Here is a 69,331-nt window from a genome sequence, read left to right as displayed (position 1 = left end):
AATCCCCCCACCCTCTGTCCCCTTGGCTCCACACAGCTTCTAGCCAAGACACCAGGTAGCTTTCAGGGGCATAGGCCTCCTTCGAAACAGCAGAAGACAGCTGGCTCAGACTGCCTTTCAGTGTTAACCCTGAGCAAAGGAGGAAGAGCAGAGAGTCTTCAGAAATGAAAGTGGTACAGATTTCCTCTGTAAAACTGGATGTGGTTGCAATCTGGTGGTAGCTGATCTTGCAGAAGCTATGCTGACTCGGGGCCAAACTGATGCTCCATGTTCCTTTTCCCAGCCCAGCCTTCCCTCTGCTTTCCTCCCCTTTGCCTGCCTCTGTCACATAGGCCACTCCTCTTTCCCCCGCTAGATGTGGCATCACAGGAGCTGCCCGGGTTTCCGTCCAGTTTGAAGAATCTCGGGAAAACTCTGATTACACCACTGATCCTCCAGAGGCTTGGGGGAAAGTGTCAGAAACTCTTGGGTGGGGAAAGCGGTAGTACATGTGGTTTAATAGTTGGAATTTCCCAGGAGAAGGGAAAGCCCTGGTTTTCTTAATGCAAACTATAGAAAGTGGAATTTCTGTTTATCAAAAGCGGAAATTGGTTAAAAATAGATTGAGAAACAGTGATGCAGTTGATGTAATCCTTTACTATTAGCTCTCAGAGAAGTTTATTTGAACTGAGATCTTCTGCATGTTGAGCACCCTCCCCCTACCCACCCTAAGCTCCTTCCATTCCTCTCCAGAGGAATTCAGGTCCCTCAGTAAGCAGTGAGGCTGTTGGGAAGAGAAGGGGATGGGAGCGTGCAGATGGGGTCTTGGTTTTCGGGGTTTCCCTCTTCTCCCCTGGACCCTTGCTCTGCTATGATAGGAAGCCACAGTGAATTAACACCTTAGCCTCCCCTTGTGTCTTAAGAAGTCTTTGTCACATATAAAGCTAAAAGCATTGTATCTCACCTGAGCCTAGAATCCCAAACCACAGGGGTTAAACATACACGGGTTTCTTTTCGTCCATCACATGAAGGTGACAGGGCCGGGGCAGCTTCTCAGAAGGAGCTCTCAGCAGCCCTGGCTTTTAGCTTTCTCCTCCATCCCTAGATTTGACTTGCTGCTTCATGATCTTACAAAGCATTTACATTCTGAGCAGAAAAATAGGGGGTGGAGAGTGGAAAGAGCAAAGGGGCATGTGAGCTGAATCTAAACCTTGAGAGGCTTTTAGAGCAAGTTGAGGTTCACAGCAAGATTACACAGAAGGCACAGATGCACACATAGCCTCCTGCATCATCCAGAATGATATGTTCGTTACCATCGATGACTGAAGTTGACACATCATTATCAGCCAAATCTATCCCTTTTTAAATCAAGATAATGATAGCTTTTCTAGAAGCTCTACTCAGCAGACTTCTTATTTCTTATTGACTAGTCCTGTATCTCATGACAACTCCTGGCTACAAAGCTGTCTGGGAAAGTGATTATTAACCAGGCATTTTCCCAACCTGACAAAATTGGGTAAGGAGGGAGGGGAGAATGCCAAAATTATAGAAATCTTGAATAGCACATATGGAGGAAAAGTAATTCTAAAACTAAAATATCTTTGATGACCACAAAAAGGGGTAAGATTTTACAAAGCAATCTACAGATTCAGTGCAATCCCTATCAAAATGCCAACAGTATTTTTTCACAGAACAGAACAAATAACCCTAAAATTTGTATGGAACTGCAAAAGACTTTGAATAACTAAGGTAACCTTGGGAAAAGAGAAGAAGTTGGAGGTATCACAATTCCATATTTCATGACTGCTACAAAGGTATACTAATCAGAATAGTATGACACTGGCACAAAAAAAGACACATGGATCAATGGAACAGGAGAGTCCAGAAAGAAATCCATACTTACATGGTTCGTTAACCTAGAACAGAGGAGGCAAGAATATACAAAGGGGAGAAGACAGTCTCTTCAACAAATGGTGCTGGGAAAATAGACAGCTACATGCAGAAGAATGAAACTGGACCACTTTCTTATACCATACACAAAAATAAATTCAAAATGGGATGAAAGACTTGACTGTAAGACCTGAAACCATAAAACTCCTAAAATAAAACATAGGCAGTAATCTCTTGGACATCACGCTTCACAACATTTATGGATATGTCCCTTTGGGCCAGGGAAAAGAGAAAAAAAAATTAACTATTATAGGGGCACCTGGGTGGCTCAATGGGTTAAGCCTCTGCCTTTGGCTTGGGTCATGATCTTAGGGTCCTGGGATCAAGCCACTTTCTGCTTGGCAGGGAGCTTTCTTCCCCCTCTCTCTCTGCCTGCCTCTCTGTCTACTTGTGATCTCTGTCTCTGTCAAATAAATAAATAAAATAAATAAAAAAATAAACTGTTGGGACCACACCAAAATAAAAAACTTTTATACAACAAAGGAAACCCTCAACAAAACAAAAAAGGCAACTTAGTGCATGGGTGAAGATATTTGCAGTGATATATTTGGTAAAAAGTTAATTTTCAAAATACATAAAGAATTCAACGCCAAAACAAATAATCCAATTAAAAAAATGGGCAGAGACCGGATCAGACACGTTTCCAAAGAAGACATATAGCTGGCCAGGAGATACAAGAAAAGATACTCAACATCACTTATCATTAGGGAAATTCAAGTCAAAACCACAATGAGACATCACCTCACACCAGTCAGAATGGCTGGTATTAAAATGACAAGCGTTGGCGAGGATATGGAGAAAAGGGAGCCCTTGTGCACTATTGGTGGGAGTGTAAATTGGAGCCACCACTATGGAAAACAGTATGGAGTTTCCTCAAACAATGAAAAATAGAAATACCATATGATCCAGTATTTCCCCTTCTGGGTATTTACCCCCCAAAATTGAAAACACTAATTGAAAAAGATACATGCACGCTGATGTTTACTGCTGCATTATTTACCCTAGCCAAGATATGGAAGCAACCCAAGTGTCACTGATAGATGAATGGATAAAGGTGTGGTCTATGTGTACAATGAAATGTTACTCAGGCATTAAAAAGAATGAACCTAGAAAGCATTATGCTAAGTGTAATAAGTCAGACAGAGAAAAATATTATATGATTCACTTATATGTGGAATCTAAAAAAAACAAAAGCAGACAGAAACAGACTCAGATGCAGAGAACAAATGGGTGGTTGCCAGAGGGGAGGTGGGGGGGCGGCCAATGGGCAAAATAGGTAAAAGGGATTAAGAGGTACAAACTTCCAGTTATAAAATAAACAAGTCATGGAGATGAAAAGTACAGCACAGGGAATATAGTTAATGTTGTAATAATGTTGTACGGTGATAGATGGTGACTATCCTTACCGTGTTGAGTACTAAGTAATATATATAGAATTGTCAGATCACTATGTTGTACACCTGAAACTAATATGACACTGTTTGTCAACTGTGTTAATACTTATAAAAAATAAACATTTTTTTAAAACTCCAAAAAAAGGTGTGGGACTTCAGAAAGGATTTTTTAAAATAAATTGTTTTTATTGAAGTGTAACTTACATACAATAAAGAATACTAATCTTAGAGTACAACTTAATGACTATTAACATATGTATTTGTGTAACCACCATATGGGTCAAGATATAGACCATTTTCAATGTCCTGCAAGAACTCTCTGTGCCCTGCTCAGAGAGCAAACTTCTCACCTCTGAGATAACCACTATTCCAACTTCTACCACTAGAAGAGGGATATTGACCATCATAAATCTTGGAAGGAAAACATGATGGATAGAGAGGAACAAAAGGGAAGGAGAAGGCCAAATTAATGGTTGCTTTTGTAATATTGCTATTCTCCTTTGCCTCTTAAATTACTCTAATTACAGTTTGAAAAACTTCCTCTTAAAATGTCATCAAAAACTGAAAATAGAAATTTTAGTTTGCTCTAAAGTTGATATAAACTGAAACTCCAGAATCCAGGACTGGATTCTACTGTGTGTAATAGAACAACTCTAGATAGTAGTTATATAAATAGGACAGAATTCTATTTCTCTGTCTCATAAGAGCAGCCTGAAGGTTTGTAGTCCAACTTAGCCAGAACTGTCTTTGTCAGCCGCAGAAAGACTTAAGAGACCCGTCCTCTTCTAGAACCAATCCTAGAGTAGCCCTTGTCCTCATGGCCCAGCATAGAAGCTGAAGCTCCAGCCATCACATCTGTGTTCCTGACAGCAGAATAAGAGTAAAGGAAAAAGAAGTGCTCACCCCTTCTCAATTTAATAGACTTCTTAAAAGTTCCACACAACACTTCTAATAACTCACTGGCAAGAACTTAGTCAAATGACCACACCTAACTGTAAAGAAGGCTGGGAAACAGCCTTTTAGCTGGGTTCAGTGTATTATTAAAAATCAGACTTTGGGGGGACTACTGGGTGGCTCAGTCAGTTGAGTGTCTGGCTCTTGGTTTTGGCTTGGGTCTTGATCTCAGGATTGTTGGATTAGGCCCTGTGTCAGGCTCCGTGCTGGGCATGGAACCTGCTCGAAATTCTCTCTTTCCCCCTTCTACTCCTCCCCGCTCGTACACACACACTCTCTCTCAAAAAAGCCCCGAAAAACAGACTTTTTTACTCAATGAAGAAACTGATAGTCTTTTCCAAATTGCGCTTGTACAACTTGTGTGGATGGGCCCTCTCTCCCCCAGTCCCCAAAGGCCTGGCATATGCCCAAGGAAGAGTACCTCAGCACGCGGGGGAGAAGGTACCATGGGGAGTGTTGCAATCAGCCATACTTGTCTGGTTCTGTGGGCCCTGGGGTTGGGTGAATAGAATTCAGCCTGGTTGCGGAGGTCAGTTTTGTCTTAGGAACACAAAATCAGATGTGAGCATTCTGTGAACATCCCAGCCAGCTATTGCTGGGCCAGTTTTGGATTACTTTTATTTGTGTTTCCTTTGACACAAGCACCATTTGTCTCCCAATGAAAGAATCAGCCACAGCACTGTGGGGTAGGAGCCAGGAGCCCAGCCACCCACATGGAGGACAGAGGGAGAGCACCCACTGGCCAGGAAAGCCGCACTGCCATATCCCTCAGTGCCTGAGCAGCCACGAGCAGGTCTGCTGTGGAAGCAGAGTGGAGACTAGGGGAAGGCAAAGCTCTCCTTTGCGCAGAGGCAGCTGAAAGGGGCCAGGGGTCATGGCCTCAGCTGCCTTGAAAGGGTGGAAGCGGCTCTCTGGCAGCATTTGGCCGAGGACAGAAGGAAGTTGCTAGGCTTGTCACAGATGAAGAGAAGTGTGGAATCAGGTGAGGCTGTCTGGGATGTTCTTAGTGAGTTAAGAAAAATTAGGATACGTCACCTCCCTGATTTTGTGTTCCTTTTCCCCATGCTTAACTGACTGAGCTTCTACCATGTGCTTATCGATTTATTTATAATGGAAAGGTGGTTGACACACAATGTTACAGTAGTTTTGGGTATACAGTGTAGTGATTGGGCAAGTCTGTATGTTACGCTCTGCTCCCCACAAATACGGCTCCCTTCTGTCACCACACAGTGCTGTTACAGTACTGTTGACCCGATTCCCCAGGCTGTACCTTTTATCCCCATGACTCATTCATCCCAGAACTGCAAGCCTGTACCTCCCACTCCCCTGCCCTCCAGCAGCGATCCGTTTGTTCTCTGTATTTATGCATCTGTTTCTGCTTTTTGTTTGCTTATCAGTCTGCCATTGGCTTTTTTGGAATGTCTGTTGGTGTCTCCATTCGCGCTCCCTTAATAGAACTGTTCTGGGAGTCCTGGATGGGTAAAGATTCCCCATCCTGTGTCTCAGGAAGGGCTGACTCTTCACTTTCTCTCCTCGACACCTCAGACTTTTCTCCTCTACCCTTACCGGACAAGATGTGTTCTTAAAGGATTTTGAAGTTTCAGAAGTGCCCTCCCATCACATGAACACGCGGAGGCAATAGGCATCACCACAATCGAGCTGTGCCCTGTTCTGTCTCACTCCCCCAGAGGGCCCTCGCACTCTTCTGAGAAGGGTGGACGTGGCTTAAGGGAAGGGAGGAGTTTGGAGACCCTTTCCTCAGTGAGATGATTCTGTGCAGTGTATGGTAAGAGGCAGCATGGATAGCATCTCTCGTCCAGAGGTCTCAGGGCTCAGGTCCTCCCTGCTCGAACCTCAGAAAGCGAGGGGGGAAAGGCATATTCTCAAAGCCCCCCGGGGAAGCAGTTCTGCGTCAGGATCTGCTGTGCCTGTGTTCAGAGCAATTTCTGGTCTGCACTGGGATGTTCCCCTTTTCTGTTTGCTCTAGAAAGGATGATGGAATGCTCGGAACTGACAGTGACATTTGAAGGGCTTCCCTTATATCTGATCATTTCTTTGTTTACTTAACTTCACAAACTCTGGTCCTTTCAGTATTACCATGAACCACTGACCTGCATTTCTTGCCTCTGGTTGCCACACACCAGTGTGTCTCAACACATCTTTGGAGAACTGTTGAGTTAGAGAACCAGATGAGCCGAGATGCTCCGACCCTGGCTGGCGATGGACCAGCACACCTGGGGCTCCTGAAGTAAGGCGGGGCAACTGTGTTGGTAAACACCTGCCCTTGTTCACCTTCGGACCTCTTCACCCCTGACAGTATCACATTGTTTCCAAGAGTGGCACCCTCAGCTTAGCCCTCCAACAGTCCCAGGGCTTCTGTGGCATGTGCTCCAGCACCCTCCTCCCCAGACGCAAATGGTGGTGGTGGAATGGCTCCCACGGTGCTCCCCGAGAAGGTTTCAGGTCCTCGGGGAGAGGACGGGGGCCTGTAAGCCACCTTCATGGCTGTTCTCTCCTAGTGTCACAGAGGTCTCCTGTCCAAGGAGTCATGTCCAAGAGGGGAAGTGCCCTCACTGAACACTGCTGAGTCAGTCGGGCCCTCTCTGCTTCTCCCCACGTCTCTGTCCCTGCAAATCTAAATCATCTGTCTTCAAATTCAAGTTCTGACTCCTCTCCCAGGCCTCTCTTTCCAATCACAATCATACAGCCCACACTTTCTCTTTTGGAGGCTTCTTTCTGTTGTCAGCTGTTTTTCACCCTTTCTTTCTGGTCTTTCTTCATTTTCTTCCTCTCCACCCCCACCCCCACCCTGGACAATGTCAAGTTTGTCAAGTTCCTGTTCCCTTCCTGGCAGAGTCCAGCCAAAGCAGATTCATCTCCGGTTTTGCATCATTTGGCATTCCCTGGCCAGCAGAGCACATTTTGTAGAAATGGGGGACTCCCGGCTTTTATTTCCAGGGGTCCCAAGCCTGCCCGGAAGTGTGTCTGAGGCCACGTGGCCTCACGAGTCCATGGCTGTTTGAGGAATCAGGCTCCACAGTTGCTCTCACACATCTCTCTTCCCTGAGTTCTCTGCCACCTCCTCTCTCCTCTCCAGTGACCTCTCTCTGAGCTCTCCAGGCCCAGGACAGCTGTAAGCTCCTCAGGTACTCCTGGAAGTCTCTTGGATGAGGCAGCTGAGGGCAGGGTGACAACCAGATCATGCATTTCATCTCTCTGTGAATGAATAGGGACAGAGCATCAAACAAGACAGACATGGCTTTTGCCTTCATGGAATTTACATGCTAAATTGGGGACAAGGAGAATAGAACAATATCTACATGAATATAGAAGATAATTTATTGTCATAGCACATTCCTTTAAGGAAACAAAATAGGATGATGTAACAGTCACCTGGGGTGTGAGGGAGGTACTCTGAGTGGCAGGGAAGGGTTCCCTGGAGGGGTGACATGGAGCAGAGCCCTGAAGGAACTCTCCCTGTGAAGAGCTGGGGGAAGAGCACTTGGGCAGGCAAGGCAGTTTGTGCAAAGGCCCAGGGGATGCACAGAGCATGGTGTGGTGGAAGAACTGAAAGGAGGCCAGTGTGGCTGGGGCGGAATGAGTGTGAGGGAGAGTGATGGGAAATGAGGTCAGAGAGGTGACTGAGCAGGGAAAGCTCCTGATGCAGGGCTCTGCAGCCCAACGGGCAGATTCAGACTTTATGCTCAAAGTAATAGGATACTGTGGAAGGGTTTTGGGCAGAGAAGTGAAATCTGATTTATGGTTTGTGAAGTCTCCTCTGGTTACCTATTGGAGGGCAAGAGAGTCTTGTTCTTCTCCAGAGCTTCCTTCTTCCCCAGGTTTTTGGGGAGGTGAGGGAGGCCTCTTGATTCAGGAGTCTCTGTAGGGACCTAGCATCTGCCTCTTAACCCTCCATTCTCTCTGTCCAGGCTTTGCTGTTTTCCCATTTCAGCCCACTTTCCAGACTAGCAGGAGCAGAAGGGATGAGACCACGTGCGGTTGTCTCTTGCCCAGTGTCCTTTGCATCACTTTACATAGATATTCATGATGTTCTGGATTTGAGTGAATGACGCAAACTCACTGGAAGCGTTGGGAAGGGAGAGCCCTGCTTTTTTCTCCTGAGTCTTTTCTCACCTTCATTCCTGCCCGTCCTGGCCCCCACAGCAGAAGGCAGCAGCCTCTGAGTGTCACTGAGGAATCTCCATTCTGGAACAAACGTCAAGCCACAGCAGTTTCCATGAGCCTCAGACCCCCCCTGCTGAGACCTCCTTGCTGCCCCAGCGTTGCTGGGGATGTGGCAGAGGAGAGGGGTGTTAAGTCTTATTAAGCAGGAAGAGGAGGGAGAGTTTCTGGTCTAGAAGGAACCAAATGGGGCAAAGCTGAGCACTCCCTGCTTTCCCCGAGCTGGTCTCCCTTCTGCCTGTTCCAGCTGTCCATCTGACACTGTGTGGGAGTGTCAGCTGTCATCTGACACTGTGGGAGGCTGACCTTCCCTCTTAGACTCTCTGAAGAGCAAAGGTTTTTGGGGGTGGGTGTTTGGGGAGAGAGGGTGTGGAATGGGCTGGATTAAGTACTTTGAAAAAACATATCGCATGTACTTCAGGTTTGAAAAACAAAATTGAAAAAGTTGATTCATGCTACAGACTAGTGAAAGTCAGCTTTGGGGTTATTTCCACTAAAGGTTGAGAGGTACTGAGGAGATGGGTGGGCCTCTCAAGTCCGACTCAAAGGAGGGAGCCATCTCTAGGATTTATTCCGGCCAAGGTCCACGATGCCAGCCCAGCCCAGCACCCCCCATTACATCGCCAGCCACAGCCCATGTGGGGATGTGTCAGCGGTTAACACTGTGGTGTTTAAGTCGTATTCACACTCACATCTTGTTCCCATCCTGTTGCTAGCTCTGTGTTCTTTGGCAAACTACCTAACCCACAGTTAGGCCACTAAAGCCCTAATTTCGGGGGCTAAGAGCATGGACTCTGGACCCAGCCACGTGCTTGTTGTGTGTGTAACCTCGGGTGGGGTTGCTTTACCCAGATGTCAGTTTCTTTACCTGTAGAATGGGGCTAACGATACAGGGCTGACCTTGGAGGCTTGCTGTGAGGATTGAAAGGGCCGTGCTCATGTATGCACACACGTATGTGTGCGTGTGTGCCTCTGTGTGTAAACATACTGCATGTATGTACATGCACATCTGGTATCTCGCAAGCATGTGTAAGTGTTGGCCGCTGTTACTATTATTATTTTACCTTTTTTAGGATAAGGCTAAATATGTGAGAACTGTGTTGATTTGTAGAAAACCCATAAGTAAATCCTACCACAGGTTGTCTGTGGCCAGTGTGGATGTTGCGGTAGAGCTCTTTGATAATTTCAGTGAATGCTAACCTGGTCCCCGGAGCTCTGTCCTCTGCTCCATATCTCACAGGCTCCTCCTGACTTCCTCTGATCTAATTTGTTATTTGCTCTATTCACTGAGTTTTCTATCCTGTGCCTCACGGCCGACCAGCTCCCTAGATCTCTGTTGAATCGTCCACCTGACCCTCTCATCATTCTACTTCTCCACCTGAGGAAGAATCACCCCATGTGGTCTCCAGAGTCCCATAACCCCTCTCCCCTCCAGGAGGGGAAGATGCCTGTTACATCCCCGCTCCGTGGTCCTCAAAGTGTGGCCCTGGGCCGGCAACATCAGCATCACCTGGGAGCTTGTTAGAAATGCACATGCTTGCCCGCCTTGCCTGGACCTGCTGAATCGGAGGCTCTGGGGATGGGGCCCAGTGATCTGCGTTCTGACCAGTCCATCAGGCTTTGGTGCATGCCAGGGTTTGAGAGCTGCCATCCCACAGGAAGAGTGGGTCCGGTGGCTGTTTGGGGGTTGCTCAGTTTCACAGTCCTATTCTGGAGAGCTGGTGCTCACATGAAGCTCTAAGGCCCAGTCGTTCAGACAGAGGCTGGCGGCAGGAGGGGAGACGGCTGGCCACTCGAGGTGTCTTCTGGCCTGGCTCCCACCCAAACCTCCCAAAGGCAGAGCTCAGGGAGGTCGGCTGGGCAGTTGAGAAGACAGTCTGCATTCCCACAAGTTCGGTGTCCTGATCAACTGTGTGGTTTGGGGAGGTCATGTAACCTCTCTGGGCTTCAGTGTGGGTCGCAGCCCTCTGGGAATAGAGCAGGATGGCTTAGGGAATAAATGAGGTAACTTAGGTGAAATCACTTTGCAAAACTGCAGATACCTCTCTGCTGTCAATTGTCGCCAGACAACTAAACTCTCCACAGGAGCGATTCTCTGCTTTCTTCCAGGGGTCACTGATTCTGGAACTGATTCTGCTGACATGCTGAGCAGACTCCCAAAGCATTCCAGCTATGACTTCTCCCACCTCTCTCCTGCTCTCTCTCTCTCTCTCTCACGTCAGCAGCATCTGAGTCAGAAGTTCCAGTGGGCAGAAGAGACGTGTCCCTGCCTTGTGGCTGTGACCTGATCTGCTCTGTCCCCTCCACCCCCACTCTAGCCCAGTTCAGTGTGGCACAGTCTCTACATTGCTGTCTCTCCACCCCTGCTCTCCCTCTCTGCGAGCTTTCCCTTCCCTACTTCTGTCTGTCCCCCGGAAGTGAAGCGCTTGTCTTGTCCCCTAACAGTGTGGTACTGCCCTGATTGCTTCTGCTCCATGCCACCAACATCTTTTCCCAGAGCACGTGCAGCCACCTGGGGACCTTGCCTTATTCTGATTATTTATCAGGCAAGGGACTGGCAGCCTCCAAAAGGAAGTCTTCAGGCTCCTTAATGAAGAGGCAGGACCAGAGGTGCCCCTGCCTCGTTTGGTTCTGCTCCTCCATCCGCTTTCACCAAGATGGGCCATGTCATCAGCAGAGAGTCGGTGGCCGACCACGTCTTTCTGCCCCCGAGAGTCCTACTTTGGCAACTCCACCTACAGAAGGCCCCTCTCCTCCTCATCACAGTGCTGTTCTGTTGCCTTCGCTGTAGCTATACTTTACCAAAACTGGAAAATGTTTATTTACCTTTTGTTTATCACCAGTTCTTGGTGACCGGGAGGTGCTGCTCAGGTCACAGGCTTGGTTTTACATTGTTCCAGTAAAAACTTCTTGTTGTGCCTGATAATTAGAGAGATTTTCAGGTGAAACAAACAATTATTTTTAAAATTTTTTATTAATTATATATATACACATATACGTGTGTGTGTGTGTGTGTGTGTGTGTGTGTGTGTGTGTGTATTTTTTTTTTTTTTTTTGGGCTACCTCTCACCACCGTTTGGCCCAGAAACAGGGAGGAGGAAGCCCCACTTAACTCATCAAAACAATATTGGTAACTGTCTCAGGTCTCTTATTAGTTGGGTCACAAGTGATCATTGAAAGTACCGTATTGTTTCTGGGGAGCCTAAATGCTAGGCCCTCAACCTGAGTGCTTTCTGGAAGCTGCCCTTCGTGAGAGCTGGGAGCTCCTCTGTTTTGCTCACCACCGCATTTTCCACCGTTTGAGCAAGACCTGTCATGGAGCAGCTACCTCACGAGCATATTTGAATGAAGGAATGAACGACAAAGGGTGCGGGCACACGTCTGTATCACTGGCAAGACTACTGGAAGCCCTGCAGTGAGAGCTTTTTGGGAGAGTTAGAGTAGTGGGTTAGAGCGTAGGAAACATTTAGAGCAGGAAGTACTCTGTAATGCTTCCTGTTCCCAAGGGACACAGGTGGATGCACCCACAGATTCAGCTCTCCTCCCAGGATCCTGGCCATTAGCCCTGCAGTGTTCCCTGCACCACACCCAGCTGCTGTTGGACACAATTCTCACAGAGAAACGGGGGCTGTCGGATCCATTTGTCAAGGATCTAGAACCATGTGCTGCCTGGTGGTAGGGGCAAGGTGTGGGTGAGCAGAGCATCTCCTCTCCCTCGGGGAAAGCCCCGTTCCTGCGTCAGATTCCAAGGCAGTAGCCATGCACCACAGGAGAAGCCAGAATCACCGATGGCGCAGACCACTGGCCACAGCCTGACTGTTTTGGGTAGTGGCAGTTGCCGCTGCAGGAAGCCATGCGTGGAGCAGGACAGGGCTCCAGTCTTCCCATGAGGTCACATATGGCCAGGACAGTGCCAGAGGGACACATGGCATGGATAAGATGTAGATGAAGAGAACGGTCAGCCTTCTTGGGGCAGACAGTGGACCTCTCTCTCTAGTTTAAACAGAAAGGAATTTTTTTAAAAAGATTTTATTTATTAGAGAGAGAGAAAACACAAGCATGGGGGAAGGGCAGAAGGAGAAACAGGCTCCCTTCTGAGCAGAAAGTCCAAGACCCTAAAATCATGACCTGAGCTAAAGGCAGATGCTTAACCAACTGAGCCACCCAGGTGCCCCAGGAATTTTCCTTTGAAAGGATATGCTGTATCTCTTGGAATCTCCCAGGCAGCCAGAGTCTTTCCAGCCTCAGCCGTGCTATTTCTGTTCTCTGTTCCCTCAAAGCCCTTGTGAGTGCCTCACCCAGTGAGCCTGGACTCCCTTTGGAACCACTGTCTCTGAGTCCCACACACTGGACACTGACTTTTGAGGAAGCTGGTAGAAGAGAAGGAGCACTGGCCCCAGAAGACCAACCTAGATTCTGGTCGAGGTGTGGCGGCTTCCTGGCTGTGTATCTGAGGAAGGCATTTAGCCTCTCTGGGCTCTCTTAGAGTCCCTGCTTCTGAAGAAGGATAAGAAACCAACCTCATAGGATTGTTTTATGATTCAAGTGTGATGGTATGTGTGGAAATACTGTTACAACTGCAGAACAGCCTTCTTTGATAGAAGTTATTATCATTAACTAGGCATCTGATTTATGAGAGCAGGGAAGGCAGTCCCTGCCCAGAGCGTGCCATTCCCAGCCCAGGGGCGGTGACTCTACCCTTGCATGTCAGAATGCGGATGAATTGGTGAAATTATTATACAGGTCACTCAAATCTGTTCTAATTTTTTTTTAAATATTGTAAAAGAATTCAGAAACATTGATTGTTTATTAGGAATGACAAATTATTTAACAACTGTTTGTACTAATATCTTGATTCTAGGTGACAGAAAGTTGTCCCAGCTGATTAAGCAAAGAAGGGAACTTAGTTGTTATGTAATTAAAGAATCTTGTAGTTAAAGGGTAAAGTGGCTTTGGGAGTGGTCAGATCAGGTGCTTCAATGCTGTCGGTCCTTTTGTCTCTATGTCTCAGCTCTGTTTTCTTATGCCAGCTTCCTTCTTAGGCAGGCCCTCTCCAAGTGGTAGCAAAAATGGCTCCCACAAGCTCCAGGATTACATTTTACCAGCCTAACCATCCCATGGAAAGAATATGCTTCCTCCAAATCATTCTAGAATAGTCTAGAAATGGTGACTCTGGATGGACTGATATGGACCTGGAGCTAAGTCTGGATAACATGTCTGCCCCTGCAGCTGGGTTGGGGCTAACCTTTTGCCCCTTACACGATGCCACATGGACTGACAGTGGTAGAGGAGTGGTTGACTAATAGAGAATTGGATTGGGATGTCGTTACCAGGAGGAGGAGGAATGGATGCTGGCAGGCAAGACCCCAGGTTGCCACCCAAGAAATGGGGCCAGCACAGAGGTGAGGTCTGTTACATCCCAGGCCAGTTGAATATGGGCCAGTTCTGCTTGGTACCTCCCATGCCAACGTATATAATCCCTCCACAGCTTTACCTCTTGAGTCTCCATTCAGTTTTCTTGATCTCCTACCATTCTGGCTTTGCCCCTGCACTGGAAATGAACTATTTATCTTGTTCCCCAGCTATGACCATGTGGTCACTTAGGCCTGTCCTGCCCTTCCTTTTCTGGGTCAGACTTCAGGGTACCCTCTCCCAGAACTTGCTCAGTATTATGGGTAACTAACCTCAGCCCATTCCCACACAAACTGCTCTTAGAGATCAGCTGAAGACAAACTTTTACCAATTTGTGGGATAAGGTGCAGAGGCAGGTACCTCTGCATTCTCGGGGTCTCAAGGAGCCAAGAGCATTTGAACTTGAACTTGCTGTGGGTCAGGAAGAGGAAGGTCAAGAGTGGAGCTCTCTGTCAGGCCACTCAGCCCTGTTTTCCCCAAAATTCTGTTCACGCAAATCTAATTAACCTCCCCTCGATCTCAAGCTGTGATTATTCTTTCCGATTTTGTTCTGCTTTCATAACTCAGGAATCCCATTTTATGTCTGTCCCTGATTAGTCCAGATAGGCTTGCACGTGGCCAGTTTTCCCACATACTCCCATCCCCACCCCTGACCACGCACCTTGTTTGGTCCGTTTTCCCGAGTGAGGATCCAGAAGATAGTGGGGCCTCACACTGCCCATCACGTCTGCAGGCAGCTCCTCTGCTCCCATCTCTCTGCCTCTGCACACCCTCTGCCTTCTTATCTCTTCTCTGCTTCAACCATATAGATCCGAGGTGGTCCCAGTTGCCTTGGAAGCCATTTGACACAGACACATGAACACATGACAGATAAAGCTTTGCCTCTCTGCAGGAACTGTATCTGGTCTTGGCCCCTGTTACATGGCCCAGGGCCAACAGAGGCCACATTGTCAACCTTAGGACCCCAGCATCTTATTCTGCTTTTACTCCTTTGTCAATTGGTGCTCACTTCTGGGTCCAAGGTTTTCTAGTTTCTAGGCACCGTTTCTTCTTGGCCCACATGCACTTTCTATACAAACTACATGGTGGGGGGCAGAAACCCTTCTCAGCTGCATTTCATTGTATCATTTTTACCTTCATACTTTTGTTGGATGTTATGATAGCCTGGATTTGGTTAAGAAAGGTGAGAATGGGGGAGATGGGTCACTCCTTACCCCTAGAGTCCTTGGAGAGGCTGTCTGACCCCTGGCACCCCAACATGGCCCATGCATATGTCCACTGGGTTACTTTTTGGGTCTCTGGTCTCATTTGAACCCCTTTTCCTGTTGGCAGGTAGTGCATGCCTGGCCTGTTCCCTCCCATTTGTCATCCTGAGTCCACTGGAGGACTAGACTCAGGAGCTCCTATATTGCAAGCTGTTTTTCAGGGAAAGTTGAATTTACACTATCACTTTGGAGAGTAGCTTGGCAGCTTCTGCTGGAATGGAGAAGGCACATTTCATGCCACCCAGTAGATCTCTCCTTCAAGGAACCTTCCCACGTGTGTACAAAGAGAAATGTGCGGGATGTCCAAAGCTGCATTGTTATGCCATTGAAACATAAGAGATGATCTAAATGGTTATAACTAGTAGGATGGAAAGAATAAGACAGCTTTTATTACTCATCATATTACTCATCAGACAAAAGAAATGAATGAGAGCCGTTACCTTCAGTGATGAATGTCAAAGGCATGGATATCAAAGACATGATTTGGATGGAAAATAGCGAGTTCCAGGATGACTTTTATTGTGTGGTGTTTATGGGCATTAAAAAAACAAACAAACAAACAAAAAAACAAAACTGGGTGCCTGGGTGGCTCAGTGGGTTAAGCCTCTGCCTTCGGCTCAGGTCATGATCCCAGAGTCCTGGGATCGAGTCCCGCATCGGGCTCTCTGCTCAGCAGGGAGCCTGCTTCCTCCTCTCTCTCACTCTCTCTCTGCCTACTTGTGATCTCTCTCTGTCAAATAAATAAAATCTTAAAAAAAAAAACAAAACCAAAAGAATACTAAACCATGCTTGTAGATTCAGGTACAAAGTACATTTCGTGGACCAGAAAGATACACTGAATTTCCAAAATAATGTTGCTTCTGGCAAAGAAGCGAGGAAATTCAGTGAGGGAGAAACATTATTAATGGGGAATCAACTTAAAAAATCTATAGAAATATCGGGGCACCTAATTGGCTCAGTCAGTGGAGCACGTGACTCTTGAGCTTGGGGTTGTGGATTCGAGCCCCATGTTGGGTATAGAGATCACTTAAAAATAAAATTTAAAAACATCCAAAGAAATATGACCATTGACGAGCATTCCCTCTGCAAGAGGGGTGTATGCATATTTGTTAGGTTTTAATTCTCTATACTTAAACTTTTGACTAAAATTTTTAAAATAATTGCAGAGACTGGCTGTCACTGTGAGCACTTGAGAAATAATACATCTTATGGTTGCAAGTGACTGAAAGCCCAATTCCAACTGGCTTAAGCTAAAGAGGGAGAATATTTTCACTCCAGAGTATGATTGCTTTGGGATTTTGGAGACATGAACTTGGTTTCTTGCTGTTCTGCCTGCCTTCAAGTTGACTTCAGTGTCTCTCCTCGAAGTGGTCCCCAGAATTTAAACTTACGTCCAGAGTCAGTCCATTTAGAAGAGGGATTCTTTCTCCTAAATGGTTAAAAGAGAAGGACTGGGCTGGCTTTGCTTGGTCTAGGTTGAGTCATGTGCTCAGATGTGAAGCATCACTGCGGCCAGAGGGGAGCTAGGCTGATGGCTCTCATCCTGGGTCATACCTCTGCCCCATAATATGAAGTCAAGAGGGACGTTAGCTCTGCTGGACGTCACAGTTGAGGGGTGGGGGTGGGGTGCCGTCACCAGTGAAGGGGGGCTGCCGAAGAGGCCAAAGCAACAAATGCCTGCCTCAGATCGCTGGGTCAGTTTCAAAAAGGCATCGCGAAGCATGTGGTGAGAAAACTATAGTCTGTAAATCCACCGAGCGATTTGCTTTCCCCTGCCCACCTCTCACCACCCTGCACCCTGCCCCGGTAATGGGGCTTCCTCATGGGAGTGATGCTGTAAATGGCAGAATGAGGCTCTCAGTAGACTTCCAGTAAGCCATAACCTCCCCACCCAACTCGGGGTGGGGGCCTAGCCTCTGCCAAGAGAGCTGGTCGCATCTCAGGTGTTTTGTAGGCAGGTTGGAGTAGATGGATTGAAGGTGTATGGTTTTTTTTTTAAAGATTTTATTTATTTATTTGACACAGAGAGAAAGATCACAAGTAGGCAGAGAGGCAGGCAGAGAGAGAGAGGGGGAAGCAGGCTCCCTGCTGAGCAGAGAGCCCGATGTGGGGCTTGATCCCAGGATCCTGAGATCATGACCTGAGCTGAAGGCAGAGCTTAACCCACTGAGCCACCCAGGCGCCCCTGACAGTGCATGTTTGATAGAATTTTCTCTCTGCCAAATAATTACTTCTCTAATGTAACATAAACTATAATGAGCAATTTATTGTTATTATCAAAAAGTCATATCTTCAAAGATTTGTGAAGTGCTCACTGGGGGTGCAGTTTCTTGAGCCCAGCTTAAAGAGAACACTCTCACCGAAGTTTACATAAACCAAGGGACCTGACTTCACATCGAGTCCCTTTCCAGTGGAAGCTCACCTTCGCCACCATGAACCTGAAAACCAGAGAGGGCTGAGGAGACTTTTCTAATGGTATCTTCAGACCTTTCTTCTCCCTTCTTAACACCGTGCTCCAGGAACCATGTGATTCCCAGGAGGGGCAACAGGAGTTGTGTTGAGCTAGAATATATGAACTAGAGGTGATCAAGTACTCTAGCCACAAAACTGGGGCTTTTACTAGGGCTTTGTGAAGCCTCCCCTCATTCCAAAATAAAGCACACTAAGCATGCTCATAACTTTTGTCCTGACTAGCTTTCTTTTCTCTTTGCAGACAAGAATCAATGTGCTGTTTTACCCCCCCCCCCCAGGATGCCATAGGGTAAATATAATTAGCATTGAAATTTCTGGTTCATACAACTTCCTAGATCCCAAGTCCTACCTATATTTGGGATCAACACACCACCACACAGATGTAGATGAAGGAATCCTCTGTGAAACAAAAAGGAAAACTCCAGTTGAGAGAATCTTTGGAACCAGATTCTTTTTTAAAAATTTTTAATTTTTTATTAACATATAATGTATTACTAGCCCCAGGGGTACAGGTCTGTGAATCGCTGGGTTTACACACTTCACAGCACTCACCATAGCACATACCTTCCCCAATGTCCATAACCCAACCACCCTATCCCTACCTCCCTCCCCCCCCCCCCCCCCCCCCCGCAACCCTCTGTTTGTTTTGTGAGATTAAGAGTCTCTTGTGGTTTGTCTCCCTCCCGATCCTATCCTGTTTCATTTTTTCCTTCCCTATCTCCCAAAACCCCCACATTGCCTCTCAAATTCCTCATATCAGGGAGATCATGTGATAATTGTCTTTCTCTGACTGACTTATTTCGCTCAGCTTAATACCCTCTAGTTCCATCCACATCATTGCAAATGGCAAGATTTCATTTCTTTTGATGGCTGCATAGTATTCCATTGTATATATATGCACCACCTCTTCTTTATCCATTCATCTGTTGATGGACATCTAGGTTCTTTCCATAGTTTGGCTATTGTGGACATTGCTGCTATAAACATTCGGGTACACGTGCCCCTTCAGATCACTACGTTTGTATCTTTAGGGTAAATACCCAGTAGTGTGATTGCTGAGTCGTAAGGTAGCTCTATTTCAACTTTTTGAGGAACCTCCCTGCTGTTTTCCAGAGTGGCTGCACCAGCTTGCATTCCCACCAACAGTGTAGGAGGGTTCCCCTTTCTCCTCATCCTCGCCAGCATCTGTCACTTCCTAACTTGTTAATTTTAGCCATTCTGACTAGCATGAGGTGGTATCTCATTGTGGTTTTGATTTGTAGTTCCCTGATGCCGAGTGATGTGGAGCAAAGCACTTTTTCATGTATCTGTTGGCCATCTGGATGTCTTCTTTGCAGAAATGTCTTGGAACAGATTCTTTTTTTTTTTTTTTTTTAAGATTTTTAAATTTATTTGACAGACAGCATTAGTAGGCAGAGAGGCAGGCTGAGAGAGCCGGGGGGAAGCAGGCTCCCCGCTGAAGCAGAGAGCCCAATTTGGGACTTGATCCCAGGACCCCGGATCATGACCTGAGCTGAAGGCAGCTCAACCCACTGAGCCACCCAGGCACCCCTTGGAACCAGATTCTTGACTTGCATCAAGTGATGAACCCCCAGTCTTGTGCAGAGCAACTCTGTCTTACCCTCTAGACCCGTCTCCTCCTCCTTATCTCATGACACGGTAGTTCTTGTTTTTACCTCTCCCTTTTCAAACATCAAAAAGCTTCGTATTTGGGGTGCCCGGGTGGCTCAGTGGATTGGGCCACTGCCTTCGGCTCAGGTCATGATCTCGGGGTCCTGGGATCGAGTCCCGCATTGGGCTCTCTGCTCGGCAGGGAGCCTGCTTCCTCCTCTCTCTCTCTCTGCCTGCCTCTCTGCCTACTTGTGATCTCTCTGTCAAATAAATAAATAAAATCTTAAAAAAAAAAAAAAGCTTCGCATTTGACCAGGCAGACTTTAAACTCACATCTGTAAAAGCTTAAATGGCATTAAACTATGAAATTTTGAGTCATTAAATGCTGATGCACCAGGAAGCATGGGATTTTAGATACGTACAGTTCTGTTAAACACAGGACCCCTGTGTGCACTTAAATATTACTGAGGACCCCAAAGAGCTTCTTAAATTTTTATGTTATAGCTGTTGACACATACCATATTGGAAATTAAAACAAAAAGAAGTTAAATATGTATGTATTCAAAGGGAATCAGAAAACCATTATGTGTTAATAGAACATATTTTCAGAAGATAACTATGTTTTCAAAGATCCTAGGGAGGGGGCTTCTGGGTGGCTCAGTCAGTTAAGCATCTGCCTTTGGCTCGGGTTATGATCCCAGGGTCCTGGGATTGAGCCCCTTGTTGGGCTCCCTGCTTAGCAGGGTGTCTGCTTCTCCTTCTCCCTCTGCCCCTCCCCGCTGCTTGTGCACGCTCTCTCTCTCTGTGTGTCTCTTTCTCTCAAATAAATAAATAAAATCTTTTAAAAAATCCTAGGAAGAAGAGTGGCATGGTGTTACATTTTTGCAGACCTCCTTAGGCCTCTAGCTTAATAGAAGACAACTATATTCTCATAGCTGCTTTGCATTCAGTGTGTTGTAATATCACATGTCAGGTAGTTTCTGAAAAATTCCACTGTGCATTCATTTGTGGAAGCATGTGAGTGAAAAAAGCAATTAGTATCTTAATATCATTATGAAAATAGTCTTGACCCTTCATATCCCAGAAATGGTCTCCAGGTCCCCAGGGGTCTACAGACTACACTTTGAAAAGTACTTTCTAGGGGCACCTGGGTGATTCAGTCAGTAAGTGTCTAACTCTTGATTTCTGCTCAGATCATGATCTCAGGGTCCTGGGATTGAGCCCCGCAACAGGCTCCGTGCTCAGCATGGGGTCTGTTTGGGATTCTTTCTTTCCCTCTGCCTCTTCCCTGCCCCCAACCTGAGCTCTCTATCTCTCTCTAAAGTAAACAAATAAAATTTTAAAAAAAGAAAAGAAAGAAGGAAAAGTGCTCTCAAGGACTCACATAGTTGAATGCCATCTGGAACGCCAAAGGAAAAAGGAAGAAAGGGAGGGAGAAACCAACTAAGGAACTCTTAACATAATAAAATGTCTAAAGTAACCACTTAAATAGTAAAAATAGAGCTGATGATTTCCAATTTAGTAATATGAGAAATGAAAAGGAATAAAGCAATTTAATCCCAAAGGAAAGCAAGAAGAGAGAAAAAGCAAATAATAGTAGGTGAGGAAAATAGCACAAAGTAAGATGGTGTTTCATTTTTTTTTTATAAATGTTTGTATTCACTGTGATAATTCATCTGGCTATTCATTATTAGGCTATTTGCAGTATGCGTGTAGATTTCAATGTGTGGGTGTACTTCCTGGAAGTGTTTAAAAATAAGATGAAAGAAATAAATCCAAGCATATTGGAAATTATTATTATATAAATATAAATAAATAAAATGGTATAGGTAGAAAACAAATACTGTTGAATTGTCCAACCAAAGTATAAAACCTCCAGCTGCTGTATATCACTGCATATAAAAAATGTATCTGAAACCTAAGAATATAGAAAGCTGGAAAGTAAAAGGAGGGACCGAGATGCACTGGGCAAATAACTAACCCCCAAAGCAAGTTTGCTTGGCTATATTAATCTCAGACAAAATAAATTTTAAGCAAACAGAATGATGACCATTTTACTTCACCAGGAAGACAGAACTATGAGGAGAATCAGCCAAGTTCACTGTCATAGGAGGAGCATGTAACACACCTCTCCATGTAGCTCATAGATCAAACAGACAAAAAGTAAATAAAGGTTATAAAGATTTGAACATCACAGATTAACAGGTTTGATCTAAGGCATTCACAGACCCCATGTACAGAGACACAATGGTTGCAGAATGTATGTAGGTCGACTATATTCTAGGTCAAAAAGCAGTTCTCAACAAATTTCAAAGAGCTGGAACCATTCACACCATATTCTCTGGTCACAGTGCCTTTAGTTAGAGTGACAAAAGGATCAAGGAAAAAAACTGTATCCTTGAAAATAAAGAATATTTCTAAACTTGAGTCAAAAAAAAAAAAAAACAATCATATGGAAATTAGAGCCTATTTAGAACTTAAAATAATGAAAAATTATGCAAATCCAAACTGGTAGCATCCCATTGAAGCTGCCCTTGGAGGGAGATTTATATATCTAGCCTCACATGCTTAGGTAACAAAGAACAAAGGCTAAAAATGGATGAGCATCAACTTCAAAAAGTCGGAAAAGGAGGAACTGAAAAGACTCAAAAAAGTACAGGGAAGGAAACAAACCAACAGTAAAGAAATAGAAGTTGTGGATGACTTCCACAGAAGGCCTTTGGCTTTTGAAAACACCAAGTAACAGACCTCTGGCAAGACTGATGACAGAGGGGCACCTGGGTGGCTCAGTGGGTTAGGGTCTCTGCCTTCGGCTCGGGTCATGATCCCGGCGTCCTGGGATTGAGCCCCGCATCGGGCTCTCTGCTCAGCAGGGAGCCTGCTTCTTCCTCTCTCTCTGCCTGCCTCTCTGCCTACTTCTGATCTCTCTCTGTGTCAAATAAATGGATAAAATCTTAAAAAAAAAAAAAAGACTGATGACAGAAAAAAAAGATACAAATACACAGCGTTGGGGACTGAAAATAGGACATAACCACCAAGAAGTATCCTGAGTAGTTTCTTCACACCAGCACTGACTTGCTGTTGCATAGACCTGAGCCAGCAACTGCTTTGCTTGGGGGACTGGTTGTGCAGGCTCACATGGCACGATCCTATCTGGCTCTCTAGACTCTTTTTTTTTTTTTAGGATTTTATTTATTTATTTGAGAGACAGAAAGTAGCGCATGAATAGGGGGAGGGGTAGAGGAAAGGGAGAGAATCCCAAGCAGGCTCCACACCCACTGTGGAACCTGACGCAGGCCTCCATCTTACAACCCTGAGATCATGACCTGAGCTGAACTCAAGAGTCGGACTCTCAACCGGCTGAGCCACCCAGGTGCCCTTTGCTCTGTAGACTCTTGCCTTTGCTAGATCTTTAGACCTGCTGCATGGAGCAACCTCTCCCCCTGCCTCTGAATCAAGGACAGAGCAAGACAGCTCTGCAGTAGTTGAAGGAATGCTACCATCTTAAAGATACTGCATGGGGAAATAATTTCAAGGATCAAGGGGCTGTGGCTTACCATGAAGCAGTGCCAACCACAAATAAGGAAATATCATAACCCCCAGGAAACAAAACAAAAACACTCCCCCAATGGATGAGTTGGACTTGAGATGTCCACTGCTCTTCTTTGCCTTGTAAGCTAGGCACAGGAGAAGTCACCCCAGTTCTGTTTCACTGTTCCCCCTTTTGAGCCCTCCCTCCTCCCACAAAATATAACAGCAAGCTGGCCAATTCAGTCTCCTGTGAAGTTGACATTGGCCATGCCTAAACTCCCATCTCTTTCTGCAGTTGGCTCCCCAGTTCTCCTCCTGCAGTACCCTGACAGTAAGACACCCCAGCTCTGCAGACCCCGTAGCCTTTGATCAAAGGCTTTGCGCATAGCTGAGGAGGAGAAGTAGAAAATCAAGGGGTCGACACAAGCATTGAGAGCACTGAGCAACACGGCGCACACCCGCCACCGTTCACTTGTTTTCTGGAAGAATCCCACCACATGAGACACATTATAAGGCCCAAAGCAGACCAAGAAGTTGAAGAGGGTCACGGCGGCCAGCCCCACTGCTCTCCAGCGCTTCCGCGTTCCCACTTGGGGTCTAGAGAGCATGATCCACACGAAGCGCCAGTAGCAGAAGATGGTGACCACCATGGGGACAAAGAAGAGGAAGAGACATAGCTCTAGTCGCACAGGAAGCAACACTTTCAGTTGCTCTTCAGAGAAGTCCTCATAGCAGGCAGGGAGGACTATGGCATCATCAACCCCCTCCTTTTGGGCTGGTAAGTAGTGGACGATGATCACAATGCTACAGTGTCCGAAGGACAAGAGGCAGGAGACCAGAGAGGCGATCACTCCATATATGGGTCGACGGGACTGCTTGTACTGCACGGGGAAAGCCACACTGCGGTAGCGCTCGATGCTGATGCCCATCAGAAGCCACGTGCTGTAGTAGATGCTGCTGTAGAAGCCGTACGCAGTGAGGGCACAGAGTGTGTCTCCCAGGGGCCAGCGGAAGTTGTTCACGATCTCGATCATCTTGAAGGGCAGCAGCAACAGCAGCAGGAGGTCCCCCAGCGTCAGGCTGAGCAGGAGGATGTGGATGGGGGCAGGGTGGGGCTGGCGGACCCGTCCTGTGAAGGCCCGCAGGGCCAGGAGGTTGGCAGGGAGACCGGTGAGGAAATATATTATGTAGGCAGAGAGGAGAGCAATCTCTTGGAAATTTAGGGCCATCCTTCCTAAAGAGACGAAAGATGAAGTGAGAATCCTCTCTGACCCTGCGTTTCCGAGCCCCAAACCAAGGGGAATCCATTCTTGGCTTCATCGCATCTCCCTTTCCTGCCTTACTGAGTGGTGATGGCTGACCCCTCAAACTGAGTACTCTTCTGCTTTCTCTGTGTCACGGAGAAAGGAAGCCTCCTTGCTTCCCAACCAAATTGTTTCTGGAAGGAAGGAAGGAATTGAAGGATGGATGGATGGATGGATGGATGGAAGGAAGGATGGATGGATGGATGGAAGGATGGATGGCTGGAAGGATGGCTGGAAGGAAGGAAGGAAAGGAAGGAAGGAAGGAAGGAAGGAAGGAAGGAAGGAAGGAAGGAAGAGTCTCCTAACCATTTTGATGTCTTAAAAGCTTCCACAGGAAAAGTTTTGAGGTCTCTAAGTCCCCCCTAGAAAGGGCACTTTGTGAGGACAGTGACACCCTCTGTCTTGTTCACCACTCTGTCCCTAGGACCTAGAACTCTGCCTGAGGCATAGTAGGTGCTCAGCACCATCTACTGATAAATGAATGGCTGTAGGAACAGAGGGGAAGGAAACAGCTGCTTCGTCACCAAGAGGGACTAAGCCTGAGACTGCGTCTGAGTTTTTCCAAATTTTACTTAGCCTGCTTGTGGCTCCCTGCTTCCTCCTTCCCTCCCTCCCTTCCTTTTCTCTCTTTTTCTTCCTCTTTCCCTTCCCTTCCCTTCCCTTCCCTTCCCTTCCCTTCCCTTCCCTTCCCTTCCCTCCCCTCCCCCTCCTCCCTCCCTCCCTCCCTCCCTTCCTTCTTTCCTTTCTTCCTTCCATTTGCCTCTTCTTTCTTTCTTTTGTCATTGGGATTGAACACAAGACTCTCACCTTCACCCCTGAAAATGGGAATTTGGTTCAGCCTGAGGGATGGTCAAATTAAGCCCAAGGTGACTCCCAGATGCCCAGCTTCTTGATTTCACACTAAGCCGTTCTAAGGAAACCTGTAGATTTGTGGAGGAGGGGGTTGGTAGTAATGGAAATAACCTGAGCTGGGCCCAGTCACCAGGATCCCATGCCTCAGCTCAGTTGTGTGACTCTGGGAAGATCCCAGCCTCAGCTTGTTTTCCTCCATAGCACAGATAATCATGATTTCTCCCAAAGCACCACAGTTCCCAGTCTGCTGCCGCTAATGTTCCCTTTCTCGCTGCCTGAAGAAAGCACATGTGTGTAAGATTTATGCTTGTGAAGAATCACTTTTCATCTCTTATTTATCATTAAAAGGTAGACATTTGAAATAAAACTTGAGTCCTCAACCTGTTACTGTTAGTGTATTAATTGTCACCCACCTATAAATCTCATTCCCAGACTAGAGAATCTCAGATAGAGGGCCCGGTGAATGGGGAGATTCCCACCTCTTTGGGGCTGAGCTCACCATTGTTTTCCTGCCCCTCTCGCCTGCACCAGGCCCTCTCCAGAACAAGCTCGCCATTGGCTTGTTCTGGCTCCTTTCCCATCTCTGTGACCTCTTGCCTTATCTCCTTGGAGAGTAAAGCCCATACTCTGTCCCCCTTCATAAGTTTGTCTATACTCACTCCTTCCCTAGGTTTGTGTTCCCAATGGCCTCTTCCCGAGCGCAGCGAAGTTGGGTGTCTTGCCTTTTCCTGGAGACAGTCAGGCGGCTTTTCAAGTTTGTTGGGTCTCAGGAGCAAGGGGAAGCTTATCTAACTGGATCACCTTTTTCTCTTCCACAAATGTGAGGGTTTTATGCTTGGAAGAGTCACATGGTCAAAGAGAGGAAGGTCAATAGTTGAGTTTTTCCCAACGCAGTGTGACCATCTGGATCGCCCACCAAATTCTGTCCCCACCAACTGATTCCTTTCAGAATCCAGATCACACCGGCTCTTTTGGGCTTCCTGCTTCTTCTGCATTTCAAATAATGCATTCTGTTTTCTTTTCCATGGGCAATTATTCCAAACAATTTTGCACATGCACCCACTTCCTGATCCTTCTGGTCTTTCTACACCTGTTCCTTCCCCATCTTTTCTCTCAAGGCCCCTGACCTAATCAGTTTCCTGTTTCTAGGAGGCTCCTCTGAGACTCATTAGTGTCTAAAGCATTGCCTGACTTCCTCTGGCCCATCAGGTCCCTTCTTATAAATGGTTTTCCTTGGACTTGGACTTTCCCAAGTCGATGTTGCTTCCAGGCATGTAGGGTTCTGAGTCTTCCTCCCTGCTCAGTCCCTCTTCTGGTGGGCTGTGCCCTTCCTGGGCCAAACTTCTTTTCACTGATCTCTCACCAACCTGTGTTGGTCTGCATTTCTTCCTGGGGGTGTCTTGAGATAGACCCAGGAAGACTTGGACACTCACTGGGGATGCTTTGTTTCTCTTCAGGGAGTGTGTATGTCTTGCCACTGGCCACCTTACCCTGCCAACAGAGACTCTCATCCTTTCCCCTTGACCCCAGAAAAGAGACCCTTAGCCCAGTTTCTCCTTCAGAGAAGATCTGTTGTTACTCATTTCTCCCCATGTTGGTAGCCCGGTGATCTCTCTATATCCCTGTAGGCTGCCTTCCCTAACCCACACAGTACCTGTCCTGTCCTGTAAAAGGCACACAAGAATTGTTTTTTTTTTTTTTTTTAAGATTTTATTTATTTATTTGACAGAGAGAGATCACAAGTAGGCAGAGAGGCAGGCAGAGAGAGTGAGAGAGAGGGAAGCAGGCTCCCTGCTGAGCAGAGAGCCCGATGCGGAACTCGATCCCAGGACCCTGAGATCATGACCTGAGCTGAAGGCAGCGGCTTAACCCACCGAGCCACCCAGGAACCCAAGAATTGGTTTTGATGCTTGAAACACATGGGACAAAGGCAACATTTTGTTCTCCACCAAGTTAATTTGTACCATTTTTGCGGTCTGCCTTTCATTGAGTGACAGAAATTTACTGGAAAGGTAAAGATTGTCACATAAAGCTTCTCTCATCCTAAAATGCCAGGGGAGGGTCCTCTTTTTTCGTGGGGCTTTTTTGGGAGACAGCCATCAGGAGAGGCCCGGGCTGAGCAGAGATGTTTGAACTGATGCAAGGTGGCAGTCATGTGAAGGGCACTGCAGGTTGAGGGGACAGCAAGCACCAGAGCCCTGCGGTGGGAACAGACTTGCTTTGTCAGAGGAACAGAAAGGAGGCCAGTTGTGGCTGGGCATAAGAGACAGGTCAGCCTGCTCAACCTGTGGGCCACAGTAGAGGGGAGGACACAGGAGTGAGTTCGTGAGTGCTGACTGTCATCTGGAGTAGTTTGACTTGGGAGGACAGCTGTCTCATCTGTTGATCTTCTCTCTCTCTCTCCTGCTCTTTGGCATGTCTCGATAAGCTGCTGTGCCAGGCAAAGTCTGACAGCCCCCTTATGTTCAGAGCCCTCCTGCCATCTTGACAACACTGTCCTCTTCAGCCTCCGGCAATCACTGATCAGGGAAAGGCCAGATAGGAGGACACTAAACATGGGATCACTGGGAAACACTGTAAGAGGTTAGGGAACAGAGGTGCCCAGCCACACACACAGCAGCATGCAGCACCGTAGGAAGTCAAGAGATGGAACACGGGCTCATCCAGGGAGTGGGGCTCAAGGTAGTCGCTATCCCACTTGCCCTTGAGCTAGACTGCTATACGGCTGAGCCCACTGCAGTCCCACTGTACCCCTTGAAACCACACAGCGTTAGATTGAGAAACCTCACCTGTTAGGAAATTAAGGTTTTCCAGCCCCCTCCCCTCCACCAGCTGCTGCTGCTGCAGCCCTGGCTCCCCACATGTCAGGGGTGGGACCCAGGTTACACAGACTTTGCCAGCGCATCCTTCCAGCTGTTCAAACCAAAACCCCAAGAGAGATCCTTCACTCTTCTCTTACTCTGACATTTATTCCATCACCAAATGTCTTCTGCTCTATTTTCAAAATATATCTCCAACCAACATGTCTCAACAGGTCCACTGCCGCCTCCTAGGTTCAAGCTGTCATTCCCATCACCTGGCCTGTGTTTCTGAGCAATGTTCCGTCTGGTTGCGCTGCTTCTCTTGTTGCCCTATTCAGTCCGTTCTCCACACAACAGCCAGAGTGGTCCTTTTAAAACCTAAATAGGTCACATCTCTCCTCTATGCAAAACCCCTCGGTCTTCCCATCTCTTTTCGAGGCCACAGTCCTTACAGTGGCCTACAAGCTCTACTGTGTTGGCTTCCTGTCCCTGTCACTCTCTGACCTCAACCCCTGCTCCTCTCTCTCCCCTTGTTACTTGGGACACTTCTCTAGGGGGTGCAATTTGACTATATTTTTCAATATTCAAAATCCCATACCATCTGGTCCAATGAGCTGATATTGATGAGTTATTATATGGATATACTTTGCCGTGTGCATGAAGAAGTATATTCCTCACTGTGTTGTTTGTTTGTTCTGTGATAATAAAAGACTGGGAACAACCTATGTTCACCAGTAAGGATCTGGTTAAAAAAAAAAAAAAACATGGGGCATCCAGTCAATAGAAATAGTATGCGTGTTATGAATAATGGGGCCGATCTCCAAAGGCCAGCGTAGATGAGATTCTGAGATGTATTGTCAAAAGAAAAAAGCATGTTATAAGACTAGCAGATTGTATAAGAAAAGGGAACATATACCCACACACTCGCTCAGTGAGGATTTCCTGAGCAGCCCCCACAGTTCAGCACTTGCAAACTCTGGGGAAGAATCAGCAGCAAACACGTCTTGCTTCATGGAGCTGACCTTCTGCCAAGCAGCAGATGGACATAACAGCAAGCCCAGGGCTAGGCTGGGCTTCAGGAGGAAGGCAGAGACTGGAAAAACAGAGTAAGGGGCAGAGCACGAGGGCAGTCTGTGAAAGCCTCTCCAAGGAGGTGAGGTTTGAGCAGAGACGTGTAGGAACGAAGAGAATGAGGTGCGAGACTGTTGTGGTTCTTCAGACACAGGGGCAGCAAGCCCCAAGATGAGCCAGTTTGTTGTTGCAAGAGGTCAGGGAGGCCAGAGTGGCAGCAAGGGGACCTCGTGAGGGCAGAGTTGTGATAATGAAGTCAGGCGGTTGGCAGCCCCCCCGCCCCGACCACGTTTCGGCCCTGGTCAGGATGTGGTGTGACATCTGGAGTATGATGGGCAAAGGCATGATGTTTCACATTTCTAAAGGGCCCCTCTGGATGCTGGGTGAGGAATGGACTGTGGACAGGACAGCCGTGGACTGGTAGCAGTGGTTTGTCTCCGAGTGGGAGAACTGGGTGTTCCAGTGGGAGGGAGACTTACTTTTCTCCACAGTATCCTTTTGTGCTGTTAAAAAAAAAAATTCTTTTTCTGAGCATGTGTAATCTTACTCAAAAAGTGATTTATTTTTTTTTAAAGATTTTATTTATTTATTTGACAGACAGAGATCACAAGTAGGCAGAGAGGCAGGCAGAGAGAGAGGAAGGGAAGCAGGCTCCCTGCTGAGCAGAGAGCCCGATGCGGGACTCAATCCCAGGACCCTGAGATCATGACCTGAGCCGAAGGCAGCGGCTTAACCCACTGAGCCACCCAGGCACCCTCAAAAAGTAATTTAAAGCAAGAGAAACATTCGCAGCTAACATTCATTGAGCATTCATCACAAGCTGGACTGTGCATCCTGTGAACACTCGTGATTAAGCAGAGGTGGGTCCAGAGCACAGCCCACCCGGCCCCACCCCACCCACCTCAGCCTTCTCTTCTGTGGGGCTGCCCCAGCTGCAAGAGTGGATAGGACCAAAGTAGGTATAAAAGAAAAAGGACAGAGCTACAGGTCTCACAGGCATTAGATCTCTGAGCCACATCCCCACCCACGTTTGGCCGTTATCCAGCTTCCGGGTTTTTGCCAGTCAAGTGGATATCAAGTGGTGTCTCTTTGCTGTTTTAATGCAGCCACACTTTATGGATTACTAATGGTTTTGCATCTCTCACCAGAAGGCAGTCTTTCTCAGCCCCTAGTCACTGTACTGGACAATATCTCAGTGATGGCTCTTAATTGTAGCACCAGAGGCCAACTCCGACAATTTGGGGATCATATGATAACATGTTGGGTAGCTCAGAGATCTCCCAGGAAGCCTGGGGAGCCAGGCTTGGAGAAGAAAGGGAGCCATGCAACCAGGACCACATTGAAAGTCATGCCACTGACACCGTCCAGTGAGGGGAGCCCCTCCTCCCAAACCCACACATGCTCAACACTGGGCCTGAGAACCATGTTTTCTGTTTGCTATGACTGCTGCCACCACCCAAAGTCATTCCCTGCTGTCCTCCTTCTCTATACTATTTTGAAGCCCATGATTCTGAATTTGGGCAGGCGAACCTGATTCGCTAAACATAAGAGGGATGCGGGGAAAACAAATTCTCTGGTGGGAGCCGGTCTGTGCTTCCCACCAAGATGAAAGATTCCCACGTGGATAGTTTCCCAAGCATGGGAAGGGGTTCAGATGCTAGGAAACGTAAGACAGCCCATGTTCTTACGCCAGGATCACTCAGTGTCAGGACAGCCCAGACCACTTCCATTTTTTGAGGTTCCCAGTATGTGAAAAAAAAAAGAAAAGAAAAGTGGATGACATGCCCAAGTGGGATTGTAATGGTAGGGGAGCTTCTTAACATGAAATATGATGTATAGTTGTACCACTCACAAAATAGTTTCAGGATGTTATTTATTTACTTTTTGGCAGAATTCACTAAAGTGTAGAACCAGAAATGAGCCATGGGGTTGAAATTTAGGTCCCGCCAGGATATCTGTGTGAGGGGCACCTGGGTGGCTCAGCTGGTTGAGCATCTGCCTTCGGCTTATAGGTCATGATCCCAGGATTCTGCATCAGGCGCTCAGTGGAGAACCTGCTCCTCCCTTTCCCTCTGCCTGTCACTCCCCCTGCTTGTGCTCTCTCTCTCTCTGTCAAATAGATAAATAAAATCTTCAAAAAGAAAAAAAAAAAGATACCTGTGTGACCATATGTTTAACCTTATCTGGGGATCGTGTCCTGAGAGTAACTGGAGGCCTGGGCCAGATGCCCTGCTGGCAGGCACTGGGGTGAGCCTGGTGTGAGCAGATGGCCCAGGGCTGCCTTGCTCTGAGTCAGGATCTGCCCTGGGCAGCGGCCCCTGCCTGCACAGAAATAAATCTGCTTATACAAGAGCCTAGAACAGCCCTAGACCTTGTGCTGAGGCTGGATGCCAGGGAGGTAACTTACTACACTCTGAGGCCACCTAAGATGGACTATAACTGCTGCGGAGTGAACTGGATTTGGCAGATACAAGTGAACCCCGTTTCTTCTTCCTATGGTGGTGCGACTCCTTGAGGGCCATGGCCTCTTTGGGTATGCTTAGATCCTAAAAGTCTGGTGGTGTCATGACGTAGCTCCAGCCCAGTGTAATAGTAGAATTCCAAATTCTGTTCCAAGGAGTGCTTCTCCCTCCCAGCTCTGCAATGCCTCGGACTTCCAGCCTGCAGAGGGGGGCATGTGGCATGGTGCCATTTCTCTGTCTTTGCTCCACCTTATCTCCCGTGCTCTCCCACTCATTAGCCCCAGCTTTCAGCCCTGCCCTGTGGGCAGAGAGGAAGCGTGAGGGGCCAGGAATGTCTAGCTGGCCTGTTACAGTTATAACCTGAGGTTGGATGCCCTCCGGGTGAGACACATCTAGTGCTGACTCATTCTCCCGAGGGGACTTCTTACAGGTCCTTGGTCTTCCCCAGCTGGAACCTTGGGATGCAGAGTGCCTCCTCGGCCTGATCACTCAGTCCAGTCTCTTTCCCTGGGCCTCCTCTCTGTGGGATCGCACTGCTTCTCCAGGCTGACTCTTGGGTGGGGTCATTCATGAAAGGACTCTAGGCTGGCTTGTCTAGGTGGGCTTTGCTCCAAGGGGGCCATGGACTTTATTAATACCATTGTGAGTGGGACAGCAGCTCACACCTGTCCTATTTTGATTTCTCCCAGCAAGCATCTGGCACCAGGCCTTGTGTCCTCTAAACTTCAGGGACATGTCCAGCCTCCTGGTGACTATCTTCAAGTCCCTCTATTGTGCATTCTCATGAGCAAGAAGAGCTCCCCATTTTCTTCCCACTGAGGTCCCAGTGGTCCAGAACAGTCCTCAGTGTCTCTCCTTTCACTTTGCAGCTCCTCAGATTTGGCCTAGAGGTGGGTCTTGAGCCAGTGCTGATAAAACCAGTTTTTAGAGGGATGGCCTAATGCCTTCCATGAGGTCAGGATGCAGTGGCACTTGGTATCTGTTGATCTTTTTTCTAAGTTACCCTTTTAATTTTTATTTTATTATTTACTTTGCTTGGATATAGTTGACACACAATGTGACATTAGTTTCGGATATACAGCATGGTGATTCCACAGGTTTACATGTAGATGCTGTCTATCCTGTGCCGATACATCAATATGTCACTGTTACGATCTCATTGACTCTACATCACTGTTATGATGTCATGTGTTCCTTTTCCTGTGCCTTTTATCCTCATGACTTATTCACTCCCTAACTAGAAGCCTGTACTTCCTGCTCCCCTTCACCCATTTTGCCCCTCCCCCAACCCCTAAGTTACCATTTTTAAGTTCCTCTCTCTGGCTGTTGTGGTAGGAGTCTTTTCCCAAAAGGGTGTGACACTGTTTGTACATCAGAGGCTGCTACCGAATGTCCCAAGAGCTCCCAGGAGCCCTCTAATTTGGGGAAAATCCCATGCCTGCTTTTGCGGGGGTGGGGGTGGGGTGTCTGGACACCAGTCCAGGGAGACACAGAGCAATCTGATTGCTTGTTAAAGTCACTGCTGCTGGGGCGCCTGGGTGGCTCAGTGGGTTAAGCCTCTGCCTTCAGCTCAGGTCATGACCCCAGGGTCCGGGGATTGAGCCCTGCTTGGAGCTCTCTGCTCAGCAGGGAACCTGCTTCCTCCTCTCTCTCTGCCTGCCTCTCTGCCTACTTGCGATCTCTCTGTGTCAAATAAATAAATAAAATCTTAAAAAAAAAAAAAAGTCACTGCTGCTGATTCTGTGTGACAGGTTCATCGGCGATCACTCAGAGCTCTCTGTGGGAGTGATTATCCTGGTAGTCACCCTTTGGGGTCACCTTGTCTACCTCCTATCAGGGGGAGAAGTGGTAGTGTCCAAGGGCACGTGCTGGCTCCACACGGAGGGTAGGCATTGAGACTCCCACAGGTGTCTCCTGGGTCATTTCTGAATGGCCAGTCTTGCTCACATTTCTGCATTTCTCAGGGATAACACACTCAGTTTTCTTAGAGAAAACCCTCCACCTGTTTTTAATGCCTGAAGTTTGAGAAAATTTAACCCCTCCCAGCTCCCAGGGTGGGGACAGGGAGGCCTGACTGTGAAATGATTTATCCCTGTTATCCCAGCTAACCTCACAATGGCCTTGTGAGTTTTCAGGCAACTGTGCCTGAATTTCTGTGCCCTATTCTCTCTTCTAACTTGGTCACAAGCAAGGTAGTAAGTGTTCTTCTACTATTATTATTATTTTTTTAAATTGAAAAAATGACATAATAGGAGCGCCTGGGTGGCTCAGTGGCTCAAGCCTCTGCCTTCGGCTCAGGTCATGATCTCAGGGTCCTGGGATTGACCCCCGAATCTGGCTCTCTGCTCGGTGGGGAGCCTGCTTCCCCCTCTGCCTCTCTCTGCCTGCCTCTCTCCCTACTTGTGATCTCTGTCTGTCAAATAAATAAAATCTTTAAAAAAAAATGGCATGATAATGTGAGAATATATCCTTACTGTAGGAGAATTCAACAATACAGAAGTGAAATGTGAAATGCTACTTCCCTTCTTCCTGACACTTCTTCCTTTCCAGAAGCAATCTCTCATTGGTTTATACCCATATATGTACATATATAAACATGTAGTTTTAAAAAGTGCGTAGATGGAGTAATACCATACATATTACTCTGAAACTTCATTTTTCACTATTTACTATGCCTGGTGACCTTCCATGTCATCATAGTTTCCAGTGCTTTTGTTATGACAAACAGGGCTGCAGTGAATATCGGGTATGAAAGATGGGTACATCCGTCTGTCTTTTTATCTGTCTGTCTATGTAAATATGTGTGAGAGTATTTGGGTTAGATGGATTTTTAGATATATAATTGATATCATTACTGAGTCAAAGAGATATTCTTTAAAATTTTTGATAGAGGGATGCCTGAGTGGTTCAGTCACTTACGCGTCTGCCTTCAGCTGAGATCATGATTTTGGGGTCCTGGCATGGAGCCCCGCATCGGGCTCCCTGCTCAGTGGGGAGCCTGCTTCTCCCTCCCCTGCTCCCCCTGCTTGTGCTCTCTCTCTCCCTCTCTCTCTCAAATAAATAAATAGATGAAATCTTTAAAAAATAATAAAAATAAAATTTTTGATAGGTATTTCTGTATTACCTTCCTGAAAATGTTCAGCAACTTATATTCTTACCAACTGGGTATAAAAGTACCCATTTCTGTGTACCTTCTCCAATGTTGGATGTTTTGAATCTTTAATATTCTTTGCTAATGAGATAGGTAAAAATGATGATATCTTTCTGTTATAAAGTATTAGAGTTGGTTACAATGTAATGGATTGCACTGATTGTATTTTGAGGCTCCTTTCTAATTAAGTGATCAAAACCCATCTCAAATCAGTGGGAAGGGACTGGTTATTCAGTTAATTACGCTGGGATAGTTGGAAGAGTTTGGAAGAGTGGCAATTAGACAACAAAAGTAAAATCCAGGTGTATTAAAGATCAATTATGTCTTTAAAGACTATAGAAGTTATATTAAGATATTAATTAAGTTGTGTAGAAGGTATTATATGAGATCATTTTTAAGCCCCGTAAATGAGAAGGCTTTTTTTCTAGCATGACATAAATGTAGAAGTCTTAGAAGAAATGATAAATTTTAGCACATCAAAATATAAAGCTCTGGGGGTACCTGGGTGGCTCTGTTGGTTGAGCGGCCTACTCTTGATTTCTGCTCAGGTCATGATCCTAGGGTCCTGAGATCAAGCCCCACATCAGGCTCTGTACTCAGCAGGGAGTCTGCATCAGGATTCTCTCTCCCTCTGCCCCCTCCCTGTTTGCACCGTGCGTGTATGCTTTCTTTCTCTAAAATAAATAAATAAATCTTAAAAAAATATATAAAGCTATGGAAAAAGTTATGAACAAACTGAAAGACATACTTTCTACATATATAACTGATAAAGGGTTTGTATGCAGACTCAAAGATATGCAAGTATCCCACAAAGTAAATAAGAAAAAGGCAACTCTATGAAGAAATATACATGCATGTTTTCAATATGCAAATATTGGCTACCTTAATTTTTATCCAAGAAATTAAAGTTAAATTAGTTCTGAATGGTTGTTTAATTTTATGCATCAGCTTGGCTGGGGCGCAGTGCCTATATATTTGGTCAACTGTTATTCCAGATGTTTCTCTGAGGATGTTTTCAGATGAGATTTACATTTAAATTCTTAGACTTTTGAGTAAAGCAGATTTCTCTCCATAATGTGGGTGGGTCTCATCCCAATCAGTCAAAGACCTGAATAGAAAGCTGACCTTCCCTGAGTCAGAGGTAATTCTCCAGCAGACTGCTTTCAGATTTCAGTTGCAAACTTGACTCCTGACTCTCAGCAAAGACTGCCTTTGGACTTGAATTGAACTACAACCCTTTGGACCTGAGCCTCCAGCCTGCCAGCCTCCTCCATCAGATTTTGGGCTCACAAATCACCATAATCACATGAGCCAATTTCTGAAATAAATCTCTTTCTATGTATACACACATTCTACTGGTTCTTTCTCTGGATCACCCTAATACACTGAGTTACTACATCTTAAATGTCAACTTAAAGGGACTCCTGTGTAGCTCAGTTGGTTAACTGTCTGACTCTGGATCTCAGCTCAGGTCTTGATCTTGGGATTATGAATTTGAGCCCCTATGTTGGGCTCCACCCTGGGTATGGAGCCTATTTTAAAAAATTAAATGTCAACTTAAAAAAATGAAAAAATGGTATTTCCCCTTGTTGGCAAGGTTATGAAGTCTCCTACTGATGGCTAAGGAACAGAGAATTGATTCATCTGGGGAAGGTAATTTGTCAGTACTCATAAAAAAATCAAATATATATACTATGTAATATTGCAGTACCCCTTAGGAAATGTACAAATGCACTAGCATTTATGGAAAAGGATGTTCCTTATAGCATTATTTATACTAGTAGAAAATCAGAGATACTTATTATTATTCATTCATTTATTTATCAAATACCAAATGCCTACTCAGTGCTAGGTACTATTTGATTGAGGCCAGGCCAGCGCAGCAATGTCAGTGAAGGCGGCCCTCCAGGAGCTTAGAAACGCTGAGAGGTGGAGCTGGATGGCACAGGGCCTGAGAGGGGAGAGGAATGAATAGTTGACAATGACCTGATCCAATTAGTGTCCTTCAGCCGGCCCTCTGGCTGTGGTGTGGACTTAATGGGGTTAAGGGCAAGAAGAAAAACGAGGTTGGAAGCTTCTGTAGTCCAGGTGACAGATAATGGTTGCCGTGCGTTCTGCCGAGGAGCGGATTCATGCAAGATGTGATCTGGAGATAGAAGCAGTAGGACTTGATGATAAATTGCCTGTGGGCTGTAAAGGAACAGGCATCAAGGATGGCTGCCTGCCCCCCAGACACCTGTCTGAATGGCCAAAATAGAAACACCACCCCACATGTGCTGCAAGGTTGTGCAGCCACCGGATCTCTCATATTGCTGGAAGGAATGCAGAATGGCACAGCCACCAACACATAGGCTGAAGGTCTCTCTAAAAGTTAAACATACAGGGCGCCTGGGTGGCTCAGTGGGTTAAGCCTCTGCCTTCGGCTAAGGTCATGATCTCAGGGTCCTGGGATGGAGCCCCGCATCGGGAGCTTGCTTCCCCTCTCTCTCTGCCTGCCTCTCTGCCTACTGTGGTCTCTGTCTGTCAAATAAATAAATAAAATCTTTAAAAAAAAAAAAAAGTTAAACATACAATTACCAGATGACTTAACCGTCTGTCTCCTGGATATCTGACCTCGAGAAATGAAAACTTGAGTCCACACAGACATTGCATGTGAACGTTTCAAGCAGCTCTACCCATCACTGCCTTAACCAGCAAGCAGGCCAATGTCCTTTGGCAGGTGTGAAGATGGGCACGTCATGGTAGAGCCAGATAATGGAACAAACCGTGATGCTCACAGCAATCGAAGTGAATTTCAAGGACATTGTGCCCAGTAAGAGAAGCCAGTGTCAAAAGTTTAGCAACTGTTTCATTCCCTTTAGGTGGCATTTTTGAAAAGATAAAACTGTGATAGGTCTGTGGTTGTTAAGTGGTCAGGAGCCAGGGGAGGATGTGACTAGAGCAGTTCTTTATCTTGCCTGCAGTGGTGGTTACAGGAATCCATGAGTGTTCAAATTCACAGAACTGTGGAGTCCTCCCTGAAAAAGTTCCTTTTTTATTATATGACCATTTAAAAAACGTAAGAAACCTTTAATAATAATTAAAAAAACCAAAGCGATTCCTGGGTTTCTGGCACGGGCAGATAGGTAGATGCTGTTGCTGCTGTCTGTGTTCCTCAGAGACATCTCTCTAACGTGGGAAACGGGGATAGGGGATGGGAGGGGGCAGGGAGTGGAGAGGGGTAGGAGGCGCAGCTCTCAGAGCCAGGCTGCTAGGCTGCTGGGGCGTGGTGGTGGGGGGGGGTACTTGGGAATACTGAGAATGATTTTACAAAGTCAGCAGATCTCTGCAACTGTTTGCCTGCTGATCTGGGCAAAGTTATCTCCAAGCTGCACTTGTGGCAAAACGACACTTCCTCCTACTTCTTTCCTCACCCATTCCCAGTACACAAACCCTCCTCAGCCTCCCCTGCTGCAAGGCCACAGATTGAATCCAAGCCCAGGCGCCAGACCACAACCCTCAGGTTTGTCTCAGGTTCACCACACACAACACAAAACATTTTATCGGCTTCAAAAAAGATAAGATTTCAAAACCAGCAGCAGCTGCTGGGTTTTCATCTAGAAGAATGGGAAGGTATGGCAGCCCCACACAACAAGACTGGAGTTGAGTTGTGACGAGTGGTGCATTCCCTTGTCAGCCTCGTCCCTGCTACACCCCGTGGGTCTCCAGCACCAAGATAAGAGCCGGTTGCCATTTTCTCACCTATTTGTACCATGGTTTCGGGCCTTTTCCTGCAATCTGGGTCACCCTCTAGCTGTCACTTCAGCAGAGTGGCACCACAAAGGCAGAGACCTGCGTGGCTCGTCAAAACGGGGGAGGGTGTATGGCCGACACTATGTACACACATAACAAGAAGTGACCCAGAGAGGCAGGGTGATGTGACTTTTGTAACTGTTTTTAGAAAGGCTAAATTTACACACAGTAAAATGCATCCATTTTAAGCATAGAGTTGGATTTGTTTTGACAAATTTAGAAATCTGTGTCACCCCCATCCCAATCAAGTTATAGAATACTTCCATCCCTCTCAAGTACCACTCGGGCATCTTCCCCTTCCCTCCCATCCCTGGTTCCTGGTGACCATTCATCTGCTTTCTGTCAGTGTAGGGTTCTGGTACCAATTCTAACCAGGAGTGGGACTGCCCCCCACCCCACACCACCAAGCAATTCTCTGGACACTAGCTGGGTGTCTTGTGATTCGACTGAATACTGACGCTGTCTCCCTAGAGGTAATGTCACGTTCCACAGGTTAGGGGGCTTAGTCCTAGAAGACTACCCTCCCCCGCCGGTCCTTCCCCCACCATCCCACCTGTCCCATGCCCCACCATCACTCAAGACACCAATTGCTGGTCCAGCTTGTCCACTTCTGCTTCTGACCCGTTGGCTGCAGATTGGAGGTTCCCACGATCCCCTTCTAGGGTCCAATTAATTTGCTAGAGTGGCTCGCAGAACTCACAGAAACATTTTACTTGCTAGATACCCATCTATTGTAAAAGGCTATAACTCAGGAATAGCTGGATGGAAGAGACACACAGGGCAAGCGATGGGATGGGGAAGGGCTGCAGAGCTTCCATGCCCTCTCCTAGCATGCTGCTCTCCCCAAATCTCGACGTATTCACCAACTGGAAGCACCCCAGTTGCAGTTCTGCACCCCACCCTTTTGAGTTAATATGGAGGCTTCATTACCGAGGCAGATTGATGAAATCACTAGCCACTGGGATTGATTCAGCCTCTAGCCCCTGTTCCTCCTCCAACCCTCTGATCCCTCAGCTGGTCCCGCTGGCAGCCAGTCCCCATCCTTAAGTGGGGATCCAACAGTCACCTCAGTATAACAAAAGACCCCTTTGTCACTCTCATCACTTAGAAAATCCCAAGGGTTTTAGGAGCTCTATGGCAGGAATGGGCCGCCGAGCAACCAGGACCCTTGGCTGAAGACCAAATCTATTTGTTATTATAAATCGCAGTATCAGAGTCAGAGGCTACATACTGTTACCTAGGTCAGCAGTTCATTACTTTTATTCCCTGGAGGTATTCTGTTGCATGGCTACATCACAGTTTTTAAATTTGTTCTCTCCTGATGGACACCTGCACCATTTTCCATTTGGGGCTATGGTGATTAAAGCCGCTATGAATATTTGTGTACCGTCTGTGTGCACAGGGTTGCTCTCATCCTCCCGAGTAACACCTGGGAGGACATTGCTGCGTTGTGAGGTCACAAGTAATGCCTCCAAAGCCTGTGTTTTTCTCTTCTCTTTTCCCAGATCCTGGCCTGATGCCTTATCAGGCTGGCTAGGGTATGGTGGGAGGGCATGCAACAGCAGGAACACTTGTCAGCACCCTCAACCAGGGCCCAAGCTTGCTGGCCTGTTTGTTCAGTCCACTCTGCAGTGAACTTTCCCGTTTATGTGTTCTCCAGCTGACCTTTTGAGTCACAGCATATAATTTGATGGTTTTCCAGAGGATGAGCAAATAAGGAGTTATTCCGAAAGAGGTTTCTAGGGTGTCAGAAAGATGAGGGTTGTGCTCTGAGCACTGAGAACCACTAGGCAACAATTATTAGAAGGGGGGGCAGGGACAAGGTAAGCCACAAACTCCTAACCATGCACACACATTGTTAAGTGGTGAATTAGGGATCCAGGAAGACACCTTGTCATCGTCATGTAGCCATTATGTGTGTGACAGTGACTCCACAGGCAAGAAGACTGCGTAGCTCTCCTGTTTCTAAGAACACTGAGGATATCGTTCATGATCCCCCCACCCCATGCAACCCTCTCTTGTTTCCATGGCAATCTGTGTCCCATAACAAGCATGGGAATTTTTATCAATAAAAGGAGAGCTGCTTGCAACCCAGACTATCAGTCAGATGATATTCAGCCTCAGAAAAAGGTCCCATTCAGTAGGTTTGGGTTTTTTGTCTTGTAATGCTGTGTCCTCACAGACCCAGCCAATCAGCTCTCATAAGCCTTCGAATGAGGGGAGTCCCAACATCGTGGTACAAGAGCCGCTTGTTGGGATCCATAAGAAATTCCCTTGAGTCCAGCTCTGATATGTAAGATAAACACTAGGATTTCATAGTTCCTCCAAAGTAAATAGTCAGAATTTAGAAATTCCAGGATTGTTAAACAAGTTAGAAGATGAGAAGACGTCACCAAGTGGATTCTAGTAGGACATAGGATGTTTAGAGTCTGGTTTAGAGAGAGGCTTATCTGTTACAGTTAAGATGCATTTGCCACGAGTTAGAGAGACTCTCTGGCTAATAGTGAGTCAGCTATAGGAGTGTTTATTGACAATGAGTGTGGAGGTAGGGGTCCCAGCTCAACAAGGCCTTTTTATCCTTCTCTTTTGCCACCCCTAGCTTGTTAGCTTCCTTTCTCAAGTTTGTGGCCTTATGGCCCCCTAATAGCTGCCATAGCTCTAAGTATCACATCTTCATGTAAAAGTTTCCAAACCAGGAAGGGGGAGGGCAGCTCCTCACACAGCTATCTCTTTCAGTATGGAGAAAAATCTTTCCCAGACATCCTCCTTTCCCTGCAGACTTCTTATCTTTTGCCGTCTAGAATTGGGTCACTGTGTGTACATTCTGAGAGCAGTCACCAATAAAGGGGAATGATATCGTCGTGATTAGTGCCAATTACAATTTAATGCTGGAACTGGGGGTTTTGCACCAGGGGACGGTTGGTTGATTTGGTTGTCTAAATTCAGTGAAATGAGTCTAAATTCCGCGAAATCACCTCCCTTCCAAAAACATTTCTGGACCCCATTTCCTCTTCTGCAACATTTTCTCTCCCCTTGCTCCATGCTTCCATGGTTGGGAGGGGGGCGGTGAGCTCTGTGCACCATCCCATGCCCACCCACTTTCTCAGACTTCATTTCTTCTCTCCCATTCTTTTCTGGAATGTGATCCCAGCATCCTTTTCCCAGATTGCTGGCCGGCATATTGGTGCCTTGATCTCCGGCCATTCAAATGGTTTTTCAGAACTGGCCTTAAAGGGAAATCAGCAGGCTTCTCATAGACTCTGCAGTTTTAAGGGCTGCAACTACCTATATTGCCTTAGGTTCTTTTTTTTTTTAATGGGAGAGGTCATATCAGAGAGAGGAAGGTAAAAAGTTGAGCACTTTCTCACACTATTTCACTTTATTTTTTTCCTCCACAGCAGACTCTGTGTCCCACTTATTGCTCATCTCCCGGAATACATGGCCCGAGGTCTTCCACATTCTCTTACCTTTATTGCTGCTCTGTTTCCTGCTTTGGGATGAGTTTTGCAACCAGTCCAAAGCTTCTTGCTCACCCCCGTCTGTCCTTCACCTCCTTTCTTGCTCCCCCAACCCTGACCAGCACCCAGCTGAGGCAGACTGACCTCTCGGCCCTGCATCACAGCTTCCTTTTACCCTGCCAGGCACGTTCACTGGCTGAGAGGCTGCTTGCTAGAACAGCGAAAGGCTCTGGTCACAGGTGGTGTCTTCAACTTAGGAAAAGACAGCAAGTCAGCCTGCCTCACCATACCATTTTCCCTCTGCTTTCCTGCCTGCCCCCTGCCCTCCTCTGATGGGCACTGGTCTACAGAGAGTTTGAACTTGTAGCACAACCCTGCAACACTCACGGCCATCAGCCAAGCTGTACTTAACTGCCTCTGCCCTTCTCTCTCTCTTTTTTTCTTTAAAGATTAGTTAGTTAGTTAGTTAGTTATTTGAGAGGGAGAGAGAGAAAGCACGAGCACAGCAGGGGGAGTGGAGGGCAGAGGGAGAGGGAGAAGCAGACTCTCCGCTGAGCAAGGAGCCTGATGTGGGACTCGATCCCAGAACCCTGAGATCATGACCTGAGTCGAAGGCAATTACTTAGCCGACTGAGCCACCCCAGCTCCCCTCTCTGCCAGTTTCTTAATGACTTTGTGAATAGCCTCCCTCGGTTCCTGGTGCACTTGGAAATTTAAAACTTCTGGCTTCCTCTCTGTTCCCTATATGCTGAGACCTGACCTGTGGCCCAGAGAACCTGTGGCAGGGATGGGTCATATCTGTCCTTCCTCTCCTCCTTCTGGGTTGTGCTGCAGGGGGACTCTTCCTACTAGGAAAGGAAATCTCCTCCTCCATCATGGCCATCAATGAGTTCCTTTTGTAAACCTTGAAGAACTTGTTTTTTTAATTAACAAAATTATATTGCTGATAACCCTTACTTCCTAAAATCCCACTGTCAGAAAATTGGCTGTTTGAAATCCGGTTGGTGAAGAACTGAACATCCCCCTTGCTGCTCCGAGAGTCAGAGCAGGAGCATGTGACACCGAGAAGCAGTCCAGCTTTTCAACTCCCAGAGCTTCAGAACAAGGGTTTTCAGACACAGAATTCTGCCTTTACCTTTTCTTCATATTTTCCAGAAGAACAGGACCCAGAGTCCACTTCTCAGCCCGGACCTGACATTGAGCTCTTTGCAAACAGGTGTCTTTTTTTTTTTTTTTTAAGATTTTATTTATTTATTTGTCAGAGAGAGAGAGAGAGCGAGCACAGGCAGACAGAGTGGCAGGCAGAGGCAGAGGGAGAAGCAGGCTCCCCACAGAACAAGGAGCCCGATGTGGGACTCGATCCCAGGACGCTGGGATCATGACCTGAGCCGAAGGCAGCGGCTTAACCAACTGAGCCACCCAGGCGTCCCTGCAAACAGGTGTCTTTGCGCTGAGCTTGTCAAGCACTGCTTCACTAAAAGTTCACCCAAATATTCCCCTCACCCCAAATCCTAAAATACCCCTGTCTCTTCTCTGGTGAGGCGCCCATGCTTCCTCTGGAATGTGGTCTCCTTTGCTCCGGCAGCCTAGTAAACATCACTTCATTGGGCTACAGTTGCATGAGATGGGCCTTATCACTCTGTGAGGTAAAACCACTTCTCTAGCTCGTGCATCCTCAGCAGGGCCAACACTGTCCCCCAAAGAGGGGAAAATGAACCTCAGGGGAGCAATGGTTTGTGGCCTTCCAAACGGCCGTACCCATAAACAGGTATCTAGTGTGTGTGTTGTATTAAAATTTAAAGGGCAGTGCAGAAGAAGGTGATGAATAGGAAGAAATACCCAACAAGGCTCCTTGAGGGGATGGAGACACAAAAAAGTTTGGGCAACAGTGCTTTAGCTAAATACCGAGTAGCTTTTGGTGTCCGCTGTGCATTGGATGCCCGCTTACTGGCTTTCTGTTGTAGCTAGAATTGAGTTCTTCTGACCTCTGTCTTCAGAGAGCCAACCTGGTTTGACCTCTTCCAGCATCTAGAATTTCCACTTCACCCATGGGGAGCTCTCACCTGCTTGCTCGGCCAGCTGGTGAGAGAGCACAGTGCTCGTCATGCACATAGACACTCCCATGCCACCTGTCTGTTGTCCCATTTCTCTGCCTGGACAGGCACAGGGCAACAGTCGCAGAAGACACCTGCCATTCCCTGAGCACCCCTGTCCCTTGGCTTCCGCAAGATATGGAAAATGCCACCACAGTCCCCTCACCATGGCCCAGACAACTACCCAGCCTCTGATGACTTTTCACTCTCCCCACCCCTAGCCTTTTGCTTATACGGACTGGGAAGGGGTTAATGCTGGGGGATAGTTGGAAGCCCTAAAGCCCTCAAAGCTGCGTCTTCTTCCTCACTGTAAACCCTGGGAGAGGAGTCAGGTTCCTGTTCTTTGTGGCTCTCTCTAGAACACGGGATTTCCAATTCCTTTTTGTTCTGAGTTGGGTCCTTGTTACCAATTCTGGAGTCACAGGACTCCATGTCAACCTTTGTTCCCTATCTGAACCATGTAGACTCATGTTTTTATTAAGTTCTTGGCTGTCACCAGGGCTGAGTGCCTTGGGACAGAAGATGAGTCACAGTCAGAGAGACAGCACATGCCTCCATCTCGGCGCTGAGATGATGTCTCTCCCCTTCCATCTGAAACCCGGCCCTGCACCCACAGCCAGCCGTGGTTCTCCAGTGACCTTCACCCCAGGAGAAAAGCAGATGCTAAAGACGTTCATATTAAAAGCCCTTGCAGTTCTCAGCCCAGCCAGCTGCACACAGTAGGTACACAACAAATGTTTTTGAACTAGAGCAGAGTGAGTACAAACAGGTGCCCATGTTGTTCTGGTCGCCTTGCTGGTAGAGGAGGCTCTAACCCACGCTTTCTCATGCACCACCCCTCAGTAGGAAAGGAAAGCTTACTAAATGGTCCCATCTTGATAAAAATAGCTCTTAAGAACATACATCTGTCTTTGAAGTCAACTGTGCTGACTGATAAGCTTTGTTTTTTCGAGTGGGTTTCTAATAATGAGGGAAGAGGACTTAGCAACAGCCAAGCTGCTTTGCATGTCGTTCCAGTTGTCCTCATGGCCTGTTTACATCTGTCCTGGGCAGACTGTCTTGCTGGCTCTGGAAGCCAGACTCAGCCCCCTCTCTGCAGATGACACACAGCTGGAGGCAGAAGAGGAGAGTGGGTGAGGGACATGGGAGTCGGGGTCAGCTAATTCTGGCCTCCAGGCCTGCTGCAATCACTTACAGACTGTAGGATCTCAGGTAGGAGATTTCAGCTTCTTGGCCCATCCCTTCACCTGCAAAGTGGGAATAATCTCATAGTATCTTCTGTGGTTGGTGAGAGGATGGAAGAAGCTAGTGGGTGAGGCCAAGTCCTTCCCATAGAGTAGCTGTTACTTTTATTCCTCCGACACAGATCCTCTCCTGACATCTAGGGATTTTAGCTCTTTTCCTTCGGAGTCTAGGTGTTTTATGCTTCCATGCACCAATACCATTTGGCCTAGATATACCATAAGAAAAAGACAGGGGCCCTTGGGTGGCGGTTGAGCATCCAACTCTTGATTTCTTGATTTCAGCTCAGGTCATGATCTCAGGGTTGTGAGTTCAAGCCCTGTGTCAGGCTCTGCACTGGGTGTAGAGCCTGCTTGAGATTCTCTCTCTCTCTCTGCACCCCCCAAACCCCACCTGCACATGTATGCCTGTTCTCTCTCTCAAAAAAAAAAAAAAGGAAAGACCATTCTCTTTTACTTGCTGCCAGATTTATTTAGGTAATTTTTCTTCTATTATTTTTCATAAATGTCCCCGAAAATCTGAATTTACTGAACAATGGAAACTTTCTGGAAAAATCCGCATGAGAGCAGGATGCTCCCTCAAGCCTGGGGTTTTGTGTACCCACTCTTGACCTGAGAGTAGGAGCAGCTCTAGAGGGTGGCTTCTTCCCCCTCCTGTCCCAAGCCACCAGGCAGCTCCCTCAGTCCCTGGTCACTGCTCTCAACTCCTCCTTTACTTTCCAAAAAGCACGGGAGCCGCCCTGCTGCCATGGGAGGTCATTTTTCTCCAGAGCACGCTCTCATCCTGACTGTCTCCCAGGGCTCAATCCACAGCTTCAGGGGTGGGGGGGCAGAGGGGGAATGGAAAAGGAGGGCAGTTGGGTAAGGCCGAGAGCTAGGCTTGGGTGAGCATCCTTGAGGAGGCTGGGTGCCTGCTCGGCCCCAGCTGCATCAACCCCTGGCTCCCCCATCTCACTCCCCAGTCCTGCCTGACTCCAGCTAGGAACTGCCTGGCCACTGCCAGAGTCCGCTTCCTGTTCCCTACGTTGGACAGCTCCCATGGCTGCCCCCCTCCTCACCCTTCTTTAGCTTCATGGTGCCCTCCAGCTTCCAAGGGCCCCTGCCCCCCGTCAGCCTTCTCAGCAGCTCGTGGAAGTCAGCCTGGAATCCGGATGATGAGAAGTAGTAGACAAGGGGGTCGACACAGGAATTCAGGGTGCTAAGAAGCAGCACATAACTTCGCCACGCCGGGCTTTCACCCTTGATGTAGCCCACGACATGAGACACGTTGTAGGGCCCGAAGCAGACAAGGAAGTTGAGCAGGGTGGCTGCCACAAGCCCAATCACCCGCCGCTTCCGTCGGTGGTTGGTTCCCCTGCTGAGCACCCACACCAGGCGGCCGTAGCAGTAGCTGGTGATGAGCAGGGGCACCCCAAAAAGGACCACAGCCATCTCCAGCCTGACGGGGAGGAGGACAGCCAGCTGGGCCTCCTCGAATTCCAAGTAGCAAGTGCTGTTCATAGTCTGGCTGTGGGAGGAGTTCCCTGAGAATTCAGTGACATAGACCACGCTGCAGTGAGCGCTGGCCAGGAGCCAGCAGACCCCGCTGACCAGGCTGGCCTGTCCAGGCCTGGGCCGGGCCTTGTACCATAGTGGGTAGGCCACGCTCAGGAAGCGCTCAATGCTTACAGTTGTGAGGAAGAGGGAGGTCAGGTAGATGGTGGTGAAGAAGAGGAATCCAGAGATGGGGCAGAAGACTAAGGGCAGGGGCCAGTGCATGGCACTGGCAGCCTCCACCATGCGGAATGGCAGGAAGAGAAGCAGGAGCAGGTCGGAGAGGGTCAGGTTGAGCAAAAGCACATCCACGGCCACTGGGCGCCGCCGCAGCTTGCCCACGAAGATCACCAGGGCCATCATGTTGAGGGGGAGCCCCACGATGAAGGTGAAGAGGTACACGGAGAAGTAGAGCCAGTGATCACCGGGGAAGAAGGACCATTTCGGACTTGTGCCCATGGTGATGGCCACTGGAGAAAGAGACAGCTAGATGGAGGGGACAGGCTCAGGGGTGGGGGGACTTCATGCCCCATGCCAGCAGCATCTCAACCATTGGCAGGGAACACTGTCTCCCACCCCTCCACGCGGCCCCTTCGTGCCCTCTGATGCTTTCTCCAAAATGGTCAGCCTGCCTGTCTTCCTGGTCGTACCCTATTCCCTGTCCCTTTCCACCAAGGGGCCCCCTCTCAAGCCCTTCAGGGCCCCATGCTTACCTGCTTATTTGAGAACTCAGCTGCTCTGCGCCCAGATCTTTGCCAGCTTCTGGAGAACAGTGTAAGTTAGCTATTATCTGGCAGAACTGATAAAGACCCGTGACATCATTCACCATTGAGCAATCGCACAAAAGATGCGTTTAGCTCCTTTATCAGCTCCAGCCAATATGCAAAATGAGGAGCAAATTCCACTACTCTGTGCCTTGCTCTCAGGCTGTCTCGGAGGGGATGCCTGAGACTACCCTGAGCCAATCTCATCTTCCCCTCTCGGATCCCCCACTTGATTCTTATCTGCTTCTCTGGAAAGGCAGCCATCTAATTTGCCTTATAAGGACAGGCAGCCTAAGGCAGTGATGGAGAGCCTGAGGATCTGGAGCCAGTGGCCTGGCTGTGCTGTCGGCTCTGTCACTGACTCTGTGATTTCGGGCAAGTGACCTAAACTCTGTCTCCGCTTCTCCATCTGCAAAGGAGGGACCATCCCAGTACCAATTTCATAGGGTTGTCGTTAGATGAGAGCATTAATATGTCAAGGGCTGAGAAGGGAACCTGGCGTGTGGTGGTAGGTACCTAACAGATGGTGGCTGCCATCATCCTGGTCACTGGTGTGGGCTTGTCTCCGGGGTGATGGTAATAACGAGAAGACTAATGATGGTAATGATGATTTAGGGGTCACATAATCAGTAGCAGACACTCTGCCCTTGAGGGCATCGCCGTTCTGTCTTCAGGCTCCTCGGTGGGGAAGTGACTCACTCCAGGCAACGCAGCTTGTTAAGGATCACCCCTGGGGTTCAAACCCCAGTTCTGTCTGACTTCAGAGGTTATGGGTTTATTCATTCAAATATTTATGGAGTACAGTGAGATAACCCTTTTATGCCCGCTGGAATGGCTATAGGCAAAAAATCGGACAAGGCCAGATGGTTGGCAGGAGGTTAAGGAGTGGGAATCCTCTCATACGTTGCTGGTAAGAATATGAAATGGTAGAGTGACCTTGGAAAGCAGTTTCTTAAAACAGTTAATATCAGTTTACTGTGTGATCCAGCTCCACCATCCGTATCTGCTTCAGCAGTGTTCACAGCAGTGTTCAGCATTATTCATATTAGCCAGAAAGTAGGAAACCACCCCCCTGCCACCGGTGGTCTATCCGCTGCTGAAAGGATGGATCGTGGCCTGTCCCTGTCCCTACGATGGGATACTATTTGCCTGTAAGATGGAATGAAGTACCTATGAGTACTATAACCGCAAAAACATGCCAAGTGAAACAAGTGGACATAAAAGGCCATACACTGTATGCTTCCACTATATGAAATGTCCAGAATGGGCCAATTTGTATCTGTAGAAAATAGATTACTCGTCCTGGGGACTTAGGGGGATTTACTATAAATGACCAGGACGGGGTCTTACTGGGCAGATGAAAATGTTCTAAACTGGATGAAAGTGAGAGTTGCCTACCTTAGTAAATTTGCTGAAAAGCATTGACTTGTACACTTAAAATGGGTGAATTTTATGAGGTATCGATTTTATCTCAAATAAGTTGAAAATAGTTTTTGCTGTCGTGGGTTTCATGGGAGTGAGATCTCGGGGAATGGAGTGGTCAGAGGGTAATAAAACCTCAGTGGCACAAAGGCAGAGAGCCATGGTGGAAGCACTTAAGGCAAACAGAATGACAGGTGCATGGGCTGACCTGCTGGGAGAACACGTAGGAGCCTTCGGGCTTAAAGAGCAAGGGTCATGAGGGTGCTGGTGGCAGATCACATGGGGCTTCAGGGACCCTAAATTCCACCCTTAGAAGGAGCAGGTACAATTCTCCAGAAGAAGTGGTCCAGAAGCAGCAGGTGCTCCCGAGCAGTGGGAGAGAGAGCGGTCCCTGGATTTCTGGGAGGAGGGGAGTGAGGCCACTTGGGCTAGAGGTCAGCTTACACTGAAATTCGTTGGTCTCACCACTGTGCAGGGAATAAACTTGTTTCTCACTTCTGCAGAGCCTCAGGCAAGTTTCATAACTTCTCTGGTCTGTTTTAGTTATACAACAGGAAATAACATTTTCCTTGGAAGGTTATTGTGAACATTCATTCATGCAGTAAACATTGAATGAAAGCCTGCTATGTGCCAAGCTCCCCTCTAGGTGCTGGGAATATATTCAGCAAATAAAATGCCTTGCCCTCGTGGACATCTATGCATAAAAAGAAATAGCTTGTATAAACTGGTTCGTGCATGCCGGGTACATAGCTAGCCTTCCTGTGTCTTATATGTCCGTGGCATTATCGTCTTTAAAGGAACAAGTCTGTTTCCTGCACCTCGCCTCATCAGAGCAGATGCCCAGATGTTTGTCTCCTCCATGGCCACTCTCCTCTACCCACTCTCTCACAGGTTGAGGGTGCCACCGTTCACCTTTGCAAAGTGGACCACAAGGACAGGCGTTTACCCTGATACCCAGTTTTTCAAATGTCCCTGCCCTTTGGAGGTCCTGCCTTGAAGTATCGCATCCCACATCCACCCTTTCCTTGCTGTAGGGCCTTGGGAACATTTCTTTTTTTTTTTTTAATTTTTTTTTAATAAACATATAATGTATTATTAGCCCCAGGGGTACAGGTCTGCGAATCACCAGGTTTACACACTTCATAGCACTCCCCATATCACATACCCTCCCCAATGTCCATAACCCCACCACCCTCTCCCTACCCCCCTCCCCCTGTCACCCTCACTTTGTTTTGTGACAGTAAGAGTCTCTTATGGTTTGTCATTGGGAACATTTCTTAACCTGCAAAATGAAGATGGTGGTAATACTTGTTCCAGGACTGTAGCTAACTTACATAGTGCCTCTGTACAAATGAGGAAAAGGCGTCCCCCTCCAGGTGGCAGCACCCTCCACCAGGGTGCACTGCTTGAGGAGTAAGCGGTATCTTTGTTCAGATTAGAATAACATATCCTTTCCTTTGGATGGAAACAGCCCCATGCCAGGCACATGGCTTGGTGAGCAAAGCTCAGGTTAGAGTTTGATCAATGTTTGCCCCTCTGCCTGGCACGCTTGTGCAGTGAACCACCTGCCCATGTGTACAGCAGCTGCATGGCCATATCAAAGGATTGTGTGAAATGGGACACTTTTAAAGTGCTCGATATGGTGACTGTCAAGTCTCAGAGACTCTGCGTTTGTTCATGACTATTTCTGGTGTTGCTAGTATTTTTTCTCCCTGCTGAGGCAGCTTTTCCTATCAACTTCCCATTCACAGTTCGAATGGTGCCCTCTTGTGAGTTCCAGATGGTATAACAGCATCAGTATCTTGCTCCTGCGTCGTCTCTTACTGGGAAATTAAACTGTTCTTTCCAAGGAAATATTTTGGGAGTAGCGTCTCCCAAAGTGTGTCATCAGAGTGGCATTTCCTCTATATTGGAAGAAAACTTCCGTAGCACTGGCAGGTGGGGCACGAGGAGAAAAGGGACAGGCAGAGGTAGGGAGTCATGCTGATGTGTACAGAGGCAAGCTTACCTTCTTGCTGTGACCTAGCTCCGGACCTCCGTTCTGCCCTCCGGCTGGGATGCAGTCTTCTGGCAGGTTCAGTTCTTTCCGTAAGCAGGCCACGCTGCCCTGCAGTTTCTTTTGCTCTGGGCTCCAGGGGCCCAGACAAGCAACCAGCTCTCTTCCATGCCCCTTCTCCCCAGCAGGGGCTACTACTTCTGGGATGTCCCTCCTTTTGTTCTTGCCACACTTGTCACCCTCCCGGTAGCCCCTCCCAAGTAGCCAGTCACCAGCGGGTTGAGCACCACACTCCAAGCCCCTGTGATGAGCCCCAGTTTCCGCCAGCAGCCTCCCATGTTGGGTCGCAGGAAGCCAGCCACATTGGAGGCATTGTAAGGTCCTAAGCAGAGCAGCAGTGTGAGCAGGGCCCCACCAGCCACCCAGGCTGCCCTTAGCTTCCGTCTGTGGCTCAGGCCTGAGCGGACCAGTGCCCGAAGGCAACCCACATAACAGAAGGCTGTAATGCTCAGGGGCAGGAAGAAGAGCAGGAGAGAGAGGCTGAGGCGAGCGGGGCCTGCTGAGGCTGGGTCCCAGGCCTCCAAGCAGACTGGAGAGCCATTGACTGGTGTGTTGATGCCCAGGGAGCTGGTGGTATTGTCCATCCAGCCTCCCGGAGCCTCCAACCCAAACACCAGCCCCAGGTGACAGAGGACAAGGGCCCATATGGCCGCACACACCCCCCAGGAGTAGCACGGTCTCCGGGCAGCTTGGTAGCCCAGGGGGAAAGCAGCCCCTAGGTAGCGGCCGACGCTCAGGGCAGCCAGGAAGCCCCCACCGGCATAGAGTGGAGCAAAGTGGGCAAGAGCAAAGGCAGGACAGAGTGGGGCCGGCAGAGGCCAGGCACCCAAGGCCAGGGCCTCCACTGCCTTCAGGGGCAGAGAGGCTGCCAGCAAGAGGTCCGAGCAGCCCAGATGGAGGGCATAGACAAGGCTAGGGGTGAGGCGGAGCCGGGCATGGGACACGGCACCCGCAATGGCCAGGGCATTGAGTGGGAAGCCCAGCGCAAAGGCAGCCGCATAGAGGGCAAAGGAGAGCTGCGGGGGCAGGTCCATGGGGCCAGGGCTGGCCTCCACGCTCCTGAGCTCTACTTCCTCCCCACCCTTGGATAGGCCTGGGGCGAGGTGAGGGGTGGTGCTCAGGGGTTCCTGGGGTCACACACTGCTCAGGGTGTTAGAAGTCATCTAATGGGATGACAACTATCTCAAGCAGAGAGGCCCATGAGGGAGATGGTGCCAGTACGACGGTGAGTCTGGATTCGAAGTGAAGACGGCTCGCCCTCAGTCCTCTACTTCCTTTCCACCATGTCCTCTCTTAAAACACAGTGGAAAGCGTGCACGTCCCATTAGAGGAAAAGCCTCCTGATTTCTGAGACTGGGTAGAGAAAGGGTAGAAAATTAGTACATAGTTGGGCCCCACGGGGTGTGTGTTTTTCCTAGGACAGGAAGTTAGAGTCCTGTGTCCACTCCCCTCCCCCAATTCCCTGGGAAGGGAAGCAGCTGCCCCCCTCCTCCCAAAAGGGACGGCTGAGAGTCTGCATAGCAGCCAATGAGGGTTGCAGGCAACTCCTAATTGGGGTGGGGGGTGGAGGGAATGTCAGGATTTGGGTAAGGTAGAGGCTGTGGCCAAGGGCAGGCACAGGGGGTGGCAGAGCAGAGCCAGAGGGGAAGCCAGGTCCCATCAGTGCCAAAGGGAATGAGCTTAGCCAACTTCGGGGGCACCCTAAATGGGTAAATGGAGGAGTGTGGGGGAATAATCGCCATGGAGAGAGGAGCCACAGAAAGAGGGACTCACCTCTTGGCATTGCCAGATGTCTCTGAGGCTCAGGAGTCCCCCTGGCCAGGCTGAGGGAGGGTGTCCAGAATGGGCAGTGAGCCGGAAGGGAGAGGAGGGCGGGGCGGCAGGCCATTAGCCCAAGGCATCAGCAGCCTGGGTGAGCAGCTAATGGGGCATCTCGAGCAGGAGCTGAGGCAAGGAGGTGAGGGTCCAAACAGATGATGCAAACACAGGAAGGGGACAGAGTGGCAACAAGGTTTCTTCCCCTAGGCAGCAGGAGGAGTATGTAGCTAGTCCCTTAAAGGAGCAGGGTTGTCAGGGTATGACCAGAGCACAGCTCAATCCCACCCCACCCCAGCCCGTTCAGACCTGCTCTGGCACTGTCTTCTCTCCTCCCGGATGAGCCCATGGGCAGGCCCTGGCTAGTGGGCAGCACTCACTCATAGGTAACAAGCTTGGGTGACCTGCACCATATCCATCTGGTGACTGATGTGGGGATGATGAAGTCATCATTCCAAGGTGTTGCCTCTGCGACAGGCTGTGGGCACGTTTTGGGAGGAGAAGGTTTTCCCTCTCCTCTGCCCTCTGGCTCAGTGACAGTAGTTTCTGACCCTGCCTTCTGGTGCTGACAGGAATGGGGAGGAGGACAGACCAAGGATGGGTCTCCTTTGGTGGCACTAAGGTGCCAGGCTTCTCTCTGGGACACATGGAGGGACACTGAGCAGCTCTCAGTAAAGCATACATGGTGTGAGACTCCAGCTGCCTGCTTAGATTCCTTCTCAGCCTCTCAGAATTTAGCTGTTTACCCCCTACTGGGGTCACCCTGCCTCTCTAGGAAGACCCGACTGGGATTTAAAATGGCCACAGCCTGTCTCTATGATTCTGTCTGTCTCTGACTATGCCTGTGTCTCTCTCTCTCTCTGGACTTTTTTTGGGTGTGTGTGTCAGTCATCAGGCCGCCACATTCTCCCAGATTCCACGTCACCCAGAACGAGATTCGCTAGTGGTTTCCCGAAGTGCTCCCCACCAGGCTTCTGGTGGAGGCAGCAAGGGATTCTCAGCATACCAACCACGGCCTCCAAAGACATGATTGGATCCCTGTTTTCTACTTCATTCGCTCAACTGAGTCTTGGTTGCCTCCCTTCCCTGTCCTACATAGGTGGTCCAGCACCTCCCCTGGGCTGTAGAAGAACTTGCCATCTGTGTTTAGTATTTTATCTTCGGAAACTGACAGAACACAGGAAAAGTCAAAAGAAGGGCCATTTCACCTCCTGTAACAAGCATTTGGAAGAAGAGAAAAGCAGGGTGTGAGGGGAGACCCTGGATCTTCAAGATCTCTGCCTCAGCACCATGCCTCTGCCGGCTCAGGTCTCTGCCCAGTGTCACCTCCGCGGAGGGCCTTCCTTAAACCCTCTCCAGATGGGTCCCTCCCCCCTCCAGTCTATCTTCATCTTACGCTGTGTTTATTCCTAGCATTCATGAGCCTGTGATATCAGATTTGCTGGCTCCTCTGCTGGGATGTTGGTCGGTGAGGCCCAAGATTTCTGTCTGCTTTATCCTCCGCTTGTTGTGTCCATAGTAGGACTCAGTAAGCGAATGAATGGCTGGTTGTCTGGGCCCTGAGAGGACAGGGAGATCTGGGGCCGTGTGGATTGCTGCCTGAATTCTGGAGGCCCTGGCTTCGGAGCTGTCTGAATTCTGTTGGTTGTTGACAGCCACATCTCTCGGTCAGCTGGTCACGGAGTAGGTTAATGTTGGCAGCTGGGCTCGAACAGGAAGGCAGGGCGCCTGCCGGTTGCCAGGGAGCCCGTGCCAGGCCTCACCAGGTTCAGGGCTGCCTCTAGCTCCTTAGAGGGGATCATGCCCTAAAACCTTATGGGTACCCTAGACTAGAGGTTCCCACGATGAGGCTGATGTTGTTTCTTTTTTATACCCCCAACAACTGCTCTATACTGGATGCTCTGACAGGTGTTCGGTAAATGTTTGCTGAATACACAGTTGAGTGGGCGAATGATCCTGGACCTCATTCTAGAGACAGAAAACCTAAACCCTTACCTTCTGCCTGAGACAGTTCTGGCTGTCCCCCCTTCCTCCAGAAATGCTAACTCACACTGACGACAAAGTGGATTGGTGGGGAAATGAGTGCCTTGTTCTGGTACAATTCCAAGAATGACCAGAACGTCGTCTTCTCAGAGAGCAGATTCTGGTCTCAAGCAGACGGGAAGGGAGCACAGGGGAGGAAGGTGGAATTTGTGCAGCGCCCACCACGGGCCAGGAACTTGGGTCCCCTTGATGATGGATTACCCACGTGTTTCTGCTTTTAAGAATAAGTGGAGAAAGGTCAAACCTGTACATGGTGGGGAAACTGGGAGGACCGAACTGGAAAGTCCGAATTAGCGAACCTGGCAGGGAACGGGTAATGGTGACGGTGGGTCAAGAGGAAAGCGATGAGATTTCTCAAGGCAGCTGGCTTTCGAGAAGTTCTTGGGCAACTGTGGGGTGTGACCAAACTCTGCAGCAGGACTTTTGAGAAGAGCTGCGAGAGATGAATCGGGTTCCCCTTCTTGCGTTCTTCAAGAGTGGCAAACAAGATGGCAATCTGGTTTTTAGGGACGTTGGGCTGTTGTGTTAGGTTTCTGAAAAGTGACTCCAGTATATATGTCCTCACTTCCTGTCTTGAGCTGCCTGCCCCATAGGTGGCGGCATCTCCATTTTGCGGATGAAGAAACTGAGGCTCAGATGGGCTGGTGAGCTTGCCCAAGATCACTGAGCTTGTTAGCAGAAGCGTCAGGACTCGGACTCGTGCTGGTCTGCCTGCAGGGTCAGTGCACCCTTTGCAACACGACAACGGACTCCCCAGGCTGCTGATTTGAACTTGAGGTTGCCTCGACCGCTTTCCCTTCTCCCCAGGTCCCACGAGGCCCTCCTGCATCTCCCCATTCTCACTCTGACCCCACAGATGGGAATCGATCATGGGTTCTTTGAGGTGGTATCTGAGCCATCTTTATTGTGCAGCTCTGTGTGTGTTACACAGTCTGTCCACACCAGTGTGTGTCTCAGCCCACCAGACCCCCATGGGGAGGGGCTGCAGCAGCGTAATGGAATGCCTCGCTGACCTGTGGGGGAGAACCCAGCTCAGGACAGCCGCTCTATCCCTGTGCTTTGCCCCAGAGGCAGAAATTAGGCACAGGACCAGTGAGTGGGGCTTTCAGAGCAGGGGTGAGAGGTCCAAACGGATGGAGAGGGAAAGGAAAAAATACAGTCACAAGCTGACCCCAGCAGGGACACCGGCCAGCTGGGGATGGGGTTTGGGGGTGGGGGGTGGGGGTAAGCAGCAGGTGGCCAGGAAGGGGCAGGGGGATGTGTGCAGTGCAGGATCGGGGTTTAGACGACTTTCCCAGTGGGAAGGAGAGCGGACAAGGAAGGTCTTTGGGAAGGTCAGGGTCACCAGCGTGGAGAAGGAAGCCCATCCCTGGGCCACATACAAAGTTCTGGGCGCTGACCGGGGCATCAGTGATGGTGTGCGTGTGCGCGTGCGTGTGCTTGGATGTGGAAGGGAGGTCGTGTGGCTTTGCAGCTGAGCGGCAGGGGTGGGGCCAGCTCCTTGGTCCCTGGTCTCTCCCTCTGGTCTCTCCCTCGGTGCCTCTGCTCCAGTGGGTGTGGCCCCTCAATGCTTGAGGGTCACGTATTCCACGGCTTCCTGGGCCAAAGGCCGCTCCCCGACCCCGAGATGAACCAGCTCCGAGTAGTGTATCCCCTCATCTTCTGGACTGTCCGGAAGCACGTTCTCATAGTCGCCCTGAGAAAGCCACGCGGTATGAGGTGGGCCTCACGGCCGCCAGCCTCCCAATCTGCGTTCCCAGCCTCGTCCCTCCCTGGCTCCTCCTGAGGGTCCAGGAGCCCGAGTGGAAGTCCTCTTGCCCCCACGCTGGCTGCAGTCAGCATCTCGGACTGGGCCGTCCGCCCTGGCTCCCACCACACCTGTGTCTGAGCAACCCCCCCGCCCCCCACCAGCTCTTGCCACCGCAGAGGCCGCCAAGTCCTTCCCATCTGGGGCTCCCAGCTGAGCCCAGGTCCCCCTGCACCCCCTCCTTCCCCAGCCCAGTCCCCTTACCACTCGACACTTCTTCAAGACAGAGTAAGTGACAGTGTCATCCGTGTTTGGAGAAGGTCCCTCTGTCTCCAGGGTCCTTGCATCTCTGAAGGAGGGTGGGTGGATGGCCGCAGATGAAGACTTTTGCATGAACTCTTCCTGTTTTCACCTCCCCTAGCCCCTGAGAGCACCCCAGAGCGGAGCCTGGCTCATGGGCCTGCCGCAAAGAGGGCAGGCAGGACACGAGCCGAACTGTTCCTCCCACAGCCCTCCCTGGGTTCACGTGTCCCCATCCCGGGACCCTCACTCGGTACCCAGTTCTTGGTGTGTCATTGTCGCTGACAGGAAAGCGCAAGGCAGCATAACTGACGGCATCTTCCATCACAGGATTGTAGCACCCCAGGGAGTGGGGCTCTTCGGAGAGCGGGGCCCTTCTAACCTGGGAGATAGACAAGGCCTCAGCTTTCACCACTCCTTTCTTCACCCGAGTCCCCCTCCCCTGGCCTCTGACCCCTGATTCCCCCCCACCATGCTCTGCATCCCCCCTTCCCTTTGTCTCCCCTTGACTTCTGAGTCTGCCCTCCTGGTCATCTTTTTCCATTTCTTACCTTTTGTTTCCTCACAAAGAAGCTCTGGCCACTGGAACTTTCCTGGAGCCCCTGCTGGCTCCGTATCCTCTTCCAGCTAATAAATAAAGCCCCGCTCTGTGAGGATCAGGGAGTGGGGACAGGACCCCTTGCAGTGGGCATGCTGGGGGGGCTCCAGGATGGCCAACCAGAGTCACTCAGGGAAAGGTATCAGGGAGAGCCCAGGATGTGGGCCTTGGGAGGAGCTTACCTTCGCTGAAGCTTGACTCCCCAGAACGCCAGAAGGAGGGTGGCCAGGCAGAACCCCACTCCGACGGCCACTCGCCTGCCGATGGTCTCTGGGCTGTCTGGTGGGGGAAGGAGCGACCATGAGTTGGGGATCCTGCCTCTCTCGGATCATGGCCAGCTCTGCTTTGCAGCATTTGCCCAGGAGGCATCCTCAGCTTCTCTGCGTGGCCACTGTCCTTGCCTGGGCAACTTCTCCATACGCAGGGGCCAAGATATAGAAAAAGGGAGAAGCTGGCCCCTGCCCACTGGGGCCTGGGTGGGGGAAGGTCTAACTCTCAGGAGAGCACCTGTTTTGTGACAGACACAGGCACACAGAGGACACGCAGTACAAGCTACAACTTCTTTAGCGGCTGCTTGGCCATACTTATCAGAATTTCTCCTGCAACTGTCTTTCAGTGGGACCAGAGCTGGAGACAGCGCAGGGCTGTGGGGAAAGGCACGGGGTGGATAGGGTTTGTCGCTTCTGTGCACGGGAAGACAATGACAATGCAGCCCTGAGGGGAAAAGGCAGGGCTCTAGGGTGTCTGCAAAGTGGAGACCCCAGACACGGGTGTTTATACAATATGTCGCATTTCCTTTTTTTTTTTTTTTTTAAAGATTTTATTTATTTATTTGACAGAAAGAGATCACAAGCAGGCAGAGAGACAAGGAGGAAGCAGGCTCCCTGCTGAGCAGAGAGCCCGATGCGGGACTCGATCCCAGGACTCCGAGATCATGACCTGAGCCGAAGGCAGCGGCTTAACCCACTGAGCCACCCAGGCGCCCCAATATGTCGCATTTCCAAAGAACCCGTTCAGGCATCCAGCTTGGCAGGCCACCACCCTCTAAGTCTAAAGCCATAGCTCCAAGTTTAATCTGAAAAAGTCAATTAAATATCTTCCCTATTGTTTCCAGACTGTTCATACACTCTGTACACACATGGATATAGCACAGTCTCCGAGTGGCATTGTTACATGGGAAAAAAAGAACGTCCAGGACAACGTGTGCACGTGATGGAGGGTGTACAGACATAGACCAACTTATATGGTATTGTGCATGTACAGAATAGCTCTGTAAGGGGATGCAACCAGCAGCCAGTGCTGAAGGCCTCAGGGAGAAAGAAAGGAGAGGTGTCTTTCTACTATTTACTTTTTCATGCTATTTTATTTTACCTTATCTTAAAAAAAATACTGAAATCTCAAGATAAAGACGAGCAGTCTATCAGGGGTGAGACAGAGAAAGACAGAGCCCAGGATGTCTGGCAGGCAGGGGCAGGCCTAGAGGGAACCCTCCTAGAGAGGTCGGGAGAAGTCTCGAGAGAAGGAGGCAGACTGGTGAGCCTGTGCGGAGCAGGAAGTGACCTGCTGGGCCACCCCACAGGACGGCAGGGGAGGGGTAAGGGGAGGAGGGGCCAGGAGGAGACTTACAGTAGACAGTGAGGGTACTGGGGGGCGACTGGACCCTGCCCAGCTGGTTGGTGGCCTCGCACCGGTAGGCGCCTGAGTGCTGGATCTTCACGGGATCCAATCTCAGCATCTGATCATAATGGTGGAGGTTTTGGTTCTTCCAGTCAAACCAGGTGTACAGGAGGACCGGAGGGTTGGCATCGCTCTCACATGTCAGGACGGCCTTCTTCCCCTCCATCACTTGGTCCTTTGGGCTGATGGCCACATGCAGCATCCTTGGTGCATCTATAAGGAGAAGCAAAATCAGGATCCAGGTAGCTGGTCACGGGCTCTTCGGCCTGTCTCCAGCCCCAGCCATGCACTCACACAGCACTTGGAGCGTCCTGGCCTCAGACATGGTCTGACCTATGGAGTTGTTGACAAAGCAGTTGTAATTGCCAGCATCTTCTGGAGAGACAGAGTCGAAGCTCAGTTCTTTTCCTTCCTTCAGAAAGATTCCATTTTTCTTCCAGAAGAAGCGAACGTCTCTGGGGCGGCTACTTGAGAAGTTACATTCAAGGCGGACTCGGTTTCCGGAGTGAATCTCAGAGGAGGGGATGATCTGCTGGACCCTGACATCCTTGGGTGCATCTGGAGAGCAAGGGCCTCAGGCTGGCCTCTTGGGTCCCTTTCCCTCTTCCTGTCCCCATGATTTCCTCTCCCCTTGGCCCTGAGGCCAGACTCTCAGCCCTTAATTCTCTGTGAAGGTTCCGGCCCAGGCCCCAGGCCCCTCGCCCTGAGAGCCCATATCACAGCTGGGCTACCTCTTGGGTCCCCTTGCCCGGTCACTCACACTGGACATCCAGGTTGACAATGGGAGCCCACGAACACCACTGGTTACAGGCTGCACAGGTGATTGGCCTGGTGTCCCAGGCAACTTTTTGAATTATCAGCACCTCGTATGGTTGTTTCATCTGAGAGCCTTGGAAGTCCCATACATATTGGGTAACTCTGGGATTGCTGGAACTGTAGTTACAGGACAGGGTCACGGTATCTCCTTCTTGAATCCGCGTGGGGTTTTCAATCACCGTGGTTACCTCCTTGGGAGCATCTGGGAGAAAACCAGACAGATGGGCAAGGAAAAGTCTGCTGTCCAGGCTACCTTTCCCAGTGCCTTCCCGGCCACCCCCCACCCCAGCATATCCCCTGCATTCACACAATTCCTAAATCAACCAAAGGAAGGCTTGTGCTTCCCTCCTGGGTCTGTACGAGGACCGGAGCCCTGGCTGTGGTCTGAGGCATGGTGACTAGAGCAGAGCTCAAGCAGAGAATGCATGGCCTGTGCAAGGTAGAGGCGCCCCGTCTGTGGGTCTCCACAGGGGCCTGGGGCACAGCGCTAGTCCGCTGTAGTGCAGGCATTCCCTGGGTGGGGAGAAAGGGAAAAGCACGGCCCTGGAGCCAGATGGGCTGCGAGCTGAGTGATGGTGGGCTGTGGGACTCAGTGTGCTCTCCATTAGATGGGGTCCTAAGACCACCTGACCTGGTAGAGTCCCTGCCAGGAGGAACTGGGATGAAGCCCTCAGAGAGGAGTAAACACTCTGGAAACGTGGCTGCTGCTGCTGCTTCACACACCCACTGTCTAGATGTTCAGCGTTCGAACATCCCCATCAGAGTGAGTATCTGACTCAGACTCTGACATCTCAGGGTCCAAGGCTCAAACTTAGGGATTCTCTTGGTCACGGGCTCGACTGACGGATGAGACTGTGTTAAACCGGTCTGACCTCTGATGAAAGGCGGTGAGACATTTTGCTCCAGTTCTCGAAAACTCAGGCCCCCTTCTGGAGCTCCAGCACTGTCTAAGTGACACCAAGTTCTCTGCGTCCCTCACGGGCCCTGGCATCTTGCTGTTCATTCATTCAACAAACATCTACTGAACACCTGTTACGAGCCAGACCCTGTTCTGGCGCTGGGTATACAACTCGGAACAGTAGTGAGGCACCTGCCCAAGGAGCGTACGTGTCGGGAGACCCCCCTGCTTGCCAGGGGGGTCCAGGACTCTCCTTCACCCCATCGGCCTGCCTCCTCCTCCCGCTAGAACCCAGAGGCCCTGTGACTACTCACACTGGACGTCTAACTCAGTCTCCTGGCCAATTTGACTAGGACCGAGTCTGTTTTCTGCCATGCATGAGTACTTCCCAGCTTGGCTGAGGACCGCTGGGATCTGGAAGCTCTTGCTTGTCCTTCCCGGCACTGCCACTCCGTTGTGATACCAGGTGTAATTGGTTGGAGGAGGATTGGCCAGTGACATACAAGTCATCTCTACTTTATCCCCCTCCTTAGCTGGCGAGGAGAAGATCTCAACCCTGGAAGGTTCTGGAGCATCTGCAGAGGCAGAAGAGGGAGGTGAACAGAGGCCCCTGTTGCTCACCTCTCCAGGGCCTCGGTTCCACGCCCTGCTAACTCCCTGCCTGCCCCCCGCTCCCAGCTCCCAGGAGGCTCACAATATACTTGGAGGACCACTGCATCCGACCGTCCTGAGCCTACATCATTGAAGGCCTCACACTGGTACTTTCCACTCATCTTCTTGGTCACAGAGAACAGAGTGAGCGTGGATGTCGTCTGCTCCCTCAGCTGGGTGCCGTCTTTGAGCCAGGCTATGTTCCGGGCCTCTGGGTTGCTGCTAATGACCTGGCACGTCATGGTCACAGACTCTCCCTCTGTTACATTGGCTCCTTCAGGACTGCCCTCAATCTTCAACTTTGGGACATCTGGAGGAGCAGAGGGGCAGTGGGAGAGGGGGACGGAGACTCCTCAGAGGGTGCCACGTAGTGGGGACGTTGCAGGGCTTTGATTCAGATAAAGCAGCGGCCTATACACAGTGGGCGAGGGTGGGCGGAACTTGCTATCCCCCTTGTCAACAAGGGTGGGCTGGTCCAAGCACCTGGTGACCGTCACCAGACTCCTAACCAGTCTCTGCTCTGTGCGCCACCCTATAACCCGTTCCCAGAGTTCTGGTCTCCACCAGCAGTCAGCTGTCTTCCTGATCCTGTCAGTCAGACTTGGCCACTCCCCTGCTTGAAACTGCTCAGTGGATTCCCCATGCAGAATAAAATCCAAAACTGCACTGCCGCCCACGAGGTCTGGCGTTGGCCCTCCTTTCCTACCACTTGGCCCCCTTGGACACAGGGCTGAGGCTCTCCAGCCCCTCACTCTGACACAGGTGCACCAAGCTCCCACCCCCAGGCCTTTGTCCTTCCTCTTTTCTCTTCCTGGGATCTTGTGGCAAATAGCTACCTGCCTCAATCTTTCCCTCCACCCAAGCTCACTGTCCTCAGAGAGGCCTCTGTCCCTCCCTCTCTCTGTCTGAGCCCAGCTTTGCTTCCCCCCAATACACTTATCACTGCCTACCCTTAAGATCGGCATTTCTTTGTTAATCTAGTCATTGTCTGTCTTCCCCAGCTGCAGCGCTAGCTCCTCAGTGGGCAAGAAGAGGCCTGGCACCTAGGAGGCTCGTAGTAAATATTACTGAATGAATGAATGAGGCACAAACAATGATGTGAAGACGTTTCTTACCCTGCACCCCCTCCACCCAGGGGAAGTAAAAAACCTAACCACATGATCTCAAATTCACACCAGAGCTCAAGGATATTATCTTATTCTCTTAGACCAAACCAGATGCTAAGACAAAGCTGTTCCCCAAAATGCTGGGCCTAAGAACAGGGGTGATGGAGGGACGTAGCCCTGGCGGGACCTTTCCCAGCCATGGATGTCCACAGACGCATTACGCGTCCTTCCGTGTCGGTACCCAATACCCTTGGCACACTCTGAGGTGGAGGAGAAGAGACAAGAACCTCATCCTTCCCCTGGGGCCCTGGGGGGCACTCACGCTTCACATCTAGCAACACCGTTTCCTTGGAGAGCATCTGCTCTGCTTTGTGGTCCCAGAGCTGGCACGTCAGATTCTTGCCGTGGTGCATCCACTGCGGCTGGAAGGTGAGCTTGCTCTGGGTGGAGATAGTCTTGGTGGTCAGGGAGGTCAAGGTGATGGCACGCTCCTTCAGGGACCCTCCAGGGTCCCCTTCCAGGGACCACTGCAGCTGGATATTGTACCCAGGGCAGGAGAAATTCAGCAAGCAGGTCAGAGTGACTTCCTGGAACTCCTGGATTTCTGGAGGGAGCTGAATTTGAAGTGGAAGCGGGGTCTCTGCAAGAGAGTAGGGGCCAAGCTGGAGGCCTGGGAGACCAGGTGCCTTCCTGCCGGCCTCTCGCCCCTGGCTATAGATGCCCTGCCCCAAATAAGCCCTCAGGCCCCCTTGCCAGTCCCTTCCACCTCTCTCTTCAGGCCCACCTTTCTCTGCTTTGCATCACTTTTGCTCAAAGTCCCGTGATCCCTGCTTCTCCTTAGGAATCCTGTTTTATATTTTATACTTAACCTCGTTCTCCTTCCCTGATGTTTGCTCTCTAAACATTTTCAAGATCGCTCCCCTGCCCTGGGACAATTTTACCAGATTTGGTCACCATGCCTTTCCTGGCTCTGATGACAGACCTGCATTTGTAATGGCCTCAGTGCTGGGAGGCATCCAGCATGGCATTCCTTTAGGGAACCCCCGGCTCGGCCACCCCTAGGACTGACGGTCTGAAGCTACATCTCTCATCGCAGTGTAGGGCTGCTCGGCTTAGACCCCTCCAGCCCCTGCACTTGAAGAAACAGGCTGTGGGTCGGAGGTCTCAGGCCTAGGTTTTACTCATCCCCTACCTGTGTCTCTTCTAGACATGGAGGCCTGATTAGAATGAATTGCCAATATTAAGGCACTGGGAGAATTCACTCAAACCAGATTTCCATCCTCCCTTGAAAAATCAGGCAAGCAGGAGCACCTGGGTTGCTCAGTTGGCTTAAGTATCTGCCTTTGGCTCAGGTTATGATCCCAAGGTCCTAGGATCGAGCCCCACATCAGGCTTCCTGCTCAGCGGGAAGCCTGCTTCTCCTTCTCCTTCTGCCTACCACCCACCCCTGTTTGTCCTCTTGTCTCTCTCCCTCTAATAAATAAATAAAGTCTTAAAAAAAGAAAGAAAGAAAGATCAGGCAAACTGGAACCCAGATTCTAGCATGGGTGGGAGCTGAGGGCCAGATTCAATATTTGAGGAGAGACAGGTGCTCAGGCTTCAGGCTCCATTGTCTCAGGCTACCCGGGTCACTCACTGGCAGCTCCTACCTGGCCTCCACAGGCAGCCTGGTTTGCATCCCCTGTCCCAGGAGTTGGGGGTTTCCCACCTCCCTCCTTGCCCGAAACTGAAGGCAGAGGCCCCCATCCCCCAGGGCCTTACTAGAGACATTGAGGTCTATTTTCTCCATCCATTTGGAATTCTTCTTTATCATCCTCAGCCCCAGCCAGCCATTGTCTTCTTCCAGTACAGGGTTGATGTGTATGGTGCAGTTGGATCTTTGGTCTCCCAGGAACTGAACCCTCTCCAGGGGATCAGGACACTTCCAAGGCTTTGTGTCATTATACAGAATGAGCCCCTCGAAGTTCTTGGTGGCTTCATCATATTTATAGTTTCTGTACACGATCAGTTCTTCCAGCTCATCTTTACTCGTGTAGTGAACTGTGTAGGTACAGGGAATCCAGACGCAGGCCCCCTCCCAGCTGTAGAGAGTGTGGGGGTGCTCAAACCTCCATTTAGATGAGTCAGAGAAGGCCAAGTATTCTGGAACCCACCACAGTGATCAAAAAGCATTATTGAGGGACATAAAGAGCTTTCAAATGAATAATGAATCCCCTCTGAAGATAGAGGGAGAGAGGAAGGTACACAAAGAGAGAAGTGTACACACACACACACACACCCCCTGTCTGTCCCCACCCTCCCCAACTCCCCTCCTCCTCCAGCTCCCACAGACATCCCAGAACCCGAGCCTAGACCACAGTCCTTACCAAGGAGCAGGAGCGAGGGGCCGAGGAGATGCATGGTGTTGTGTCTAGGCAGGAACCTGGGCCGGGAAGAATTTGTCTTTAAGCCGTCTGGTCACTTACTTCTTTCAGATGACTTTCTTGCTCACCCACCAAGCTCCAACCCCTCTTCCCTGATCCCAGGAGGACCACATTTGGTTGTATGGCAGGAACTGAATTCTGGATGTTCATAGGGCCTTTTGTGGGCATGCCATGTCTATTGTGTCAGCCTAACTACTCTACAGCGAGCCTGCCTTCCTTCCTAGCCTGCCTTCCTTTCTTCCATCCAACCAACCAACCAACCATCCATCCACTTATCTATCCTTCCTTCCTTCTTTCCATCCATCCATCCATCCAGGCATCCCATCCTTCCTTCCATTCTTCCATCTGTCCATCCATTCATTGTTTTACAAACTTCTTGCCCAGCTCTCAGTCTTTGAGTGGCACCACCACTGGTCGCCTTGAATCCCAGGCCCTGGGTAACTTGAAGCTCCCCTTGAGGCAAGTAGTGGAGGGTTTTCTGTAGGGCAGAACCATGCTCAAAACTTGATTTTAAAGACCAAGAACAAAATTACTCTAAAACTAATAATTAAGTGTGATTCCAGGAGAACATTTAGAGGGGACTGAAAGAACTTAGGAGAACATGGTCCAAGGGTCCCACTCAGAGAAGCCTGGTGGCTGGGAAGAAAACATAAATCAACCAGGTGGGGACAGAGGTCATGCTTTGGGTTAAGACAATGACACGCTAGTCCCAGCCAATTGTTGCCAGTTGGGAACATGAGCTCAGCACTGCCTGACCTTCCACTGTTTTAAGAGAAGTCAGAAGCCAGATTTTCATGTGAAATGTCCTGCTTTCAGAAACAAACAAACAAACACGGTGCTGGCCAAACCCAACCTATCTGTGGGCCGGAGGCAGTCAAGGGCCCCCAGTTTGCAGCCACGACCCGTCTGTCTCTCTTTGAGACACTAGTAAGCTTCTCCACCACCTTACTAGACTTTTACATAGAGTTACGTTTACAGAGAGTTAAATTTATGTGCCAATTTGCATGGCTGGGCCCCTCTGTGCTGGTCCCTCTGGAGTTAGCAGGATGTGTGACAGAGTGTGTCTCCGGTCTCAATACAGACCTGCACCCGTCCCACCTGCGCAGCCAACATTTCCCACGCACCAAGGGCCCCTCACCCCCTCGGGCTGTTCATCTTCTCAGGCTGCATGGCTCGTGCCAGCTACTGTTGGGGGCCCAGTACCTGGCATGGGGAAAGCGAGGCCGCTTGCCGAGCAGGAAGGAGGCCTGTCCCCAGGAGTAGAGGCTGTGCCAGCCTGGGCTGGGCCTAGGTTAGGAGTGAGGACTGTGAACGGGGGCAGACTCTCCAGGCAGAACAGATGCCAGCTGTGCGGGCGCTAACAGTGCTACACACAAAAACTTCTTCAAGGCCACATCCACTTGAGAAAACTTGGGTTAAAAAGGTAAATTGATTCCCAAATGTGGGTCTTTTGGTCCCTTTCATCAGCTGGGTGCACATCATATGTCTCCCAGCATGGGGGCCAGAGTACAGTCCATTGCCCCACACTTCTTTAGCCACGGGACTGATTTTACTTCTCCTGTGAAAAACTTGGCAAGGTCGCAGGGTCAGTGTTTTGAGGGATGTGCTGGAAGTCCCTTTGTGTTTCCGCAAGAGCTGTGGCAAGGGCTAGATTCCCTTCTCTGTGACAAAGACTAGCCTCCAGTAGCTGGATCCTTGCGCCCCCTCTGCCACCAGCCGCCCTCATGGGGGAATGGCTTGAGGACATCAGGACAAGTGGGAGAGGGCACGCCTCAGAGCAGGGCTGTGTGCTCACCCCCAGCAGCTCCAGGCCGTCTCTGGGCCATAAGAAATGGGACCACAGGCCTGGAACTGGAAGGCTGCTGAGACTAGGCTGGAGGCCGGGGGTGGGGGGTGGATAGGCATTAGGCACAAAGGCTCAGCATAAGGTCACACTACCCAGACCCCTGGTCTCATAAAACAGGCCAGTTGAGGGCCTTGCCGGATCTCAGAGCCAGCCTCCCCAAGGCCATTCTTCCCTCCCGGGGAATCTGATGACCCATCTTAGTCTCAGAAGACCATCAAGCCCATCAGGGGCCATGCTCAAAGACAGGGGTCTGTGTCCTGTTAGAACACAGGCAAGAGGGAGGACAACTAGCCACTGTGCTCCCAGGCCTGGCACACAGCAGCTGCTCCACACTGGCTTGCCGAATGCAAAGGACAGCAAAAATAGTTTTTACCTGTTTCCTTGTGTCCTCCTTCTTCGGGGACCCTGGGCGCATCTGAGAGTGAAAGGGGAAGCACAGTGAAGGTTTTTCAGCCTCCTCGGCCACACCCCCTGCCCTTCAGTGACTCGCAGGCCAACCAAGAGGCATGGCGAAGTGGAGAGGTGGGAAAAGAGGGAATGAGGGCCATGTGGGGTCAGAGGCAGATTGGAGGGAACACTCGAGTACCCACGGTCAGTATTTAGTTTCAGTATATGGAGTTTCTACATCAGATAGTTAGAGCTAGTTCCTCCACAACTTCCTCCCCATCCAGTTCTCAGGAAACGCTGATAATTCAAGCCAGGCCGTCAGAACTGCCAGCCTGCTCCTAAAAGGCACAGGGCAATCTGAAAATATTTGTAGTTTAGTGCTACCATCCAGTTATTCTCATTCCCATGCTTTTCCTCCAAAGGCAAGAATGGTGGGGCATCTGGTCACTTATCTGGGTGCTTCAGCAGCTCCCAAGGGTTGAGGGAAGAGCACACAAATATAAGGAAGAAGAAAGGTAACTTACATGAAGTGTTAGTGAATGGGCAAGTCATGAGACTGGAACTTTTCTATATGGTCAGGCTTCTAGTCAGTGTCTTGAGACCAGAACCAGACATCAGGCAGAGCCGTCCAGATCCTATAGGGATTTGAATAGGTAAGTCTCTGAGGAATCTGCATCCTGACATCACCAAGCTCTACTGACTGCCACCATTGAGAAGGAAAAGGGAAAGGACAGCTTGTTCAAAAAACAGTAATGTTCTAGGAAGGTGTGTTCTTCCCTATTTCTTTTGCTCAGAACAACTAAAACCCTGGATTTTATAAAACAAGCATAAGAAGACATTGAAAGTTTGAGAGAAGACACACTGGTTAGGAACCTTGGGACCTGAGGAATGATAGGATGGTGAATTCCCAGGCTTTCACTGGATACTAAAGAAGAAAGAAACTAGAAATGCCAATGGGCACAGACAAAAAGAGTTCAGCAAAACTCTGATCTTCTAGCCAAAGAACCAAGAAAGGGGAAAGCCAGACAGACAAAAGTCTTTCAGGCAGTAACTGCTCTGCCTCAGCTAAATATCACAGAAAAACCTTCTGCTTCACTCCCACCCCTGAGAGCAAAGGCTGTGTGCGACCCTAGACTTCCAACTTTGCTAGACCATAATGAAGAACCCAGGCCAGTCCCCCATACCACATCTGAGTGGTGCCAGAGAAGGCTGAGTGTGAAGCTGGGCCCTCCATCCCACTGAACTATTCCTCCCCACAGGGTCAGTGGAGACCACATGGGGAGCCTGAACATCCACACACACACATCCCAGTAGTGATGAGGCACCATTTCCTTACTAGAGTGGTGTAAGAAGAGGTCTGGAGGAGGGTCAGCGCTTTCACCATCACTCAGTGGTCATAAGCCCACCTCCTACTGTGGAATCTACATGGAAGCAGTGTGGAAAACAGCAACGGATTGACCCTCCCTCTCCCAGCCAGGGTGGTATTAGTGAATGCATAATGGGGAACCTGTTCTTCTATCCCTGCCTAGCAATGATAAGAAAGCTACACACACACACACACACACACACACACACACACACACACACACCAGATGTCAGGAGGGGCTGAGTGGTGAACCTGAACTTCTACCCCGACTTGGCAATAATGAGGCAGTGCCCCATTCATTTCACTGGAGCAGTGAAAAACTAAAGCATAGTTGTTGTTTTTTTTTTAAAGATTTTATTTTTTTATTTGACAGAGACACACGAGAGAGGGAACACTAGCAGGAAGTGAGAGAGGGAGAACTAGGCTTCCTGCCGAGCAGGGAGCCCAATGTGGGGCTCGATCCCAGGACCCTGGGATCATGACCCGAGCCAAAGGCAGACGCTTAACAACTGAGCCACCCAGGCACCCCTAATAGCACAAATTTAAATAAGATCCAGTCCCATAAATAATACCCCAAATGTCCAGGTTTCAATTGTAAATCACTTGGCACACTAAGAACCAGGAAGTTCTCAAACTGAATGTGGGAATATAATCAACAGACACAAACACCAAGATGACACAGATGTTGGAATTATCTGACAAAGATTTTATTTTTTTTTTTAAAGATTTTATTTATTTATTTGACAGAGAGAGATCACAAGTAGATGGAGAGGCAGGCAGAGAGAGAGAGAGAGAGAGGGAAGCAGGCTCCCTGCTGAGCAGAGAGCCCGATGTGGGCCTCGATCCCAGGACCCTGAGATCATGACCTGAGCCGAAGGCAGCGGCTTAACCCACTGAGCCACCCAGGC

The 69,331-nt window shown here is 49.3% G+C and overlaps 4 protein-coding genes across 6 annotated transcripts; all 4 read right to left on the bottom strand.

Moving 5' to 3' along the window:
- Positions 1-22,203: 22,203 nt before the first annotated feature.
- Positions 22,204-25,664, bottom strand: LOC125088431 (free fatty acid receptor 2-like). Its single transcript, XM_047709611.1, has 3 exons — positions 25,566-25,664; positions 24,862-24,974; positions 22,204-23,984 (listed from the first exon to the last, which is right to left on the bottom strand). The coding sequence occupies exon 3, from the start codon at positions 23,977-23,979 to the stop codon at positions 22,990-22,992; it is 990 nt and encodes a 329-aa protein (XP_047565567.1). The 5' UTR covers positions 23,980-23,984; positions 24,862-24,974; positions 25,566-25,664; the 3' UTR covers positions 22,204-22,989.
- A 20,193-nt stretch (positions 25,665-45,857) lies between these two features.
- FFAR3 (free fatty acid receptor 3) lies at positions 45,858-47,380 on the bottom strand. Its single transcript, XM_047709612.1, has 2 exons — positions 47,222-47,380; positions 45,858-46,978 (listed from the first exon to the last, which is right to left on the bottom strand). The coding sequence occupies exon 2, from the start codon at positions 46,965-46,967 to the stop codon at positions 45,996-45,998; it is 972 nt and encodes a 323-aa protein (XP_047565568.1). The 5' UTR covers positions 46,968-46,978; positions 47,222-47,380; the 3' UTR covers positions 45,858-45,995.
- A 3,356-nt stretch (positions 47,381-50,736) lies between these two features.
- Positions 50,737-51,876, bottom strand: FFAR1 (free fatty acid receptor 1). Its single transcript, XM_047709614.1, has one exon. It carries the CDS (start codon positions 51,782-51,784, stop codon positions 50,885-50,887), a length of 900 nt encoding a protein of 299 aa, XP_047565570.1. The 5' UTR covers positions 51,785-51,876; the 3' UTR covers positions 50,737-50,884.
- A 3,609-nt stretch (positions 51,877-55,485) lies between these two features.
- Positions 55,486-67,133, bottom strand: CD22 (CD22 molecule). Of its 3 annotated transcripts, XM_047709385.1 has the most exons (15): positions 67,044-67,108; positions 66,028-66,111; positions 64,768-64,828; positions 64,163-64,543; positions 62,724-63,041; positions 61,339-61,605; positions 60,959-61,219; positions 59,691-59,948; positions 59,225-59,488; positions 58,880-59,143; positions 57,436-57,532; positions 57,207-57,282; positions 56,913-57,037; positions 56,620-56,704; positions 55,486-56,304 (listed from the first exon to the last, which is right to left on the bottom strand). In XM_047709385.1, exons 1-15 carry the CDS (start codon positions 67,083-67,085, stop codon positions 56,173-56,175), a joined length of 2,715 nt encoding a protein of 904 aa, XP_047565341.1. In that variant the 5' UTR covers positions 67,086-67,108; the 3' UTR covers positions 55,486-56,172. The 3 variants fall into 3 exon arrangements, with proteins under 3 accessions (XP_047565341.1, XP_047565343.1, XP_047565342.1); XM_047709387.1 differs by lacking the exon at positions 66,028-66,111 and having other exon boundaries at positions 64,768-64,823; positions 67,044-67,133; XM_047709386.1 differs by lacking the exon at positions 67,044-67,108 and having other exon boundaries at positions 64,768-64,823; positions 65,963-66,906.
- Between the last annotated feature and the right edge of the window lie 2,198 nt (positions 67,134-69,331).

Source organism: Lutra lutra, chromosome 17 (genome assembly GCF_902655055.1).
Source record: "Lutra lutra chromosome 17, mLutLut1.2, whole genome shotgun sequence".
NCBI lineage: Eukaryota > Metazoa > Chordata > Mammalia > Carnivora > Mustelidae > Lutra > Lutra lutra.
Note: the sequence above shows the minus strand (reverse complement) of the source record. Positions and strands in the feature narration are given on the sequence as shown.

Excerpts from the sequence above, each read along its gene's own strand:
- CD22 (XM_047709385.1), bottom strand. The coding sequence starts at position 67,085 with ATGCGCCCAGGGTCCCCGAAGAAGGAGGACACAAGGAAACAG. Across the intron at positions 64,829-66,027 it reads CCTCGCTTTCCCCATGCCAG|CCCAGGTTCCTGCCTAGACA; the intron begins GTACTGGGCCCC and ends AATTCTTCCCGG. Across the intron at positions 57,038-57,206 it reads TCTTTGTGAGGAAACAAAAG|GTTAGAAGGGCCCCGCTCTC; the intron begins GTAAGAAATGGA and ends TCTATCTCCCAG.
- FFAR1 (XM_047709614.1), bottom strand. The coding sequence starts at position 51,784 with ATGGACCTGCCCCCGCAGCTCTCCTTTGCCCTCTATGCGGCTGCCTTT.
- LOC125088431 (XM_047709611.1), bottom strand. The coding sequence starts at position 23,979 with ATGGCCCTAAATTTCCAAGAGATTGCTCTCCTCTCTGCCTACATAATA.
- FFAR3 (XM_047709612.1), bottom strand. The coding sequence starts at position 46,967 with ATGGGCACAAGTCCGAAATGGTCCTTCTTCCCCGGTGATCACTGGCTC.